Source organism: Seriola lalandi, unplaced genomic scaffold (assembly GCF_002814215.2).
Source record: "Seriola lalandi dorsalis isolate HSWRI2012SDOR001 ecotype SW California unplaced genomic scaffold, Sedor1 jcf7180002054678, whole genome shotgun sequence".
NCBI classification, from domain to species: Eukaryota; Metazoa; Chordata; class Actinopteri; order Carangiformes; family Carangidae; genus Seriola; species Seriola lalandi.
Window position 1 is genome coordinate 2,009,963 of NW_019525231.1, and position 63,538 is coordinate 2,073,500.

The window sequence follows — 63,538 nt, forward strand, 5'->3', positions numbered from 1 at the left end:
GAGTGATTATATATGCTTGTAAAGTCGATTTAAATTTTCTGAAAGCAAATCTCTGTCCAACTCTCTGTTAATGATGCGTTTCCTGTCACCACACTTTCAGCAAAACGCCAGTGTTCATGAGGGATCTGAGGGAAACCTGTGTTTCCTATTTCATTTTAAAGTAAATCGGAGAGGTCTTGAACTCAGCATTGCAGGTAAATTGTTTATGAATGTGAACATTAGGTGGCGCTGTAACCCAGCTGTATTTTTGGTGAGGCACAAACCCCTGGGGGGAGAGGGCTAAAGAGAGAGAGAGAGTGAGAGAGGCAGAGGGAGGAGGAGCGGGGTGGGGGTTACTTCTCTCCGTGTTTCTGCCGTGCACAGCAGCGAACTCCCTCCTTTCTCGCAGTGCGCTGAACCTACATGCGGCAGGTGTGTGCACCGACTGTCCGCGAAGCTCTCCTCACATTGACTACATTTGGGACTGATTTTGGATACTAAACCGAGGCGGTAACTCACGCTGCAGGTTGGCTGCATAGAATCCACCTCGGTTGTGAGGATGTTGCAGTGAAAGGCAGCAGAGCATCTTCTCCACTGCTTCGCACTCTGCCGGCATCGTCAGCTGTTGCTCTAGCAGAGAGTGGAAGTGTCGGGAGCAACAGAAAAAAAAAAGGCCAAACTATGCGACTGATTTCCAAACGGTAACCGTTTTCCACCCAAAGTCGACCGGGGAGCGGATGCGAGCAGAGGTTGTCAACGAGCCTCTGAGTATTTTCTGCCCTTTGACGGTGCTGGAGGAGCTGTGCCAATGGAGAAAGCGACTCCACCGCCCCAGCCCCAGCTCCAGCTGTCGATAGCGAAGACTGAAAGTCCAGCGGAGGACATCTCCGGTCTGTCTGATGAGGAGCTGCTCAAGTGGTCCAAGGAGGATCTGGTGCGGCGGCTGAGGCGGTCCGAGGCCGACAAGATGAGCGTGATTCTGGACCACGGGAATCTCATCCGAGAGGTCAATCGCAGCCTCCAGCTGCATTTGAACGAGATCAGGGGGCTGAAGGTGAGGGGGCGCGCATCGGTGAAAGATGAGATCATAGGTTTGGAGAGCACCTGAGAACGCGCATAGCAGGAGGGATGTTTCAGCTAGCGCCTCGGCAAACGTGGTGTGAGAATAGATGGCATCGTTGAAGTTGATGGTGCCATTGTGTAGGCCTGTATGAGGATCTGATGTGGATGATACGTGCTCATATGCTTTTACGCATTCTTAACCTAGGGCAGAGTTGTAGTTTTCATTTAACTTTTGCTGGGAGGTGGGAAATTCAGGCTTTTAAAAACCAAATGGAATTTTATTAACAAGGGAAGCGATACTTCCACTGTATCTATGCAAATCAGCTTATAAAACACAGGGCAAGTAAAAGTACAGCAGGCCAGTAAGGGAGAAATTCAAAATCCTCCTAATACTTAAAAGGAGGGCATCTCCCTCTGTAAACCTACAGCTCTGTTCATATGCCAGTGCCCAAATCTGGCGTCCAGATCTCTCTCTGTCTACACACACCCTACATTCCTTAAAAAAAAAAAAAAAAATCTGCTCATAAATCTACAATGTGTGCAGGATTATTTGCCTTCAGGACATTGTGGCATTTGCTTTGAAAGTATATGCAGGCATTATCCTTCTCAGTAACCTTTACCCACTGCCTTCATTTTCTGCACCACTAATAAGAGGAATATGGCACAATGTCCACAATGTTTACAGTAAAAGCTGAGACACAGCCTGAGGTAGACTCACATGAAGCACACTGGGATCATTTGGCTTTTCTTTGAGACCTGGTCACCTCTCCACTCATCCAAGCTGCCTAATCACACAGGAAAGAGCTAGAGGGTAAGAAAGGGAGAGAGAGAGAGAGACAGAGCGATAGAGAGCAGGGAAGGGAGGAATAGTTAAATCATTACAGAATGAGAGAGGAGGAAAGAGGAAGGTATGTTAAAGTAAATGTTACTTGGTATAAAATGTTCCGGACGTATGGTTTCTCTGCCCTCACCCAGCTGTACTCCTATGTGTAGTCCCTCCATATCCTATAGAGCAGTCTAAGCCACATTATGTACTTCACATTGAATGGTACACAGTGAGTCAGTGCTTTTATGGGAAAGACAGAGAGGATTAGGATTTCGTTTTATTATGATTGCATACAGCGTTTATATCAGTGCAGTGAAGTGGATTGAAATTGGACAATGGTTGCAGCGATTTACTTTGAAATGCAATTACACAATAGAAGTAAAACTATTAAGTTTCATATCAAATGAAAAGCATGTTTGTGTTCCTTTTATGCTGATTAGCATTGTCTGTATTTATGATGATGCCTAATGCTTAGGCCTAATGCCCAGCTCAACTCATCTCTCCTTTCCTTTTGTTTCTGCCGTCTCTTCCTCTCAGGACATTAATCAGAAGCTGCAGGAGGACAACCGTGAGCTGCGGGACTTGTGCTGCTTTCTGGACGATGACCGTCAGAAAGGAAAGCGTGTCTCCAGGGAGTGGCAGCGCCTGGGACGATACAGTGCCAGCATCATGCGCAAAGAGGTGACGCTGTATCTCCAGAAACTCAAGGAGCTGGAGCATCGACAGGAGGAGGTAATCCGCGAGAACCTGGAGCTGAAGGAGCTCTGCCTGCTGCTGGACGAAGAGAAGGGGGTGGTAGTTGGAGGAGGTGGCAGTGGAGGAAGTGGAGGCGGAGGGGGTGTAGGGACAGGAGGGTGCCGCAACTCCATAGACAGTCAGAACAGTTTACTGCTGGTGCCTGGGCAGGGGCTCCTGATGAGAGACGTGGGGGATGGGAGCAGCACTTCCAGCGCTGGGAGCGCTGACAGCTCCGATCACCCTCATCATAAGCAGCCTCACCTGGCTGTGGGAGTGGGTGGAGTTGGGAGTGGTGGGGAAAAAGGGAGCCCTGAGCTTGTACATAAACCCAGGTGTAGCAGCATCAGTGGAATGGGAGGAGGAAGCGGAGGTGACAGGGAGGTGTCCAGTCCCGAGCACCCAGCTGGGCGCCATCGAAGTACAAGCCTAGAGTACCCATACACCCTGCCCCAGCTCTGCCGACCCCGCTGCGGCTCCATATCCGTGCCTGACCACAGTCGAGCCATACGAGGCCTCAGCCCGGAAAAATATGGGAAGAACGTGGGCCGACGCAGTCCGGAGCAGCACCCCAAGCACCACAGCTCTGATCTCCTCCTGGGCCAGAGGCAGCACTACCTGGGCCAGGGAGGAAGCGGGGAGCTCTTTCAGAGGCACCACAGGAGCAGCATAAGCAGTACAGGCTGTGGGAGCCCTGAGCCCCGACAGGCACATTTAGGGACCAGTGAGCACCATGAAAAGGGTTGCGTGGTCCCAGGGGGCAGCCCCGAAACTCATAGGCACCAGTACAGTATGAGTCCCGACCATGTGAAGTTTGGCAGCCCTGTGAGAGATGGGCAGAGGAGGCCAGCTGGAGACGAGCTATCGCCACATCATCGGAGCATCTACAATGGCATGAATGGTAGGTGTGTGTGTGTGTGTGTGTGTGTGCGCGCATGGAAATGTCTTTGTGCTGGTGCATGTGAAAATCCTGTGTTTCAGTCTTCTAATTAACATCACCCCCCCTCAAAAAAGCCCCAAAAATACTTAAATTATCCAACTTTCCCATCCACACAACCTCTTAAATACAGTGGATGATGCTGTGCAACATCTTTCACACAGAAACATACACAAATTCACATGGACTCAAGCCACACAGACACACTCAAGGACGCACTTGAGCACCAAAAATTAACACAAAAGCCTCTCAAGGTTTTGGTAATTTATTGTTTTCTCTCTGTACCAGAAGGATACAGTAGGATAGAGATGTCTTTTTTCATCTGTAAATATTCAAAAATTAGTTGTGTGATCAGGAATGCACTTATTTGATTGAGAAAAAAAGAGTCTCTCCTCCTCGCTCTAAGTGCTGCAAAATTTACAGCAGTATTGATTTTTTTTTTGGCGTCTCTAGAGGAATGTGGGTTGGCTCAGTGGATGAGAGAGAAAATAAGGGGTTCAGAAATATTTATTTTACATGTTCTGTTTCTAAGGTGAACAGATTCAGCTCAAAAGATCCATGCTCAAATTTCAGCTAGTGGTGTAATGTTACTGTTGGCACAAAAACACACACACACACACGCACACATGCACGTACTATAGTAGACAATGAATTACCTCCAAATCTTTTCTGCAGTCATGCCCATCTCAGTGAGATCAGTTAGAATTAAGGACGTTAGAGAGAAGGAAGAATATCAAAGTACCAACTTGGCGGTTGTTTAAATACCCCACAGTGGCTGATAATGATTTCTGGGGGAAAAAGTGCTGAGTGGCACAGAGCTGGCAGAAGCTAAAGGACAAATTCCTCAAGGTGAAAAATCTACCTGACTTTGCAATATAGGCTTAAATTACAAGAGAAACAGAAACAGTCTACACAGAGCGGAGTAAACCCAACACTCACAGGAAGGGTTTCAGTTACCTCTCATGATGGTCTGTCAGTATGTGAGAATGTGTGCTATATTTACTGAATGACGAGTCATTTAAACCTATTGATTAGCTGGATTCATGTGTTTCATTGTAAATAGGCAATTACAAGGCAAAGACCCAAATTACTGGTTACAGAGTGTGCTATCTTTGCTAACATTCAATGACCTTAAAGGATCACTCCACAGATTTTACACATGAGGATAGGTTTAGTAGAGTAGTAAAAAGTTGTGTAATGGCTTCCGTGGCACTGGAGTCAGACAAAATCACCCCAATGATGTCACTTTGATGTCATCAGGGTCATCTCAGCTTGAGTTTGGAGACTACAAATTTTTAACAGAAATACTTACAGTCTAGTGGTAAACATGCTCTCTCTAACCATTCTGCAACCTCTATGGATTGCACCAGATTTTTATAAAGACGCACGCAACTTCGTTTTGCATCATCATTCTGTTTCTATTTTAACTGTATGTGCACTCCGTAGATTTCAGACAGATTTCAATCTTGATGTAACATGAAACCCATATGATGCCACATTAATACCTCACAAATCCTTAACTGGAAAATGTTGTGAGTGCACAGGGCACTCACTGCCCCTCGAGCCTGGTGGTTTGCCAACTGTGGCATAACTGTTGTGAACTTAGCTCAAAGTGAAATGCACGCAGCAAATAGCCTTTAACCAGGTCCATAAAGACTTCATTAAGCATGTGTGTGAGAACACTTTGAGCGTGCATGTGTGTTGCCATGGAGTCATATTGGTATATCACGGCTTACTGTCTGTCAGGATGGCTGTTTATCTCTATCATGAACATGTCCCCCCTGGCTCGACCATGCCTCCACTGACCTGACAAGGACAGTAACTTCAAGTGTCACAACACAATATTTACAGGCAGATCAAGACACGCAATCAACACTTAGCCAGAGGTTGGAGATTTTGCTTTTGCGGGGCACATACTGAATTAATTGCTTCAGACTTTAACACAAAAATACCACCTGCCTATTGCTGATGGATTAAAATACACCAAAACACCACTCAAACCAACCACAGTACAGACGAAGAAAAGGAAGGATAAGAGTAATTGATAGATGTAGAGAAAGAGATAAGAGAAGTAAAGAGACCAGCTTTGTGGTCAGGTCCATGTGTGTCATCCACTGACCCATCCTTACTGCCATGTCCTTTTTTGGACGAAGAGGGAATTTAATTCCTGTGACGATGTAGTACACTCTACTCGCTTGGATTATCCTCTAAGCCCTTTGCACAGTATTATTTCATTTTTTATGTACTTGCGCGTGTGCATGCGTGTGCTGCGTGTGCGTGTGTGTGTGTGTGTGTGCGTGTGTGTGTGTGTGATTTGGGTGGATGCGCTAAAGTGTCCCATCCAGGGTCACTGTGGCAGTGTAGGGTTTTTATTCAGACAAATGAAAGTCTCATGTTCATGTGACACTCAACAGCACTGAAGCTCAGGCCATTTAAATTTCTGTCAAATCCAAAATGAAAGCAAAACAACTCTCAGACCTCTGCAGCCTTTTAATACATTCTGCCGTTACATCTTTTGGGAAGCTTATCACACATATTCTGTTATATTTGCAGCTGGGAGAAAGGAATACCCCAACGTGACTAAAAGCACTCTTAGTGTCACTGTGCAAAACATGACAGAGATATTCACTTCTTCTTCTAGATGAAAAAAGTCAGAATAAGCATAGCCTTTTATCTCTGCACTACGTGATCCAGAAAGTCAATAAGTGGTGTAACTAAAAAGGCATTTGGAGAGTTCATGGAGTACTAAATGCATAAATCAGAGATAACATAACTGCATGTCACTTTGGAGTTTTACAGGTTTCTGTACAATAAATGTTGTCTTGCCCATATAAAATAATGGGCCTGTAAAGCCTGTGAAGACGTTGTATGGGATACTGAGCTTTATAAACAATGGCACCTTCAGCTCAGTGATGACCCAGATCAAAAATATCAGCCCTTCCATGGATATAGATTCCCTTTTAGTGACAGATAATCAGCCATGAACACTGTAGCCTTCTGACCCAGACTGGAGGGGTGACTGTTCGCTAAGCCTATAGGATCTCTGCACTGCAGAGGGTCTTTTTCAAAAGGAGGAGAGACTTAATCATGTTTTCTGCTTTAGCAATCACAAGTTCTGCATATTAGCTTAAGCTGCTCAGAAGATCGAGGAGAGAAAGAAAGGCCACAAGGGAAAAAAAAGACACTACTGTGTGTTGGAGAACCTCTGCCCTTGTGTCCATGTCTCTTTCACACACACGCACAGACATGCACACACACACACACACACACAAACACACGCACACACACACACGCGCACACAGACATACACATACACACTCACGTTTATATCATGCTAGAGGAGATTACATTCATTTCCTGGAGACGCAAAAACTAACCACAATCTAAATCTAACCTTAAACCAAGTCTTCACGTCATGATTTACTTTAATGTGACTGTGGCCCTGTTCAGACCTGGCATTAACATTTGTCTCGAGTGATCCGATCACACACACACACACACACACACACACACACACACACACACACACATTGACAACAGACCCATCCTTAGTCGGACTGGCTAAAAACAACAATACATACTGTACGTGTTTTTCTGCATATAGAGCAGGGAAGTGAGATCCATTCAAAAGTGGTGACTCAAAACCCATGTGGAGACGCATGTTATTGCCAGGTCTGAACAGGGCATGTGTCAACAGACATATGTCCCCACAACATGAGTAGTACACACACACACACACACACACACACACACACACACACACTTGCCTTATAAATATGCAGTTTACAGTGATAACAGTAGCTGGTGTACCACTTGAAATTCTTCATTATTTTGGAAACTGTGCGTTCTTCATTTCAAATGCTTTCTCACCAGCAAACACTGATTTTGCCTCCTGAAATGAAAACTGTTGCTAACAGATTTAATTGAAGCTAGCCAGCTAGATAATGCTAACTCTGTGAGTTGGTTGAAAATCTTGCTTTTAAATGAAAACCATGTAATAAGGTCTTAAATATGCAACTGACAGCTATCAGATATCATCATATATGATGATGTTGCTCTAACTACAGATACTCAGCACTTCAAGCATGAGGAGAAATCAAAGTCTGACATGCCTGGTTTCAGTTGCTATAAGCTATGATCAGACTATTTGTTTGAGGGAGTTGTTTTGCGAATATTTGATTTAAAAAAAAAAAAAAAAACATTTTCCCTGTTTCACAGAAACTGAACACAGAACCAGAAAAGTGTTTGGTGAACTTTTACATATTCATTTCTAACTCCATTTGGTGTTTTCTGACTCAATGAGAACTGACAAACGCTGGCAGCATGGTCCAACGTTTTTTTCCTCCACTCTCGAGCATACCATATCTGATTAAATTAGCAAAGATCATGGCATTGTCTCATTGATTCTGTTAATCTCTATAATTGTAGCATCAGTTCGGACTATCCAGCTCCTCGGGCTGTTGTTTAGAAGTGCTGCTGCCTGTCAGTGCTACAGGAATTCATCACTGAAGCTTTGGCCTCAGATAATGTTCTCCCTCTCCACAGTTACTGAGAAAGCGAGGCTATCTCTCGCTCTCTCTCTCTCTTTCCCTCCTCTCCTCTCTCTTCCTCTCTCCCTCCATCCTAATTGGCTGCCAGTGTGAACAACCAGCTGTCTGACAGAGAAAACTCTGATTACAAAGCCTTCTTTCTGGAGAAGGCTAGAGGATGTACTGTTTGCCAGGCTGAGCTGAGGAAAAGAGGGTTGAGGAAGTATTTGAGTGGATTACTAGCTGTTTTCTACCCCTCCTTCTCCCCGTCTCTTTCTATCTCCCCCTCTGTAACATATCTTTTGCTCGTCCTCTGACTCCACTCTATCGTCTTCTTCCTCACTTGTCTGCCAAAGCAATGGATGGAAAGTATCCCCTTGACAAATTGTGAAGTTTCGCAGCCTAAGCGGCATGAAGAAACTCAAATGTTTGTCACAGCTGGTTGGCATGAAAGGATTTGAGGGAGCATTAGGCTGCTGTAACTCAAATGGATTAGTATTATTACCCAACAGCCTCACCTGTATCGCCACTATCCCACTAGCTTTACCTTTCATTACTTCGTGAACTTGCTAAACTGGCATGATGTTTAGATCGACTAGTTCAAATAGCTGCAAATAAAAGTAGTATTTTTCATTTTCTTTAATGAGTACGTATTCCCTGCTTCCCTTTTTTTTCATCATTTTAAACAGTAGAGGAATGAGAGCAGGTTAAAAACTCCAGAGATAGTCAGAGCTTAGGGCCTTTAGAGATGTGGTATTCTCAAGGTGGATGTCTTTATCAAAGATCCACAAATGGGAAAATGTTACTTTTAAATGCTATCGTGGCATTTGAATTTGTAATCACACCCGAGACCAATTATCCCAAACACCCTTGCCTATAAGCCATCGGAGCAGCCATTAATAACCAAGGAGTACATGATGAGGCATTTTGTTTATCTACCTCTGGTGCATATCCTTGTCATTTTTAATCTAGGTGCCATCAGCCTCATGCTCCTCCTGGATGGAGCATAGAGCCATTTATTGCCTCTTTGCTTTGTACTACTTAAACAATACAGACTTATTTTTGGTCCTATACTGGTAATTTCAGCCAAATACTCACAACTAGAGTAATGTCAGAGGGAAATGGAGTGTGAAATGTGTGTGACAAGAGAACAGAAATGTTTTTGAAAGGATAAATTATGAATTAGGGAACGGAAAGGAAACAGATTATGTACTGCAGCTTTAGCGCAAACATTTACAATATTATGAGCCTGCACTGCATCTGGATGCTCCAATATTCAAATGTTTAATGTTTTAAAAGATCATTGAACAAGAATATGAACATGTTGAGCAGTTAACTGTTGCAGGATGCTCCCAAAAATTTCCCCTCCACCAGCAGCTCCTAAGTAGCTGTGTGAGTTATGAAGGAGGCTGCTTGGCATGTACTAGCGTTGCTCCAGCCCAAACCCCGGAGGAATGTGACAAATGTTCCACAGTAGCCCCAGTCATCCGGTAGACACGCAAACCCAGTGGAATGGAGAACAGTCTTTGTCCTCTTACGCTGCGCCAATGGGGAACGGCCCACTGAGCTGAGAGGAAATTAGCTCGCTAGGCCAGGTAATTAACTGGAAGTTGAGAGGCTGCCATGTACGAGGGCAGGACTGGGCCTGAGGGAACCTCTGTCAGTCCCAAAGTCAGCAGCAGTAACCACATTTAGCAATGTTACATTTACTTCAGCTGTAGCTGTGTGTCATGCTGAGAGCCGGCAGTCTGAGGGTGTCAGGTGATCAGGTGGGGGTGAAGGAGGAGAGCGGAGCTGGATAGATGTAACTGAGTGCATGTTTGTGCAGGCTTTCACTGAGCTGAATGTTTAATTGACTATAGTAAGAAGAACTGATGTCCATGTTTGGCTGAACTGCAACAGCAAGGCCAGCCCTATAAGCGTGAATGTCTCTGACTGACTTACTGACTGACTGATCATAATTCTACCATTGGTCAGCCAAATGCCACTTGACTGAGTTGGAGTTTCTCCGCTGGCTGTTGTTCTTTTAAAATGAATTGGCACAAACGGTCTCTATCAGGGGGGGGCGCTTACAGTCTGCAGTTTTGCCAACATAGCAAATTACAAGTGAATGGTCTCAGTTCGGTTTGCTTCATGTCTGCATTGCGGTTCACTGAACCTGTGCATTGTGAACACAAAGCACTGCAGGCTCCTTCGCATTTTGCCATTGTATTTTAGCCCTGCCGCAGACAGATCACATGCTATTGCACTCGGACCCATGGCTGCTGGTAACGGCAGCGAGACTGGTGGACGAGGAGAATTTTTGATCTTTTGAGCTGAATTGGTCCACAAAGAGAACTGAGTCCTGTTTTCTGTTGGTCCACTTTAAGAGGACTGAGTTTAGTTCATTAAAAAAGGACTATATGTGAAAACAGCTTTATTGGGAATTCAGCTGTATTGAAAGAGAGAAGCAAACAGATAAAGGGCTGAAACTGGCTGGCACCAGGCAGAATGCAAATAGCCTAGGACAGGGTCCAGCTATATACTAGGTTTTGACATAGTCTTATTTTTCACTGAGCCTCCTAAGGAACATTAAGAGAATAAAAGCACAAATCAATGAGTATTTTCAGGTTATATCTGCTTTGTACGACTCAAAGCAAGTCAAAGCTACTGTTAATATTAACATTTTCAGGATATGATAAAAATGCTAAAACATAGTGTAGCACAAGAGGAACACAGTAGAGAAGAGTCATCAGTTATCAAACGGACACATTTACAGCAATATCTACCATTTAAATATTCACCTTATTATGTAAATGCTATATCTCCTTTGCATACCTGTCTCATATCTGAATAAACGCCAGTCACTTTGAAGTAGAAGTCACAACGGCAGTATCACCAGGACACACCTGGTTACAATTCCAATACATATTGTCAGTTTTCCTCCACAAAATATTAGATATGTGAATCTCAACTTAATATCTTGTAATTCTGTGTTTGTCTACTCATGGGCATTATAAAAGAAGCAGCAGAGGTCTAATACATGATGAACTTGATGACTTTTAGCGCATTCCTTGCATTCATGATGTTCATTAATGATGGCTTCAATGGCAGTACGTTTTAAAAATACAGATCCACTGTGAGATAACAGCGACAACACTCCTCTACCCTCAAATCATAACTTTTCAACAGCATTGACACTCTTCCCTGTCATGTACCATGCATACCATCATGTTTAGGCTGTCCATAAATGTCTTGCCATGTCAGAATAAATACATTTACATAACAAGCTCTTTTTTCTGAAGGACAAATGCCATCAATTTAACAGGTAAATGAAGACAGCTTATAGTTAGCTATCATTAGCCATCAGAAGCCACTGAAGAAAAGCTGCATTGTTAAAACCCTTTAGTGTGTGGAATTGAGCAGTGGTGCATTTTATGCTTCTGATTCCAACTTTTAATTTGTCTGGGGAAGAACGTGTTATTTCTTCTCTCAACAATTTACACAGTCTCACTTTAATGCTCGGCTAGTCTTTCTGTGGTGCCGGTCTGTTGTGCATTTGTATCACTGCTCAAGCAGCAGTGATGAGCTGCTTTGCTGCTGCCATCACAGCGATGGTTTTTACAGCTCCAACATCTGTTAACAGAGGGATAGAAAGTGAGATAACATAACGGAAACATAACATGTCAGAAGCGCTGCCGCTGACAACATTATTATCTCTCCCCACTTTCACAACACCCAGGATGTAGTTATCCATTTCCTGGGGCTATGAATTTATCTCCTGCCCATATTGTGCATTATGTGCATTTGATGTAATGTTTTCTCTGATGAGGATGACAGCAAAGGCACGTGTGCAGCTCCCATTACTGCGGATGAATGGGCTGATCTTACCAACTTGAAATGATTGGCACCACTGTCATTATATTTATATCATTATCTCTTACTGGTTCACTTTCAGCGATGTCTTTGGGTCTGTGAGATTTCCTCTTTGAGATATTGAAATCAATTTCATTACCCCCCACTGCTCCAGACTGACTGGCTCATTTCCCTTACTGTTACAGCAAAAGCTACATTTAATTACCCCTTTCATCTGGCTTCGTGAGCACTTTAGCTGCAGGTAAGACATGAAATTGAGAGAGTTCTTGGTTTGCTTTGAACCACAGTAGATGACCATTTTCTGTGCCAGTTTCTCTAAATGCAGGATGATGAATTCCAGGAAAAACAGTTTTATATTGACATTTCTTCATATTCAAGTTGCATTCAAGAGATGCAGTGTTTTTTTAAAAGTGTTAAAAACCTAATTTTCACTTCTTCAATGTGAGAACAGCTGTGTGAAATGTGCAGTATTTTAAGAGTAGAAAAATGTAAAGTCTTGTCCACACCTATATGTAACCCCACAGGCATTGCACGGCAGCATTCATGTCAACTCTTCCTTCAGGCTTTATGTCATGAAACATTACCTAAATTGTACATTACATTGCATTATACTGAAACAAACTGCCACTACAGATTTTTCTTTTTGTTTTAATATCTGACGCAATACATCGCATTACTTCTAAATGCAAAAGATTGTGCAACTACAACTAAATTTGTTGTTTTCATTAAGGAGGGGGAGAGAGACACAACAGTGTGAAAAAGTATAAACAAGTTTCAAAGGCTTGTGGGGGCTGAGAAGACAGAAGTCATTAAATGCAGACCCTTGGTGAAAAAATGAAGCAGCAAAGGATTCTGGGAGGCTTGAAAGTCCAACATCATTCACAGCAAGTGAGATTACCAATATTGCCTCTCTTCCCCGCCCACCTGAGCCACACACACCACAATCCTCTACACGCTGTTATATTATTCATCAGCACTGAGGAGTGATGGGTTGTGACATGTTAAAATAGGACAACAGCAGTTTATCTTGCAAATGTCTGCTTAAATATTTAATTTACCTTGGAGGATCATAGCAGAATCCATACCACACCAATGTGACTGACAATTGGGGCCCTTGCAGAATGTGGAGCGATGATGCGACACAGAGGACAAAAACAACAGAAGGAGAGTAAAGGCCTGATGTTGTGACAGCTCTCACTTCTATAAATCTTTCTGACAGTATTCTGTTTTTTTCTGTTCTGTTGATCCCTTTTGTTTAAATATGTATTTAAAGCAAGTGGTTGATTTTAGAACAAAGATTTTAAATTTTAGCATCTGTCCATCATCATGCTAAATGAGCGTGTCTATGAATGTGTAACAACTCCTGGTAAAACTGATGCCTACACTCCATGCATGAATTTGCATGTGGTTGCATGAGTACACTCTCTTTTTTGATGGAGATGTGTGTCTATATCCCTCAGATCATAAAGGCAATATAACTGCACATACACAAACACACACACACACACACACACACACACACTCAGAGACAGTCCTCGTAGGCTTTATCAGCCTACAGGGCACCAATTATCCAGCTCTACTCCACTGAGTGTCATACCTTCATCTGTCCACAGTCTACTCCATCCTCACCGTGAGCCACACTCCAGACCACCAGGGCTTCAAGTTATTTCCTGTTCTTATGCACTGCCATCATTCAATTCATTACAGCGCTCACGCAGTCGTCAGAAGACATTTAACATTAATTACAGCAATATGACAGGTCTTTCTCTCTCGTTTGTGTGTTTTTATTCTCTGCATAGTCTAATGTGACAACAAATGGGAGCTTAAATGATAAAAAATGTCATTAAAGCAATACTTGCAACGGATGTCTGACAAAATAAACGAGATACAAAAAGAAAAAAAGAGGAGCAATTAAAGAAAATCTTTTCAACCAATAATGTGAGTCTGAAAAGCTCATTACCAGCTACACCAGCAGAGCTGGTATTGTTGTTGTGTGAGTCTATATGTGTGTGTATGTGTGTGTGCGTGTGTGTGTGTCAGTGTCATCATGGCAAAATGTGGTCCTGGAGACACTCACTGTAGCGGGAACTACCACGGAGGCACTTTTCAGTGCTTTGGCAGGTGTTTATGTGTCTGGGGACAGACTTGTTGTCACCTCCATAGCAACAGAACCGTGTGAGATACAGTCATGAAACTTTACAGGTGTGTAGTTGAGATCAAAGTGAGAAGATGGCTGTGGTTAGGAAATTAAATTAAGTTTAAGGAAATTTTTAGTCAAATACACTGATAAGGACACAAAAAGGGCAACATACCTAGAGTACACTGTAATCTTAATGAGTCCAATCATTTCTTAAACGGAATACTTCCTCATTTTGGGAAAGATGCTTAATCACGCTCTGTCGATCAGTTAGAGTGGTACCATTCTCATGTCTGTCCATTAACCATGAGGACAATTAGCCAGTAAGTGTAGCGTAACATAAAGACTCCCCAGAAAAACAAAAATTGTTGGTTTTACGTTTCTGTTTGTGTATGGATTAAACAAACAAGATATAATGAGTTAATTACTGAGATTTAAAGCTGTCAGTCTTAATGAGAATTGCCTCCAAGCTTTAGCTCCATACTAAACACAAAGACATCAGAGCAATATATGTGTGTGTGTGTGTGTGTGTGTGTGTGTGTGTGTGTTACTTTTCACTGCCATTTGACGCCACTATGCAACATCACATGTCCTTGCATTGCTTTAACTATACCTTAACATACTGTCAAGTCTCACAATAGTCCAATGACTTTAAGCATGGCATACTGAATTACATATGAAAGTCCTCAGACAGCCATTTTTTTTTGTTTGAAAAAGCCTTTGTAAAGGACACCTCGATTAAATAAAAAAAAAATAGAAATTAGTTATTCAACTTTAGCTTAGTCTAATTTCATTGATTTAACAAAGAAATACAGGCCACCAGGGTCTCTGTAACACTGACTGACAGCTAACGCATCTACAGCTGACAACCCGTGCAGCCAATCAGCATGCTGGTGGTACAATCTAGTGAAGCAGAATTGACCAAAGAGATGAAATTCTCTAGACATGAAGTGGTATCGACTTGGCATCACAAGACCGGGCCTTTCTGTGAGTCACTGTTAGCCACTGACCAAACACTGACTTGACTCCATAAATATCCTGCATATTGTTTCCACTTGGTGTGTGTGTGTGCGTGTGTGTGTGTGTGTGTGTGTGTGTGTATGTGTGTGTGTGTGTGTGTTATGGCCACGCATAAGCCCTTTATTATGCATTCAGGATTTACCCTCATGCTCCAGAGCTGCACATAACAGCACTGACTGCAGCTGCCTGAGGGACGTTAAGACAAGTAGCTCTCCTGCCAGGCATCCTTCCTGACTGACTGTCTGTCTGTCTGTCTCTCTGACTGACTGTCTGTCTCTCTGATTGTCTGAATGACTGCTCGCTAAACGGAAGGTCACTGATCTACCATGCAATCTCCACAGGCTTTCCTGCCCAGGCAGCCTGAATAATTTATGCGGCAGATTTTTAGGAGATCTGAGGGAATGGCCATGTGAAATTACCTTGCATTGATCCTCTAAGTTGAGAGAAGGGGGGGGGGGGCTAACAGATCAGAGAGGGTTGAGAGATGAGCAGGGCCGAGGAGAGCAGGTTCATGTGTTCACTGGCTTGATTCAGACATTAACAAATTATACAGTAGTCACTCACAAATGCTTTATTGTTATTGCCTGGATCCCAGCCTCCTTGAATCATTTTGCAAACTTGTTGTTTTCCATCAAACTTTACAATTTCGTAAACAGTGCCTTTAAAAAAAAAAAAAACCAAAAAACAAAACAGTTTTGAATCTCTTCTATGAACTATATGATGATGAGTTATATGGAGTTAATAACTGGTGTCTGGCTACAGAGGGGAAAAAAAGGGTTCCCCATCCATAACAGTGATTTATTCAGTGTGGGAGCAGCCTCTCCCAAGCCAATCTCACAGATCTCTTTGTGAGGAAATTTAGAGCCTTTCACTCGAGCTCTGATGTACAGAGGTGGAATTTAAGGGATCTTAGGCCCTGCATTATTCTGGAGTAATCACATTATCTATATACTCCTGCTCTGACCCGCAACGAAACCTCTTCCCTCTACACATCTCTCAAATCCCAATAAATCCAATTTTGGGTTTAACGCCCTGCCCATAACTAAATCAACAAACACTGTCCGTGTGTGCTGCACGTTTTTCTCACTTTGTAACTCTCCTTGAAGAGGTCACAGACGCTGGTTAGAATTCAGAAAGAGCAACTTTCATTAGACATTGATCAGGCTCACTCTAAAGGGATTCTCTGCATTTGGGCATATGGCTTGTGTGTGTGTTAACAGGACTGCTCTATCACAAGACAGCAGTTTGTAATCTTGTGACCTATGATAGTGTGACTGCCGACCTTGAGACAGCAAATCCATTTAAGCTAATCGTTCTTGTACATGAACAGTTCGAGTCCTAAGACCGAGAACTGAGTTAGCATGATACACTGAACAAGAAACTGTATTGTTTGACCGACATATTTTCTAACTCCTTGTGTTATACTCTAAAAATATATGTATACAGTAAGCACTGAAATTTCAGAGTGGCCATAGTGTCAGACTGACACAAATGACAATGCAAAGAGACAAAAATATCAAGCATCTGATCTGGCAGGGAGCTCAGGAACAGAGGGGCGCCACCCTTCATACAGCAGGGTGATGACAAGGGCCTGCCGTCGTGTGTTTATTTGACAAATCATCTGGAACACATCTGGAACTAATCACATCGTGTAGAGAACACTTGGCCAGATATTCATTTTGCACTAATATAAGCAACATGAATTCATGTTTCAGAACTCTGGCGTCAATCTAAAGCCAAACTCAGAAACTGCTGGGGTGTCACTTTGGACCACAGGACGTTTGTATGGATCCATCAGAGCACGTTCACACACAGTCCTGCTTTCAAATGTTCCATCTAAGCTACACCTCTTGTAGACTTTGTGTCTTTGTTTGAGTTGGGAGTCTCTCAATGGACCACTACAACCTGCAAGCCGAGGGTGACATGACAGACAATCGCTAACACTAACGCTAGCAACTTTCATTGGAAAAGAAGTTAAAGACCATACAGCAAAGCTCCATCTCTTCCATTTCTTTATTCTTTCGCTGCTGTTTCGTTTTGACAAACTGATTTAAAAAATGAAAAAAGCACTTAAATGTAAAATCCTCAATATAACACTTGTCAGGCAAACATAATTTCTACTTAATTAGATTCTGAAAAACATACAGTATATAAGGATCTCTTCAATAGTAATGTGGAGGTTGCCCAGAGAAAACACTCCAACCATCTCTGTTGAGACTGTCTCTGTTGAAAAAACAGATAATGAAGAGGACACTTTAAAAGCTGAAGTATTGACTGAACTTAAAGCTTCTGTTTAAGAGGAGAAAAAACATTATTCTAAATCCCAGTTTGTCATGTGGCTCACTTCATATGTCAAAATAAGGACGACATTTGGACTGCAATAGTGTGGGTCAGCCCTATAAACGTGAATGACCTTGACTGACTGAGTGACGAAGTTACAACTAGTGTTGCCAACTTATCGCCTTTGTTGCTAGATTTATTCTCTTTTCAGAGCCCTTTAGTGACTTTTAGTATCTATTAGATTGGGCTGTAGACTAATAGCTTGCACAGCCCATAGTTCAGCTCAATATTCAGCCAGCAGTAATGTAGCAGATCAGCTTGCTAGCAGTTGCGGTAGCTCAGCCACCCTCATCTGTCACATGGCCATTGCCTTGCACATCATAGCTGTTGAGAGTCTCCGGTTTGTGTTATGTGTTAAGCTAGACGTATAGTTGTGTGTTAGCTATGGAGGTTATATCATAGGCTGTATGTAGATGGACGTAGCCTCTGTGACGTCACCCATAGGTTTCTGTAGAGCGGTTTCGAAGCTCAGTGAGCTGCTCCACCATCACCATCTTGGCAGTGTCTGATGCCGCCTAACTCTCGGCTATGGGCAAAGAGCTGGAGCCGAGACTACAGTGCATGCTGGTTTTTTGTCAAACATATGCTCACCCACCTGTCACTCAAAGCAGCACACCCTGAATTATGAAGAACTATAAGTCTTAGTAAAGTTTAAACGGGTGAGTCATATAAAAATCCACCCCTCATAAAGTTGTCATGAAGGGGGAAATTAGCTATAGAGACCAAAACTCTTTTCTGTACCAGGCTGTAAATATGTTTATTTCTGGAGTAAAGTTGCCCATTTTAACATCAGAAATCTATGGGGACTGACTCACTTTTGGAGCCAGCCTCAAGTGGCCATTGGAAGGACTGCAGTTTTTGGCACTTCCTTGTTGGCTTCTTTTCTCAACTCTGGAGGTTGCCGCTTGCAGTTGCTATGCTTGCGTACACCCACTCAAAAACATAACTACAGTCACCATTAGGTTGGTACCACATGGAGAGCATAAGAAATGTGAGTGGTCAGCTTGGGCCACTTGTGTTTTTTCCTAAAACTAATCAGCAGTTTTCTCCTTTGAGGTAACACACCTCCAGCAAAGCCATTTTCTCTGAAAACCTTCTATTCGCCACAAACGTCACTCTCTATTACAGTGAATCAAAGTATTAAGCACGGTTGCAAATTCATCTGGACATGCCAGACAAGTCTTTGTGCTGAGGAACAAAAGGGCACCAACTATTTGTGTGTGGTGAAAATTCATCTGGAACACATTGGAGACTAATAACCAACATAAATTCAGAGATGACTTATAAGGATTAGCTTATTCACAAGATGCATAAATTGTTCAATGTCATTTTTTTTTCTTAGCCTCAATCAAAAAACACATTGAGAAACTGCTGGGATGTCATTGCTAGACCATTCTACGTTCGTATCGATCCATCAGAGCACGTTCAGACAAAGTCCTGCCCCCAAATGTATCAGCTGAATAATCAGCCACACATCCTGTCGACTTTTTGTGTGTGTTTGTGCTCATGTGTTAGGAGGGAGCGAGATACATGCGATTGTGAATTTACTGCTTCCCAACAGGTCTATGAGCTCTGCTTTAACTGTGAAATCAATCCCATTCCCCACACCCTGACCTCTAAATGAAAATACCCTCCAGCTCACTGCTGCATTCCCCCGACTCTTTAAAGCAGTTTTCCTATCTGTCTGTGGCGTCTTGCCCCCCACCCCCCCCTACCGTGATAAACAGAGTAAGGGAAGGGCCAGGGAACGTAGCAAAGGTAGCCCCTGGAATCCTTCACGGTCACAAGTGCGTTATGAATGTTTAATGAGAGATGTTGGCGCACCAAGGAGAGGAAATGTGCTGAAAACATGATTATGGACTCATGGGGAGGAAACCGTTGGTGGAGGGAGAAAGAGAGACAGAGAACTATATCAAGCAATGGAGCAAGAAGAAAAGAGTTGTTTTGAAGGGCAAAGGAGGTAAAGAGGGATAACATTTTTTTTTTTTTTTTTGTAGACCGCCTAAGGCAAAGGCATTTTCCACCGCTTTACCGAACCAAGTCCTTACCAGAACTGCTCACAGAGCCACTGAAGTATGAGAGCAAATACTGTATGTCCTGTATTTTAAAATAGCTTCAGATTAACTCCGTTTTTTGGACAGCAAGAGTTTTCCTGAGAGGCAGAACTGAAAGAGCAAAGGAGTATTTGGTCAAGGATGTCAAGATAGAGTCAAGAGCCTGTTTTGTGTTTAAGGGCAGAAAAGCAGAGTGCGATAGTGTGATGTCTGTACACTTTTCAAAGTGTGAGACGGAGCATGACTGAACTTCTAGTGGACAAAGCGTTTCAGTCCGTCATTCATTAAATAAAATCTCTCACTCTCTACCCCCACCCTGTCTCTTTGTCTTTGTCTTCCACTGTTTCACTTTATCTTTTAGTCTAAGATTCGACACACTTGATGATTAAAGCAGAGATAAATCTGTCTGCCTGTGGGCTGGCGTGTGTGTGTGTGTGTGTGTGTGTGTGTGTGCCTGTGCACACTATGATTCACATTTAGCCACCCTATGAAGGTTGTTGCCGCTCCGCTCGCTGTCAATCGCACCATTGCAGCAGAGATTGAAACAGACGATGGGGAAATGTGGAAAAGTTGTAAATGCTGTTCTATACAGCGGCCATAAAGCTGATGCTCCTTGTACTATTTACTACCCATCTACATCGTTGCTTTTATCACGTAATGCTTTGAGTTTATAGGAGAAAACGATAAAAGGTTGTCTAACGAGATGCAAAAATGTACAACGTTGTTTTCTGGCCATGAGTTGGAAGCAAGGGGAAACGGTTAGCTTAGCTCTCCTCAAAGTAAAACATGCCCCCAGCAGCGCCTCTAAAGCTCACTAATGGACATGTTACATCTCTCTTGTTAATCCGTTCACGAACACAGATGTAAAAGCCGTAGTTTGTGGTTATGAAGGGAGTTATGCGCTGTTACTATTCTGTGAACAACAGCTGTCGGACTCTGTCAGGGGCTGCCAAGCAAGCAGTGGAGATGCTGCACATAAGCGATGGGAGGATGAATAAACTGTTGTTGGTCAAGAAATAGCTTCACCACATGACTAAGGCTAGCACTTTCCTCTGGCCTCCAGTCTTTTTGTTAAAGCTAAGCTAATTGCCTCCAGGCTTTAGCTTCATACTGAACATACAGACATGAGATTGTTATCAAATCAGCTAATAAGTGTATTTTCCAAAATGTCAAATCATTCCTTCATTCATAGTTCAGTCTGTTTTTATGTGAGTGGTGTATTCATTCCCAATTCCACCTTTTATTGCACAGTATTTCCACTTATAACAAAAACTGGTATCACTGCATCAGCATGTTTTATTCAGTTTCTAAACCGACAGATGTCACCTTTAAATCTTCTTTTGTCAAAACATTTGAAACCTGTTTCTCCCTCTGTCTCTTTGCCACAGCTTTGATATCAGCCGGCTGCTGCACTAACAACTGTAGAAATGTCAAGCTATGGGACAGGTAAGAGCCCCTTGACACCTTGCCTCTTTTTCATAAACCTCTTTTGTGTTAATCAGAGTCTTTGGATTAAGGACGACAGCCAGTGAAGGTCATTGTCTGTTCTTTCCACAGACAATGGACAAGGGTCCATAATCCTGTAATTAGCTCCCATTATTCTATTTTACCATACAGTGTGCCGCCTTTAGCTGGAGTCTTGAAACCTATTTACATTTAATTATTGGGTTGGAGGGTACATGTGGTTTATATTAAGTAATTACAGTATAGGTACGTTTTCACTCTGTTCTCGTGCTAATCAGTAGGTGAACAACAAAATATTTTCTGCTGTGATCCTGTGTCATTGCAGGGTTGTTCTAGGACTTAGTCCGGTGTACTGCCCCCAGATGAGTAATGTGTTTGCGTGCTTGCTCTGGCCCAGGTGTAATCACAGTGGGTTTACAGTGGGACTATGGAGTTAGAGGTGACCCTGTCCCGTCCCTGTGTGCCATCCTACGTCTTCAATCAGGCCCCAGCGGGAGGGCGAGATGGTTGTGTTAATATTTAATGACTGCAAGACAAGATGTACGTCCCCCAGGAGGATAGTCATGCCCCCCCGGCCACTCCTGTCGCAGCACGCGTGCACTACCATGTATACTGGCATATGTCGCACACATTCTCCTAATCGTTCTTCCAAATATAGCGATTTTTTTTTTCTTTGTAGCTGTGGATGAAAACATCTTCCTCCTTTTCTTTCAGAATTAGTATTTTCACCCCATCACTCCTACAATACCTGCGCTTTTTCAGCCCACTCCCACTTACCTCCATCCCTACAAAAATATCAATGACTCAGGTGAGGAAAGGAAGAAAGTGTACTTTATGCCAGGGGATGATTTGCGAGCTTATAGAAAAGCAACGGGGACGTACTAACAATACAGACTGAAGTCAGGTCCCACGGCCGTCCCTCGGCCCTCTGCTTTGGTGGAGACGGACGCAGGCAGGAACAAAGGGATCTGTCACTGATAAGCAAACACAAAAACCTGCAGTGATGAACATCTTAGTCACTCACACTCTGTCTCTTTCATTTGCTTCTCTGCACAGACTTTTTGCTGATTCTGTCTATTTAACTGCCTGTCTACCGATTGTATGAGAGGACAGGACAATTTGTAACTAATGACTTTATTAGCGGTTAATAAATCATGTGCTAACACATAATGGTTTAGTAATAGGCCATGAACGTCTTTTCTGTGAAAAATCCCCGTGGCTGGTGTTTATCCTCCGGTGCTGCAGAGCGTCTGGATCCATTTATGAACAGCTTTTTAACATTTACATCTGCAGACTTAGTGGATTATTGTAAGACCCCTCAGAAAGATGACCTTCAAGAATGAATTCAGTATCTGTGCTGGTGTGAGAGGCAGGAGACTTGTTCTTATCTGGCAAGGTGAATAGGCCTTTTTCACACAAGACATTTTTACGTCATGTCACAGTAAGAAATGTGACACCTGCTCTTTTTCTCTTATGACAGTGACACTAAGTCAAATATCTGCTGCTATAAAAAAGAGAATTGGTGTGGATTCGTATCTGTTTGTACTGCTAATGCGTGAGTATTAATCAGCCAAGTTGAGTAATGCTTCCAGAGTAATGCATTGCCATGCAGAATTTTAATCACTTTGCAAGCAGTTAACCAGCAAAAGTCCATACAAAAAAGGTCTGATCTCCCCCCCATGAAGCTGGACACTTCCAATTAAATGAGTCATGTAATCCAGACTTTACTCCTCCTGAACAAATAAACCTAAATCTGGGCCCAGACCAATAGATTCATAATAAACAACAGGTTCATTTAATGCTGATTTATTCCAAGCACAAACCAAAGAAAATTCTCCACTGTCTATGATATCATGTTGCTACCAGAGATGCATTTGCCAGTTCTACTATCTTTTAGAGAGACTGTACTCTAATGCCTTCATGTAGTATTTATGTGCAGCATGTAATTATATAATAAATGGTTTATTACACAGTTGTAAACAGACAAAAGGTTCAAGTGTTCCCGACTTTTGCTGTAATTGGAGAGCAATGATAGAATTTAGGCATAAATCCAACAAGGAGCATCTTGATGGGAGGATGAATAAACGGTTGTTGGTCAAGAAATAGTTTCACCACATGACTGAGGCTAGCTCTTTCCTCTGGCCTCCAGTCTTTTTGCTAAGCTAAGCTAATCGCCTCCAGGCTTTAGCTTCATACTGAACATACAGACACGAGAGTGGTATCAATAAGCTAATAAGTGTATTCTGTCAAACTATTCCTTCATTCATGGTTCAGTCATTCTCACTCCCACCTTTTACATAGACAGCATTTCTGCCGATAACAAATACTTGGGAAATGCAGTTTGTGACCGATGTGATTGATGGTTTATTAAAAAGCTACCCACTCTTTATTTGAACTTTTTTGAATAATTCATCTATGAATAATTAGTAAACTAATTATTGTAATCAATAGTAATTAATACCAATTATTACAATTACTCACAAACTATAACCCTATATCCACTGAATTTACATTTTCTTTTGTAAGTTTGTCATAATTTGCTTTAACGTTATACAAAATTTGCTGAACATCCTCATACTGACCTCCAGTGTAAACCCAGGCACACTGTGGCTCAGGTCTATTTGTACCCTGGTCTTTCCTGTTTACACCAGTCAAGGTTCAAAAATGCACCATAAGAGTCATACAGCACTTATAATATCTCTTCTTGTTCTTCTTCTTTTCCTGTACAGCTTTGATGCCTCCTCTTGACCCCAACTTGACCAGTTAGGCTCCTCAAACAGAGGAGGGGTCGCAGTGGTACTGCCCTCCTGCGCCTCTGGCCTTGATAAGACACGAGGGCCCATGGGCGCCGCTGTCCATGGCTCCGCATGGTCTGTCGCCCGTGGCCTCATCCATGTCCACAGCCCTGAAACAGCCTGCCTCCATTTTTTCATTTCTACATATCGAGAGTTTAAGGGGAGGGGAGTTTTTTGCGAGAATGCTATTAGTACGGTTGGTACAACTGGAAGACTGCCACAGCTATAAGGATTAGATTGGATATCTCCCCTTGCCAACTGTGACACAGCTACCTCCCGGAGAGAGCACCCAGAGAGAAGGGGAGGGACGCTGGGGATCAGTGAGAGGAGACGGAGAGGACTCTGCACTGTTCGTGCTGCTACCCCCCTGTTTACAAATGTAGATCATTGGTGGAGAAGCACATAAATGAAACTTTCTATACCCTGCTGTTCTCAACTTTAACTATTTTCCTACACTGTTTCCTCTTTCTCTCTTCTACTTCCCTCCTTTAGCCCCGCTGTTGTCCCATTTTTTTCCCGCTCTCTCCCTCCTCCCGTTCATCTTCAGACATTCACCATCCAAAGTGTATAATGAGACTGGTGTAATCTAATGTTCTGTCTCTCAGTCTCCAGATCCAGCCGATCACATGATTGCCATCGTCTCCTCTCCTTTCCTCGTAAAATTCTGAACTTTTTCAGCCATTTAAACTGAACTTAAAAATAAAACAAAAAATTTGTCAAAGATGTTCTAGCAAAGAAAAAAAAAACCCAACTTTTCCTGTGTCTTAAACCAAGATGGTCAACATTACTAGCTGCTGACAGATGTTCTAGTTCCATAAGATGCAATGTTCAGGTGTAATTTTTCTTTTTTGTATTATCTTCTTTGCTCCCTTAAAGCGCCTATATTGAAGCTGGGGAGAAGATTATACGTTTCTCCATGTTGTTTTATACAAGGAAGTAAAGTTCAAGTAAAAAGTAGATTATTGGATTAGTTTTCTATATATCTATATATATAAATATAATATGATTATTATTTTTGACTTACTGGTATTAGAACTATTATATGAAGATGCATATGATATATATATATCAAATAATAAACAGACTTCTTTATGTAAAAGTGCATCAGTTGTCAGGTTTTATTTCAGTGTGCTGAAATGACATGGAGGTGAGTGTGTGCTGACCTTTGACCCTTTGACCCTGCAGTCAGAGGGTCACATTGGACATGATGTAAAGCTAATTTTAAGGTTAGGAAAAAATCAATAAGTCACGAACAGCAACAGTGACAAAGGATCAGACTAAAAGGTGTTCGTCAGCTGTTTGAATGCTTGTGAAAAAAACAAAAAAAACATTCTTGTTTGTGTGTAAATGTGAGTAAATGTGATTGCAAGTAAAGGAAATCTACTAAAGTAACTAAGCTCTAGAAGAAACACATGCTGCACACCACATGTTAAATGTGACACCCTCACATGTCCCCCCCGTCTCATCCTGTCAGATGGGCAACAATGGGATCAAACTGGAAAGAATTTCCTGTTAAATCACTGGAACTGAAACACATAAGTTGTCCTTCCTCTGCACCCATCACCTTCCTTCACATCCTGACCAACAGACTCAATCCAGCTGTGCTTGAACATCTGTTACTTACGATTTTGCCCACCATTGTGTGTGTGAGTGTGTCTGTTTAGATTAGGTTAAAGGATATAGCTGACAATATTCTATATTTTTGTTATGGTCACCAGATCCCATAAAAAGACCGTCAATGACAATACAATAGTCTGTCTCTCGATACTTTCCAACTTCCTTAACTTATCTGGTGTCCAAAGCCCATTTGTTCCTGCTGAAGATGTATTTCCTTTAAGACAAGTCACAAATATAAAGTTTCATTTTTGAAAAAGGCGAAATAATTAGCTAAAATAGCTGGGCACTGTAGGTTTTGAAAACATTTCTCAATCTGGAATAAAGAGTGCGATGGTTGGGGACTATTTTTCAGATGTGGATTAATACACATTTGGTACTCTACTGAGTATGGCAGCAGGATGGTGTGTGTGTGAGACTGACTCAAGTAAACTACAGTGCTCATGTCCATTGCTCAGAGGAATAATATATATCAGACTCTAACTACACTTAACAATGCCTGTTCTCTGTTGGATCAATTCATTGGTAATATTTTGTGTTTTTCTTATAGTCAACACATCGCAAAAGCAGCAGACTTATCCTTTAATATCAGCATTTGAGAAACACATCTAGTTGTTGCGGTTGTGGTTGGTTACGCTTCCAGGAAGTGAACCGAAGTCACTACAAGGTCAAAAATGCCCATGTATGGTTGGGTGTGCACATGTGCATTGTGCATTGTGCATTAGTTTGTCCACTGGGTTCTAGTATTATGGGTACACTCACAGTGCAAGTGAAAGCGAACTGCGGCTGATCTGGTTTGATCTGATTGCTTGGAGTGATTAGGGTTTACTTATGTGCCTGAGAAAATCTCTTTAATGAGGGTCTGTGCTGTGCTGGTGTATAATAAGTGTTGTAGCAGTGAAGGAAAAAAAAGCATTGGAAGCTCTGTTTATAGATGTGTATGGTTGCACAGGCACATTGCTTAGATGTAAAGAAAAAGGAAAGTTCTTATATTTGGAGCTTGTGTTGTACATTAAAGAGGGTAGGAATGCAATGCAAAGATCTCCTTTTTTGTATATATTACCATTTAATCTAATGGGTGTGTTTACCTCATATATCGTCCAGACATGTTGTACCTCTAAATTTTCAAAGGTTATCAGTGCCATGCCATGTTCCATGTGCTAGTGTTACTTGCACATCTCTGTAGTCTGTGTGTGTGTGTGTGTGTCTCTGTGTATCCATGTGTGTATTTATAAAGTAGTGTGTATGTAAATGTGATCGCGCGCATATGTGCGTGCTGTTCAATATGCAGAGTCATGTGGGTGGTGTGTGTACTCGAGCCAGCCAGACAGTGGCAGGTTGGTGAAGACACACCCCTGCCTGCTTATCCAAGAAGAGAGAGAGAGAGACAGAGAGAGAGAGAGTTAATATTTATTCGTAAGCATCTGTGCAGTTTTTTCTCTTTCATGATATTTATGTACAATAGGTGTGTGTGTATGTGTGTGTGTATGTGAGAAGTGTGCTCTGAGCTGCAGTTTGTGTGTGTGTGCGTGTGGGTGAGACCATGCAGTGCCACTGATCTGCTCTGCTGCATTGCAGCACATCCTGCCCATCCCGAGGTCGCCGACGTCCTCCGCCAGGGCACTCTTCCAAGGTCACAGCAGGTCAATCCTCCCCATCTGCATACCCAGCCGCTGCGAGGGTAAATCTATAAACACCACACCAAATCTGTCGGCTGTTAGAGCAACGAGACACCAGTAAGAACCAGAGCTGGAGATAACTATACTCAGGCTTCATGGTCACAATAATCTATCAAAGCGGAGACCGGGCATGTAATCTACCCAGATGACCGGTCGATCAACCAGGAAAACCGATCAACACAAGATGAACTGCTGCAGCACACACATTCAACATGCAAATACATGCAGCTGAAGTCACATGTAGTGACACTTCGACTTGGGAGCTGTTAGCCTGGTGGAATTTACTGTCCATCTGTGGAAGATAAAGACTTTTATGGGATTCGCCAACAGGCATGTGGAGGCTTGTGAGGCTTTATGGCCGAAAATGTCCTGAATATAATTTATAATGAAACACGGATGTGATTACTTCATATGTTACTGACTGAGTGAACACGTAGAAAAAAAAACATGGAAATCACTAAGAGAGACACAAACACAACATGAACCTGTGAATGCATGTGTTTACAGTAGACAAAGACAGTTTGATTGTAGATTGACTGTTTTACTCTGAGTTCAAGGCCAGAATCAAACAAATAAAACATTTTCTTCTGCTGCCATGGATACAAGTAATTTTACAGCTGAAGCACAGAACCTGTGAAAGCACCTACAGATTTATATCTTAGCTGAAGACAACCCCAAAATGTTATCTTGTTTTGAAGGATATACTCAGTGATGTATTAGTGTAGTGTTAGTATGGGATGGCAGATGATCTAACAAGAGAGCACAGGTACATTGGAGACTTCATGTTTATTCATTTTTCTATATCGCACGAATAAGCATGAATCACACATGAATGTAAAAATGCTTCCGGAGTGATTCATTGCCTTGAGAAACAAAATGCATATGAAATTGGGGGCTATATAATGCAAGATCACAGAGACGCTATATGCTGTATTAAAGGATGATTACAGTTAATGATGGGATCTAACTAACACAGCAACATCACAACAGTGACGTCTGAGGAGACAAGATATGAGCACATTGGGTCAAAATTGAACCAGCAGGCAGCATAAGTCTCTCATGTGATTTCTTCTGGTTCTGCTGTGACATGTCATTTTTTTGTCACTGTCCTGTAAAAAACATGTATCTCCAAAATGTCAGCTTTTCAAGAGCTAAGAACTCCCCTGTTTTCTGCTGTGTGACAATGGTTTATTTTGATTAAAGCTGCAATAACAGCAGAATCAAATTGTGAGCACAACACTGACCTATCATCAACTTGATATGATGAACTTATTAGCAAGCAGTTGCTTATTTACACATCCAGCAGTTAACAGTCAGAGGTTTGATTCTGGCCACCTGGCAAAGGAAAGTCCAATATTCAAGCTTTTTTACTTCACTCCAATATTCTCACCAGCTAGATACTCTGTCTCCCATTTAGTGTTGAGCAGGTAGTGGACAGTGGGGTTTCTGAACTTTGGCCCAAAAACCGCACTATTATATGAGACCTGTGAGAATGAACCAAACCAGCAACAGTTAAACAATGAGCTGGTACTCTGCAGATTCAGGTGATAGTAGCACCCTAACTAGCATTTACTTGCACTTATCAAATAGATGTAGCGAATAAAAATGTAAATGTAATTTTTTACTTTCACATTGTCACATTGTTTTTGCATTGTCACTTGATACATTGTTATAAGAAAAACATTGATTCGAGCCGCTTTAAGCTTTGTAATGTAAAGTCAGTTTTTACAACGGCACAGTCTTTCAAATGGTTTTGGCTCATGTGAGATCACACGTCTGCATGATCCTCTCCCTGCATGTGTTTCTTGCCCTGTCAGACTTCCCGTAAGAGATGCTGTCCAGTCCAGATGTCTCAGCAATGAACTTGGTGAGTACAGTGTTATTATTGCCAATAAAGGTGATGACCAAAACTACAACAATAAGACTTAAGCTTAAATAAACACTTTATCACTGCATTTGCATGTTCTTCAGTTTTTGACAAAGAATCAGAGAATATGGGCATAAATCAAAGAAAGAGCATTTGATTGGGGAAACGCAGCAGGTGACAGCTGACTGACTCACCTTCTGACCACGTCTCTTGCCCAATGCGGCTTCAGGGAGCTGTCTGACATGGACTGGCTTGTTGTACAAATACTCATCTCAGCTCATCTGCCAGGATGCTCGGGGTTTTATTACATTCGTGCAGCAGGAGGATTTCAATGGGGCTATCAATGATTTATCATCTAGATACAATGGAAACAAACAAATAGATCCCCTTTTGATATACTGTAACAGCAAAGTCTCAAATTTCCCAAATGTGAAAGAAGCATGTTTATTTGTGTAAATAGGTGGCATTAAAAAAACATTAACCACTACAGATTGGCCAGTGCAGGAACAATGCAAGGGGGAAAAAAAAAAAACAATCATTGATGGCACTCACTGCAGGCTCTCTGGAGACAGAGAGAAATGAGGAGCTTCCTTCAGGTGCACCTGATCTGAATAAATGCACACACACAAATAAGCTGTGGACAGGGGTTGGATTGTTTTCCATATCTGTGACTCACAAAAGCAGTCGGTGCAAACATTTTTGTCAAGTGATAAATGTCTTCGAAAATGCTGCGTCTGCATCTGAAGTGAGAAAACAGTGTGCTTCATCTGCATTCTGTGGGTGATCATAAAAATATAACTTCTTTGTGATCACAGACAAACACTTTGCTGTAAACACCGCACCCTTGCTGTCGCTGTTCAACTTCTCACCCCATGTAGGTCACCATCAGAAGAAGGGAAAATCACGTCGAGGCTACGCGTCTTAGACTCGTTTGTTAACGACCCATCTCTAGTACAATAGGAGTTAATTACATCCTCTAATGACTTCACACACTAAGGCTAATGGCCAACAGAGATAACACATCTCTCATTACCACTCTGCACATATCTTGACTGGAATGGAGGACTTATTAGACAAACTGTGCACCCTTCATTGTGGGGACACTTGCCACACTGATATCGGGTCCTGCTAGAAAGTCATTCAGTGCTTGTGCCGCTAAAACACATTTCACTGGTGAGGTAATTGTGCTTTTTGATAATGTGACCAGCACTGTAATGGGGTTGCATGGTAAAACACCCAGGCAGTTGTTATGGAAAGTCTGCAAATTATTTTATATTCTAGGTAATGAGACACTTTTATACTCTCATACATACGGATGAAAATTGTTTTCTGAATGTTCGGTTAATTTCTGATTCCAGTAGTTAACAGCCTCTGAATGTTGCTATTATGTTTTGGGATTTTTAGTAGTTTTAAAACCATGTGGAGTTGTCGAGTGGGTTGTCGTTTGTTTTTTACATCTGTAAAAAAAATAAAAAAAATACACAATTTAAAATAGGATACACACACAATGCATTTTTTGTTGAGAAAAAAACTGAATGTAAAAATAATTGTGTACTGGAAAACTCCACAGGGCACCTTTACTTGTTCTTGATATTTATTGGGTCACAAAATAGTTATAGTGCATTTTCAGTTGGTAGTTGTATGTATTATTTTTTAAATTCAAATTTTGGATTTTAGTTTAGTTACTTGCTTGATTTTGATTCTGTGCCAGTATTTTATACACAGCAGGTTTAGATTCACATCAGAAATATAAAAAAATACAGTCTGCTGCTCCACCAAGCAAAGATTTCCGTCATGTGTACATGTCTTCACAAACTACTGTCTTCTAAGGCAGAGCTTCAGGGTGCCAAGCTGGAGGAGGAATTATGTCTAGAACTATTTTGTCTGTCATTTAATAATGCTACCCAGCCAATAAAGCATACTGAAGCAATGAGGCAGTACACTAACTTTGATGACTCTGTCATGCTGACTGATGGACAGATGTGTTGATTGATTGATATGCAAGGCCTCTGCGCCAGAAAGCATTCATTCTATTTGCAGTCGCAATCTGTGTGTAATTAGCATCTGGTTTACTAAAGGCGGCAGCTAATTATGCAATCAGTGACTGGTGCTCTCTATGTGCATTCTGCAAGAGCAGGATCGAGAGCTTAAAAGGTGCAATTCAGTGGTGGGTTTTATCTAAAAACTGAGTCTCTTGTCCAATTTCCCCCAGAGACTTTTTGTGATGCTCACACTGTCTGCTGTCAGTGAGATTTTGGTGCAGAATAAAAGTTAATTAAATTTTCTCTTCCACACCAATATACCTGCACAAGCTTTGCCTGCTTTTCAGAGATGGCCGAATTTTCCACATAAATTCACCCTCGCAAATAGAGTAGGTTTTTAGGAACATGTTATACAAGAAAAAAAGGATAATAATGTATTATCTTATCTTATTTTATCTTACCAGTGTTTGTCTGGTCATTGTTGACACCTCTGGCATTGTTTCTGCAGTCTTTCTGCCTTCATTCCTTGTTCCATTCTGTCTCTATTTATTTATTTATTTATTTATTTGTCCGTCTCCTGAGTGGGTGAGCAGAGTCGGGATAGGTGAAGTGAGATGTTAAGCATTAACACAATGCTGATATGCAGTGACAGCAGCGGAGGCAGGAGCTGAGCTCAGAGAGAGACCCAGGACTGACTCATATCGAGGTATAGGGGGAAGAACGAGAGACCGCACCCTTATGCTGAGTTCCCACATGAAACTGCCTTGACTTCAGTGACCTCTTGTCCACATCCTTTCTACCTATTTTTCTTCATCTGTCTAAATAGCAGAGTTAGCGTCATAGTCAAACATGAACAGTCTTTGTCCCAGGGAACTGAAATGTCTGTGTCTATCTAGGAAAGTGTTGCTGTACCCATGCCCCAAGTGTCCAGGATACCTCAGCCCTGTTGTAGCTACTGCAGCTACACAAATGAGCTGTAGCCCAGAGTGCTGCAGGGATGACATATTTTTGTGGGTCAACCTGGAAGTTAGCATCACCCTGGTTTCCTTGACAAAAAGCCAATGGGATTTACATTACTGCAGAAAATAAGCTCTGCGACAAATTAAAGTTTATGATACTGACACGTTTTGTTCAGCACAATCATACTCCTCACAGATGAACACTACTTTTATGATTTTTGAAGCCTAAATTGCCAAAAGTAAAAAGCGAATGATAGGTCATAAACAAACTACACCGCAGTCACATGACTTCAGCATCACCACCACTTCATTCCTGCAGCACTCCATATAGGCTGTGTAGACACATTAAAGACTGGTCTGTTTGTCCTGCTTCGTCTGTTCTCCTACTATTTCCTTGGTCAGTGGTATTTGTGGTAATGAACACAACAGATGACAAAATGTAATCTCTTCGTTTTCAGTAAGGCAAGACAAATTAGCATTTTGTGATTTAGGACAGCCATGTTCACAGCAAACCTTCTATTTGCTGCCTTAGTTGCTGCTCACAATACACAACAACAAAGAGATGTAACTAAAGCAAATTAAGTAAATGAAATGAATGAACATTCATCACAATGGTGTGAATGAACTGTCTGGACTCTGCGCTCCTTAAAGCAGCTTCAATCAGTATTTTTATATAGAAGGAGTATTGCTCTGATTCAGTGCTGCAATCCTGTCAGACTCAATTGACAAAAGTACAATGATTACCATCGTACGTCAGTCCCAGAGCAGCTGACCGTGTTGCCAAGCAACGGTAAACATTCTGGCCCTTGAGGCTTAAGTTACCTAACACATCACCGTTGACAGATATTAAAGCTGACGATTCAAATCTCACCTGCTGTTCTCGCTGTAGAATAGACAACCCGTGTTGGCCGCCGCTGCCCAAACAGACTATTACTAAGGTTACAATTATTGTTGCACCACAGTCTCCATTTTGTTTACATCTGCTTCTTCTTGAGCTCATATGAGGTGGTGAATTATTCCCTGATTTCTCCCTCTGGCACGATAATCTCAATATCCTGTGGTGTGTGATGTGTCCTTTTTTTCAACTCTTGTAGCGTGAGCGTGTTTGAGATTAGAGAAAGAGCTACAGAGAATTATCACCCAACTCTGCAGTTCTCCTCAGCTCCAGTGTTTTAATGACTTTGAGCTCATTGTTTTGATTTTCCAAACCACAGCTTTACTGTTTTGGTTTCACTCTCACTGCTCTCATCAGTGTTTCCAGGCGAAGCAGGCAGTTGTTTGCAGTGGAAAAGACTAAAAACCAACAGACAAAGTTAGCAACTAGCTAGGGAACACTTTTGAGTTTTCTAGGATGCTTCTTAGATGAAAACCAAAAGCCAAGTGAAGAGGACAGTGCCAACATTGTAAGGATGCTACTGGTCTTACATTCATCAGCTGGACAAAAAACACGGTTCCAAATGAATGCTAATGTTGCTTCGTGTCTGCTGACTGTAGATAGACACCTGCCTTTACCCGCATTTGCACTCAAGGGGTCAAAGAATGCAGCTTTAAAAGATCAAAACTGCCCCACACTTTTCTGTCTTGTTTTTTTCATTGTAATAACCTCGTCAGAGCGAAGGATCTTTCCAAAATGATGAAATGAGAGGAGCTGGTGTCCACATTTTGAAATTAAAATTCAATGAATATTTTTATTTATTTATTTTTTTACCAATTTAATGATGCATTTTGATGTATTTTGAAGTCTGATGTTGTTTACTATGTTGTAGTAGAAAGTACTAACGGTTAAGACAGCAGATTGGAGAAAATAAACACAATTATTTCAGGTAAAACCTGCAGCACAGCCAAATAACAATAGTTATCTAGTGTTGGAATGTAGTGTCGCAAATCTCCACTCCCCCTGATGTCCATGTCTGAGGTTAACATGGACACACAGTGAACATGGAAGACACATCATTCTTCTTGGTTTAAAACACTTTTCAAGAAGCTAACTAAGACAGATCAGGCAGAGAGAGCCTCAGCTGGATGTGAAGCTACTGAAGGAAGTGGATCTGAATTCACTGCACTGCTGGGAGGCAACAAACAGCACCTGGTACAACGACAAATTTATATCCTCTGATGAAGGAAAAGCGCCTTTGGTTGATGATTTGCTGCTTAATCATCTGCCGATCTTTCAGATATTGCAGCAAAAACACATCAGCTTAGCAAATGTGAATTTCTAATGTTTGATTTTATGACTTTCAATCTATCTCTGTCAAAGATCAAATTAATAGAAGACAGCCTCGACCAGAGGAATGACGCCAGCAATAAGCCATTCTACCCAGCTCTACACACACACACACGCACACACACACACACACACAATGTAATTATCATTTGAACCAATATAACAAGATCATTTGAAAGTCAAGCTGCAGCTGGATTCGTCCACTTCAAAGAGACGACAGATGCTTGTTTAGCTTTCTGATAATGGTAACTCTTTCTCCATCATTATTTCCACCCATTTCTCAAAGCTGAAGAAAAAAAAAAACTAATGACTGACACTTAAATTGGTTTAAATGATCTCTGTTGATTTGGATGTCATGATTTCAGCATGTGATGGGTAAGCAATACAATAAGATGCCAGCACATAACGTGACAGCGTTTCCTTAGAGTGCCGTTGTGCGAGGTTAGCAGAGTTTAATCTCCTGCAGAAAGGGAATTTTTGGACAAAATGCTTAAACCCATAGGGTGCCATTCTAGCTCCTCTTCCCACAATGATCAGGCACAAGGGCGCAGTCGCGGGCATGCACACACAAACACGTACGCCCAGAAGATGAGGTGAGAAATAAATGGCCATCTCGGATTGTTTCACTATATTAGTTTAGCTACAGGGCTTGAAATAAAGGATGAGATGACTCCATGGGGATATTTTTGATGACTTTGTTCCGTCCTGTTCTTTACCACTCTGACATTCCAAGTCCTCTTTTTTTCTTTTGGTTTTATTATCACTTTGGAAGTAGCTGAGCCCCAACAACCATTTGCAAAATCAGACTACTGCCATGCTGTCTGATCAAACAAGACAGAATCCAGTCAGTGAGAATGGATTAGATATCCACGCATTGCATAAATATGAAACGTTCAAATGATACTTACGTAAATATGTTAATATAATAATAAATAAATAAATTTCATTATAATCTCTGCAAAATGAAGCTTTCACACACAGCTGAAAGTGTTTACTGGTGGTAGCTCATGCTAATGTATGTCATGTTGATGTGGGGGTGGGGCAAAAGGACAAGTTGAGACTCTGAGTGACCAAATGACAAAGTATGCTCTGAAGTTGGATTCAAATATACACCGATATGAACTATCTGCTCATCTGCATGCACGTCAATATGCCATTAGTGTCTTTGAAAGGAGAGGATATAGGTGTCGTTCCTGCGAGACCATCGGCCTGACAAAGGATTTAGGCAGATTTGTTTGGGCTTATCCCTCCTGTTGATGGAGAGACTCAGAGACAGAGAAGCAAAAGGAGTTGGAGTGAATGAATAATGGAGACGGACACGACTCAAAGAGGCTGAATGAGCTGGAGTGTGGATGGGCGGATCTCTTGAGGCAAACAGTGCAACACATCAGTGAGCTGGCAGAACGCACAGGGACAACTCAAAATACTTTTTTTTTATGACATGTATTTCATTATTGTGGTGATTTTCCACAGTCATTGTCATTCCTAGCTCCACTGCTAACTCCTGACACTGCACTGGAAACAAAGCCCGCTCTGTGAGCAAGCAAAGTATTCTGTAAACTAAAGAAATCTGCTTGCAACAAACAAAGCCATCTGGCAATGATGTAAGCAGAAGGGTTCGAGAAGATTTCCTGACATATCAGGGAAAAGTCTTTTCAGAAATTCAAGAAAAATGTGCAAAAATTAGAAGTTGGATAATTTGTGCTCAGAAAAGAATGGACATTTTTAATGTGACAAATGGCAGACTCCATCTGCAGATGAAGATCATGTGAGATGCGTATATTGCACATGGACTGTTTCATCAGCTACATTAGTCAGCAACTTTTTTCAGAGTTAGTATATTAAAATAAAATGATTTTTTTAGCGTCTTCACACTTGGTGGTGAGGTTCTTCACCGCGAGGTTGTAATGCACACAGTAGAGTTTCACACTCCCTCCCGCTGCCTCGTAACACACACCTCCACATCTGGGTACAACCTTAAAGATGTAATCATGTACCTGTGATGTACCTCTCATAGTGAGAGAGTCTGTCAAATATGCCAACATTTGTTTTATTTATTTCCAATAAACTTAGTTTACAGGATATTGCAATATCATACTAATAATATCATACTCCTAAAAGTGCAACATAGCTCTTAGTCCAATAAGTCCTGATAAAGGGAAACTGATGGATGAAGTGGAGTAAAAGCAAAGAATGCTTGTCTGCTACTGCGTTCGATTCAGTTCTATTCTAGTCTAGTCAAGAGTTTTCTAGTTTATTATCACGAGACTTCTCTGAAGACCGAACGCTGGGAGGAAACACTGTCAAGTATGAAAGAGTGTGCATGGTGTGAAACCGTGGATGACGTGTTAGGAGCTTTGGGACAAGAATCAGAGAGCCAGGGACAGGCTGGAACAGCCCTCCTGCTGCCCAGCAGGCTTCGGCCTCATTAGAATCAGCAGTGGTTTGGTTCTGAGTGTGTGTCTATGTGTGTACGTGTGTGACAGAGTGTGAGTGTTTGTTTGCACTAGCTGGGAGGCCCAGTGGGCAGGAGCAGATGCTCCATCCTCACACTCAAACTCTCCAAAGAGAGCTGCTATCTCTCTGAGTAAGGCTTTTTTTTTTTTGCTTGCCTCCTCTCTTTTCGCTGTCTCCCTCTGACTTGGCCTTTCAACCTCTAATACTCTGATACTGTTGATCACGATATACCTATAGGACAACTTCCACTTTAGCTGTAGTCCCGGTGACAGTGTCCATGCATTATGAATGTGCACACGTATAAATAAAAATCAACTCCTGTCATAATCTCTTATTGTTCTGTCTTTCCACAGCACTGAGATCATACCTTCCCCCCTGTCTGTGTTCATCTGTATTTCTCTTGCATCTTCACAGCAGAAGGTTATGCACTGACCCATGTTAATATGGCCATGCTCCCAAGCAGAGCCAGACTGTGATGATTCCTGCCCTTCTATGAGCGGTGCTGACATCACAGTGACCTGATTGGCACAACACGTGTGGTCATGCGTTTCACAAGAGAGAATGTGCTATTTTTAAACGCTTGGCTTTCTGTCATTGTAAAGCTGCTGTGTATCATCAGAAGTTTGGACATTTCACTTCTGCTGTTTCGTTCTTTCCTTCAGAAAGAAACATTTTATTGATCTGCTGTCTTCTGATTCTGTTGTCACATCAGAGTTACAAACTGTTTTGGGGGGTGGGGGGCAGGGCAACAAAGAATTGCGAGCCAGACCCAAACCCATGGCCGCCGCAGCCAGGACCAAGCTCGTGTGGCAAACGCTCCACCAGGCGAACCACCGAGGCGCTTGAAAGCGTCTCCAAACTTTTGGTATTTATTTGATGGATTGGCACAGACTCTTTCACAGACATTCATGGTTCCCAGATGATGTATCCCTATGACTTGGTTAATCCACTGACTTTTCCTCTTGTGTTATTTGACATACATTTTATTGAAATAAATAAATGGAACACTATCGTATTGATTTGCTGTAAAAACCTGTTAAGCACATTCATGGTACCCAGAGGATGAATTGTAATAATTCTGATCCCCTGACTTTTCAACTTTTCATATATTTCATCTGGTCAAACTTTCATTTTGTCCTTTACTTTGGTTTATGGTCAAATACTAAATATGACATTCCCATCTTAACTTTGTCCTCTGTTTAGTGCCAATTAGCATATGCTAGCATGCGAAATTAATACAGTGAACATGGTAAACATTATACAAGCTAAACATCAAACATGCTCGCATTATCATAGTGATCATGTAGAGATCAATGACTAGCTCATTCTTTGATATAAATATGTCCTTATAAGTCTGGACACATTTTAGCTGCTTTAAAAATGGTAAAGCAGGATAGGGAGGAAACACACATGTGAGGAAAGCGTGTCACAATAACCACATCGTGCATACAGTGGTACATGGTGGACGAACCTCCAGATGATCCATCTAAGACCATTCTCTGCAATCCCTGTCACAAAACATGACTGGGGTTATGGCACATGAACAATGCCCCAACTGAGATGTCTACTTGAAAATAAAATTCATTGGGCAACATGGTTTTGACTGATGTGCTCTATTGTCAGGCCTGGACTTGAAAGAGGACTCAGATGCAGAGTAACAATTTGGCAGACTTTATTTATCTATTCCAACCTCAAGAGAGAGAGGGACGAAATAAAAACAGCTATGAAAATTATGCTATAGAGAAAAATCTAATAAACAAAAAACCACTCCAAATGGAGGGACAAAACTGCTAAAACAAAAGGAATAAACCAACAGAAAATCACTCTACAAGGAGGCTACAAAAGTTGCTACAAACTTGACAAACAAAACTCTAGACTATCAAAATACAAACAGAAAATCACTCTAAAAGGAGGCAACTAAAACTGCTACAAACTTGACAAACAGAAAACTCTATACTATCAAAATACAAACAAAAAATCACTCCAAAAGGAGGCTACAAAAACTGCTACAATCTTGACAAACAGAAAACTCTAGACTATGAAAATACAAACAAAAATCGCTCACTTGGAGGTAAAGAATAAGTGCGATAATGCAGAGACAAAGACAAGGCATGGACTGTGATAGTAGGCTGGGGTGCACGACAGGACGAGACACTCTGGCACAAGACAAAGGGAGACGCAGACTATAAGACACATTAGGGCAAATGGGGAACAGGTGGACACAATCAGGAATCAGGGAAGACACTCAGACAGGTGACACATGAAGAAGGGCAAGTGACCTGAAACGAGAGGAGAGTTAACCTTTCAAAATAAAACAGGAAATGACAAGACATGGCGACAGGACAAACCCAAACTTGACCTCACCGTGTGACATCTATTGAATAACAACAACACAGCAAAGCTTTGACAAAGTTCAACTGAGGCAATAATTCAAGTTAAACATCATACATTTTCCCTCAAAATGAATTTGAGCGTAGGAAAAGTCCTGATAGCAAGGAACACAAATATTAAATATGATTGGCACAGCTGTGAAGAACAGCCTTATCCTCTAAGAGGCAATATATTCTGCAGCAGGATTTTGATTGTTGGTTAAATCACACAAAGCTCCTAAGCTTCTTTTTGTGGGAATGGCACATCCTCCAAAAAGGAGCCTCATCTGTGTTTACATATTAGCACGCGCCTTTATGCAGTCAGTCACGTTTTAATGAGATACAGGTGGCACACACATGTGTACATGTACACACTTAACTGTATTCAAACAGGACATAGGCCCTGCCCCAGATCCCCCACTACGTCTGCTGTCTCGTCCTCTCTGGTAACCTCCCTGCCTTTTCTTATCTCCAACGAGATGCTTTATCATTTTATCGGAGCAGCAGTGTCAACAACCCGGGCTAAATGGCCTTTTCCAAGACCCATTTGGCTCCACATCGATTAAAGACCCAGCCACCCTGTTGGGGCGATAGCAGCGGGAGGAGAAGAGAGGGATATGTCAGTGAGAAGGCCCGCGTGATGGAGTGACTTGGCTCGGGAAGAAATCTAAACTTGGGTAGTGTAGATGAAGACGGTAGGCAAGAGCAGGGACCGCTGAACCGCTCGACACCAGTAAATATCGAATGGAGGCTGTTTACTGACCTGTCAGAGAGCTGTATTGATTTCCCCTTGTGTCCAGTCTAAAGAGGTAAACAAGAGAATGGGGCTAACACAGATTCATGCCTACCAGTACCTGTGAATCAATGCGTGCGAGCCAACTACATTGTTCTTTCACCTGGAAATAAATGGCTGAGCTGTAACTCATGTGGATGACACATTTATTTTCACTGAGAACAGTTTAATTGAGACATCTGCGCCACCGTCTTTAGCAGCTTACTGAACATGGATCGAATGAAGACGTAGTCAAATTTAATAGGCAACAGTAAGGAAGAAATCTGAATTAATGGCATTGGAAACCGTGATGTGACCTTCACCTCAGCTGTCATGTCATCATGAGAGCACACTAACACAATTAATGAAGGAGACAGTAATAGAAAGAGCATCAACGGTTTTAAAATGAAAAAGTATCCATCATAAATCAGCCATGAAAGGTAAAAACAAGCTGGCTCTCCAAAATGTTGAATGATTCCTTTAAAATGGATGTCCATGGGGTAATTACATTTTCATTAAATGGCCCCTCTCCCAGATGGCAAAACAAATCCGGCCCATTCCTTCTGGCCCAGTATGCCCAGTTCTATGAGCCGAATTGGGCCGATGTACAGAATGATTGTGAGATGCTACTTCCACATTTTGACCAATTCTGGTGCACACACAGAAAATCTTCCAGCTGTCAGCCAATACCAGAGGATAACAGCTGTACTCTGCCCAGATGTGGAGGTACGTATATGGGCCGAGGACCCAAGCACATGTTGGGCTACGAGTTTCATTTTGCTATCTGTGTTTCTCTGAATTGTGTGTTTTTCAAAGGAAACTGGGGCCAAAAACTCTGTTTCCTGCTCTAGTTAGTAACAGCAACAGTTCAATTTCTCTGGCATCAGAATGTGTCGGACTGTAAAGCAAGACCTGAACAACAGTTTGGTATATTTATACAGAAAACACAGTGGAATCAAATGATTACTCTACTGTAATGTTTGAATTCACAGTTGAAGTTTAAGAATATACAGAGTGCATCCCTTTCAGGATGGTTCCTGCCTATTTCTCCTCAGAGAGCCAAGTCTGGAGGGTCTGCAAAAACAGGCCAAGCTGCTCTTAAAATGGCCGATGGGGTGTGAGATTTATCACACCACCTGCACACTAGTAAAAAGAGATCATTTGCCCGCCTTCCTGCATACATAAACTGCTGTCTCATTCCAGGGTCTTAACATTTATCATGACACTTTCTGCCACTTCGCTCTACCCCTTACATCAGGACATGGTGTTGTGTAGTAACAAGAGAATTTATTGTTCTTTTTTATGCATCAGTGCAGATGTCCTGTTGAGCAGGAGTCAGAGCGATGGTTAATCGTGCAATGTCAGTTACAGTGAACGTCAGATTTGCATAAATGTGTGCAGGTCAGGTATGTGCTGACCTTTGGGTGCAAAAACCGTCGAGGTAGGGTTGAACCCAGAACACAGACTTTAGTTTGGAGGCTCCAGATCGCAGATAGATCAGGCAACTGTTCTGTCTGTGAAACAAACAGCAGCAGACAGGCTGCCCTAAAAGAACACACAGCAAATCACAATACCAATCCTGCAGGTCCAGAGAACCAGCTGTCTGTTCACATTTGTCCATATGACCCCTTCAGTGTCTATGACACGAGGGTGGACTTTCGTAAATGAGGCTCTTGCCGCGATGTTTTGCAGTAATGCTGATATTCAGCAAAGCTTGGGTCGAAGCGTGTCAGCCTCAGTTTAACTCACATGGTGCGCTGGAGGATTCGCTGGAGGACGTAACAATCGCTGTGCGGCTTCAGCGCAGAAGACGAGAGCTCTCCAGCTGCAGCCGCGTGAGCTGCTTATAGTCCTTAAAATAGAAGTACTTGTAGGGTTGTTTTAGACAGAAGTGGGCCTTGACATGGAGTGTGAGGATACACGCACGACCACGTACACGTTTGCGCACACACTTCCTCTCTATTTTCAAACACGCCCTCGAATCAATGGCATGATTGAATTTGGTTCTCCCTTTCTTGCTCCCCAGGGGTCCTGTTGATTGGGCTTGGCAAACACAATGTGGTGTGTGTGTGTGTCTGTGTGTGTAACAGAGAGAGAGTTTAAATGTGTGTGTTTTCATCACTGTACACACAGCAGAGCGGTGACACTGATCTGCATTCTGAGAGGCTCTCCAGTCCCTGGAGCAAAATCAAGGCGCACATTCTCCACCCGTCCTGATCACTTCCAATCAGGCCCAAAACTCGTCCGGATGTCGGCGTCTGTCAGTCGAGGAAATTGCCTGAAGTTGATGTTTACAATTAATCTGGTAATTCAGCATGATTCAGAATGACTCTTTGTCAATGGATCATCAGCTCTGACCTCTCCAAATTTCTTATGCTGTGGAATAAAATATTCAGTGACAGTGTCTGGAATCATCTTGAAAGAAATAGAAAACATGAAGGAAAAAATATAGAAAATACTGAATATAGACTATTCTGGTCATGAATAATGAGATATTATCCCCAAACAAGTAATTCAAAGTACTGAATTAAATCTGGGACAGAATATTTTCAATAGCAAAAAAAAAAAACCCTATCATATTTTGCCAATCTCTTTGCCTGTGTAATGTAACAGCGTTTACACCAACTGAGAGAGATAAACATGAACAAATAAGAAGAAAAAGAGAGGAATAGTGTGGTATTCGCTCTCCCCCTCTCTATGACTTTGCACTTTTCTTCTTATTAGTGGAGGCGGACCTGCCAGCGTCCTGTCGGGGACAGCAGCAGCAGCAGCAGCAGCAGCAGCAGCAGCAGCAGCAGCAGCAGCAGCAGCAGCAGCAGCCCAAAACTGTGGCCAGAATCTCTAATGAGAGGTCTAGGGAGATAATTGATGGCAATTTTGAATTTGCTAGCCATTATACAGGCCTTGAACACTTCAGTTTAATGAGAATTAAAGATTCAAAAGCAATGCATTTTATATCAATCAGGCAATCAACCCATGGGAGAGGGAAACGGGAGGAAAGAAGGGAGTGGAAAAGAGGGGAAGAAACAACACAGAGAGAGCAGTTATGGCTCTGAAACCAGCAGTGAAGGAGGAAAACAAGATCAGCCCCAACTGAGGATTACTGTGGCTGTACTGTATGTGCTTTTTAATAGTTGTGATGTTTTCTAATTTCTCGCTATTACCATATTAATCTGTAATACTATTTTGTGGTTGAATCTGTCTGCAGAATATGGCCATTCTTGTATCTCTTCACATATAAATTAGCTTTTTATCACTGAGAAATTATTTACATTTTTTTTACCAACAAGTAATTTTTTTTATTTAATCACTTTGCAAAGTATTCACCTTATATTTCAGTGCATAACACATCTTGACAGTTATCACTTATTTCAGGTTCATCTGATTTTCTCTATATTTTCTACTCGTGTCAAAATGTATAAAATCATATTATCACTTATTTCTCCTCAGAATTTGATGTTGTATTTGTTGACTGAACTGCACTGTGGCTGCTCATGTAGGTGGTCTCTCTATTCATCAACACTCCTGTATGAAAGAGGAACACAGTGTCCTTCAGGCAGAGTGGGAATGTCAACTCAAACTGTCACTATAGATGGAGGATCGAGGAATGGTGTGGAGGAAGCACAGGGGGAAAAAAAGAGGAGGAGGAGGGGGAGGATGAGAAAGAGAGGATGCCACAACAATCAGCGTCCTGCAGACGGAGGCATGCAGTCCCGCTCTGTGGGAGAGTGGTGATGACATCAGAGAAGCAGTGGGAACAGCCCGCTGACACTCACCATGCAGAGACATCCACAGGTGAGACACACGCGCACGCACACACACACACACACACACACACACACACACACACACACATACACACACACACAAAACACATATTCTTGTTTTTTTATGTGATGAATGTGAATGTGAGTGTTTACGCGCTCACATCCACATATAATACAAATGCTTTACCTGGAATCATCAACACAGACATGAATTTAAGCATTTAGTTAAAAAATGTTACTTTAACAAATCCCATTAATATTGTATTTCCATTAGACACAGTTTAAGATAAATAAGCTGAAACTTAGACGGGCTACATTAGCTAGCACTACCAGATTGAAGTGGGGCTTAATTACTGTGAGTCTGACTAATAGCTTGTTCATCGATCACCTAAGATAGAATTCACTTTACTGTAAAAGGAGCACACATACACTAACACATGATAGTTGAGTCCCTTGTAGTAAAAGTTGTAGTACCACTACTTTGTGGAAAGATTTAAAATTTTACTAGAGTATAAGCGCATAAATAGGCAGACAGTGCTAATTTACACTTTCAGAAGACACACAAACACATTCATTCAGAGCTGTCTTTTGTCTCCCTTTTGAGTCCAATATAGACTGTCCTTTCAGTGCAGCCCATTTTGGTCTCCACCAGCTCCTATGGGAAATACGTGGCTCTTTAGCAAGACCAGGAGCCACCATGTTCACCAGTTTGTCGCTAACGGATTGTCTGTTGTTTGGTGTTATGTATAGTACACTGAGTTTAACTAAGCTGTTTTGCTAACAGCTGCATGCCTCGTCTTGAAAACATGGCAGATGGAAATGGTCAGACCAAAACAAAACAACCAGACTTCAGGCAGTAAAAGTAAAATAATGAGCTGAAAGATGCTAAAAAGAAAGCTGTAAAATGAGGGATAATTCTCTGTGGGTCTGTATTCAAAAATATAGATTAATGCTTTAATCTGCAAAATAATGAGTACCTATACTCTATATGGATATTGAGGTATCAATGTGTTTCCACAGAGATAGATGTCTGTTAGTTGGACTTTGCAGCTTTGAACATTCGGTCTCTGTGACTTTGAGTGCAGCCTTTGTTTGAACGGGTACGCCGGGCTCTGCTGTACCCATGAAAAGCATTTCCAACCAAGTTCCTGTGCTAAAAGAGGCCAAAATTACTCTTGTGAACTGCCTGGGCCCACTTTGATAGATAATTCCCTTTACGTAATCATCTTAACATGATTAACAGACTGTGAGAGCCGTCTAAGAGGTGACTTTTGTTAACCTTTTATGGGTATTTCCCTCTAGAGGAGCTATAAGAGGCTTGGCTATTGTCTATTTCACCATCAGCGCAAACAGTGTCTGCCAGCATTGATATACTTCTGTGACGTATTACCTCTTTCAGAGGGAGGGGGGAATTAAGTCCATAAACTCAAACATATTTCCCAGTAAGCACATGAAGAGAGCATAGATAGTTTATTGTCCTCAGGAGGAGGTTTTTGCCACAGGCAGCTTCAGGCAATACATGTACACATTAGTGTACCCCCAAGACATATAACAAACACAGTACCCAGTCGAAGGACATTTTACAAAATAAAAGCATAGTTGATACAAACACAAATAAAGTCGTTCCATCAAGGTTGAGAGTGTTTTTGTACGTATGGTTAAAAATATGAACACAAGTATATCTGTATATGTGTACATAAAATATAGCATACATCAATACACATAGAGGCGGTGCACAAGAACAAACATACACAACCTTGCCTGCATGTGCACATACATACACTCCCTCATAGCAGGCTGTGACAGCAGCAGGTATCCAGTAACAGTGCAGGGCTGGTTAGTAACTACTGCAGAGGCCATTTGACACCTCCTCTATGGAGATTCAGACGCAGTGCTCTGGCAGCGCACTGAAACACTAGCTCAGGCTGCCTGAACGACGTGCTTTACAACATTATAACATTTTTTCTGACTGTTTGGCACTAGTATTTTCTTTATATCTTTCTTTCATCACAATTCACTTGTGCCTTTCTTTTATTACTTTACGCACTTATGCAAACATGCATTTTCCTTCCAACACATGAACCTGGACGATGTTTACAGCTCATCATTTCACATAAGCTCTGCTATCAGACAGTCTTATGGTACTACAAAGCTTGGCATTATAGACACTAATGCTAGTCAGCATTAGGCAGTCATTTCACATTATGTGACATTTCGTGAGCAAATTTTCACAGTGAATCTCGTCCTTCCCATGAGGCTCAGGTGTCTATGGAAAATAAGGAGTTCATTTTGTCACAGGGTGGCTAAGAGGAGTGTTTTTGTGCTGAATGCACATTTTATTATTTTGGGCAACAGTGGACTTGATATACTGGCATTGGCACTAAAAAGTTTTTGCAAGATGCAAGCATTTGAAAATTGTGGCACTGACATCCTCCTAAATGTACAAATATCTGGTGCTGTACTGCAAGAGATGCTGTTGATTTCTTATAGAAGTACTCCAGTGATTTAGCATTGCACTCGTGTAACACTCATGATGGACAGTTAAAGGACATGATCAAACTTGATAAAGCAGAACTAGAGATACCAACATTTTTATTCCACACATTCTTCTTGTTAAAACCCACAATGCAGTTCGACCACTGACAAGTGGTAGATCCACGTGTGTTATGCTAATAGCAGCCAATGTAGCATCCAGTCCTTAGCCTCAAGCAGAGAGCAGAGATGAGGTGCGGGCTACAGACGTCTGTTTAGCTCACTTCTTTCTAATAACATGTGGTACTTTAAAATTTTTACACTCAACCAAAATTTCCATTCATGTCCATTGTGTCGTCGTAGTGGCAGAAGAATATTTTGAAACCTGTTTAAATATGGCTATCTAGGCAGCACCAGAGGTATGATAAATATGCCGCTTGTGAAATCTGAGTGAACCAGCCCTTTGAAAAAATGTTGCCTGAAAAGGAAATTGACAATTATGGACATTTCAGTAGATGATGTTTCACAGTAATTTATTGTTCTGTAATATAGATTACAGATAAATTTAATTTTAGTCCATACTACAGTACAAAAAATATGTTTACTAATCTGGATGTGGTGTCACCTTTATTGGAAAACTTCACATTCATTAGTTATATTTTTTTTATTAATATTTTTTAGATTCACATGTCCTGCTGTAGATGAAATTCAACAGCTTTACACATATTCCATCTCAAACACAAAAGACTTTGGAGCGGCTCTCTTTGCAGCAGCGAGGTCAGCACACAAGGCTAAACATTTTTGCTTACGTACTGTAGGGACCTCGCACTCTGAGCCGGTCTCCTGAAAAGTGAAAAGATTGCAGCACTGACAGCAAACATCACTTTACAGAAAAGAAAGCACTAAGCCTATTGCTTGCTCGTATGTGTGTATGTGCGTGAGATGATGACAGATTTTGTTTGTGAAATATAAGAAGCAAACAAATAGTGATCTGTGAGTCATGTGCTCACATATGTGCGTGATCACCAATGCAGTCAAAGATAATTTGGAATGAAGCTTTCACTCTGTCAATATTGTGACATGTTGATATTAATATCCCCTCCACCACTCACACACACACACACACACACACACACACACACACACACACACACACACACACACACATTGGTCTGACTATAGTTGTGAGGACATGCTTTCCATAGCATCTTATCCTAACCCTGACATACAGTAGCACGGTCCCTAAACGAACCCTAAAACCAAGTCTTAATTTCCAAACTGTCCTCTGAAATTCTGAGGAAGGACCACAATGTCCTCACAATGCTGAAATGTCCTTACAACGATGGTGTCAAGCAAATAATTTGTACACACACACACACACACACAAAGATCAGTACTATCGAAACAGTGCTGCCATCCACATGTCCACGCCCACGTGACCACAACATGATGCGGCCGTGCTAATCCGACTGGTCATCCTCTGAGGTCAGGGCTGACACACTTATCCAGCATTCTGACAGTGATTTCCCTCATGTGCCGTTATGCAGCTGCCACGGCGGTGTGTCCCCACCCATTCACACGCACTCAAACAGCAGACAGACAGACATGCGCCTGCCTACTTCTACACCTGCCTCCACAGTTTTTCTGTCCCTATCTGCCTGTCTCCTTGGTTTCCTCTTTGGATAACTGCCTTGCTCACTATTCAACCCCTAATTGTCTGGCAGGCTGGCATTCCTCTCTTGCTTGCTAAGTGAAGTTCAAAAAGCGATCTGTTGACTAAAATTTGCTCTGGCTGTCCGTAACATCCAGTTGTCTGCTGATTGTCTAACCCTCTACCTGCCTAATCAACTACCCACCCAGCTCTAAGGATAAGCGCCTGGCTCTGCACCTGCCAAGCTGTCCCCCTGCACAGGGACCTGGGGTGTGCAGAGCACCAAACCCTTTAATAAGAATATTCAGACAGGCACCTGCAGGGGCAGCTACTGAGAGCTACTGCTGGGCCTGAGGGATCAGGGGATTACTGGTGGTGATGGGAGACACAAAGCCATTGACATAGGGATTCTCTGTCTCTTTGTCTCTATATGCACACACAGATTCTTAATTCACTATTCTTAAAAGTCGTATGAAAACGAGGAATAAGAATTTTACTCATGATAATGCCCATGGCAAAAATAACATAACGTAAGGTAATGTAACGTTATCTTTCTTTATTTGCTCTAAACAGGTCGCCCCTGAACAAGCTCATGTTAACTTTGTCAGTTGGCTCAGTAACTACACAGAAGTTACAGCTAGCAGTTAGTGCTAGTGCTAGCTCAAACACTAATTTAACTAACTAACTAACTAACTAACTAAACGCTTATGATACAGTGCTAAGTTTGAACTTACAAACAGCTGCTGCAGGACCTGCAACTGAAACAGCTAAATGGAATTCAGCCATCGTTTATTTTATTATTTTCATCTGTGATTTTCTACTGTCACAAAGTATATTATCTACTATATACCAAGTCTACTTTATGAACCTTAATTCAGACTTACCCAGGACTACTTACTAATTAGCACTTAGTACGAGAGTTTTACTCCCTTACTCGTTAAGCATTTTGTTTACTGTGTTGAAAAGGGTGACCTTGTGTTCTTCTCCACTCTATAAACTTCTCTTCACACTTGTTTTCAGGTCAGTTGCTACTGAGCTGAAGGAAACAAACATCCTGCCAAGGACTGTAAATTGTAAGCTGCTCAATTCAGACAGTAACAGTTTAGTGCAAACTTTACACCCTTGCTCAGCAATAACATCAGCCCTCAGGTAGTTAGTCACTATCGAGGATGAGAAATCAATGGCACACTGCAGTCTGGTTTCACTTGGCTGAGAGGAGAACATTTAGGGCTGCTTAACAAACGCTATTGTTCACTCTTACGGCAAAGCCTCTGACACAACTCACGGCTTGTTAATGTGCTGCTGCTTAAAATAGGAAGTTATGTGTCTCATGTTCTGGACTCATGCCAACTTTTAAAACCTAACTGTTCAGAGGGAGAAACTCAGCATTGTCCAAAAAAAAAAATTTCCTCATGTGCTTTGTTTAGCAGAATGTCATTTTTGTGCTCCATATCAGTGTGACACCTCCACCTGACATGAGTCACTGCTGTGCCTTCACTGTGCTTTTTTTTCCTCCACTCATCACTCTGTATTTACACCCATGGGACAATATGGATGGCCAGTGGGCAATGTCACTAAACACACACATACACACACATACACACAAACCTCCAAACACTCAAAAAAGTGAGCAAACATTTTCCTCACCACAGGGAATTCTATTTAACTTTATGAAAGTGAAATGAAACCACACACACAGATGATGAGCCAATATTGTCATGACTGGGGGGAGTTGTGTTTAATAACTTAGTGAGGGAAAGTGTTTCCATCGGTGGGCGGAAGCAACTTTCTCAGAGTAAACCGTGGGTGGAGAAATTGGTGTCCTGAAGCTTCCACACAGATGGAGGGAGAGGAGAGGAGAAGCAAAGAGACAAGGGCTGAGGAGGCTACAGATCCTGAGAAATGTGAGCATGAATTTTCTGGGGAAGGAGTGCTGATCAAACATAACACACAAGCGCATCATCATAAAGACATCTTTTCAAGCTGCCACAAGACGTATAGAAAGTAAACCTCTGTGTGCGCTTCTTTTCCCTTGCTCATACTAGTCATCAAACGCCTCGCATTAAATACACAGAGCAGTAAGTAAGTCTGTGAATCCAGTAATCAGCTTGTGGATCTTTTCGACAGTGTCACGACACGTGACGTGCAGTGTCCCACCGGATCAAAGCGAGGAGGCAGGATATGACAAGTGACACAGAGGATGCTTCAAAAGTCCCACTCACCATGACTCATTGTTAACGGCCCCTGAGGTTAGCATGGCTGTCACTCAAACTGTTTTCCAATCAATGCAACTTCAGCAGACATACTTGATTATCGCTTTAATGAGAGAGCCCCGATTGATTTCCATTAGTTTATCACAGGCCTGGTCGCCCCAGGGACCTGGTTTAATTTTCTTGGTATCCATTTACCCCTAAAGCTGGGTCATAACATGCCACTTATTGGTGAATCATTGGTAGAGTCAATGAATTGGGCTGACATGATTATCTGTGGTAATGTTGGTGTTGCTAGGCAATGACAGGATATAATATCATTTTGTCATACATTAGAAAGCAAATGCAAAACAAAGACTACCCACCTGTCCTCAGTGTCTACGCTCATACAAACACACACATGTCTGCACCCATCACATTTAATATTCCTCTGATTACCACAACCTCAAACACTGTGCTGAATATTAAAGAGATTCTAAGAAATTGCAAGTCATTCGAGCAGTGGCTGGAGATAGCCCACTCCCACAGTGCTGAGCAACAGAGAAAGACAGAGAAAACCACAGGGATTACTTTTTCAACAGTGAGTGGTATGGACATTATAATAATAAAAATAATCTAGTAGTTATGTTACAGTTGGCCCACTAATCACAGTCACGCTTGCTTTGACACTATGGGTGATCAGCTGGTTTGATATCTTGTCCTGACTTTGACAGTATTGTTGATAACAATTTTGGCGGTGCGTTCAGTGTCAGAGAGTAGATACGTTTTAACTTGGTGTGCATTCATGACAAAAAGAATGAGCCTTGCTGTAACTGTAAAGTTGTGCAATGTAAAACACCAGCATACTGGGTCATAAGTGCCTGTCGACCCATATAGAAATGTAATATAAGACTTATACCTCACTATATCAACAGTGATAATGCCATATATGTCACCTATAATTGGGTATATTAAATATATGAAATACCCATAGTAAAATTTGTATATGTACATATATCAAGTAATATCTATATGATGAATTTTTACATATATGTGTGTGCAAATTATGTTAACATGTGTTAACATGTTTATTTTTTTTTGCAAGTTTATTAAAACATCATACAAAAAATCTACATGTTTATATATGTTTTATTTGTTGTATTAATTTATCTTAATTTTAAACAAGTCTTTCTTCTAATTAAGGGAAAGTGGTCTCAGACTTTTTTGACTCTACTGTTTATAATAACATATATTAACAGGCTTTGGGATGGATATATATTTAATATAAGCATATATACTGTATGTATATATATATATATATATCAAATTGTTCAAATTTACAGTAGGTTTCATATATTTTTTTTTACATATATGTACATATAAAATAAAACTTTCATTTATGGAATTTCATATATGGAAATTCAAAATATGTACCTATATTTTATTTGCGTATGGGGAATGGCTTCGGAAACCCCCTCCCCCCACCTCACACCTTTCCGATGTCAGATCAAGGGACTGTGCCTGACAATTTCTTTAATTTTCCAGAACTGACAATCTGGCATTCACACCCACTTCACACTGTGGCCAGTTGAGTGAAGGTGAAAAAGTAAGACGGGTTAGAACATCTCCCTCAAGCTCTGTGTTTTCATTTGTTACACAAATGATTTGCGACAGTATTTGTGTGCAAAACCAAGTGCAACTCAATGAACAGAGTCTGAAAATGTGCCGTTAACCCCATGTTTAAACAGTTATCACACCCCACTCCCCCATGACAGGCAGCTTTTAAGTCCACCTTCGAGTTTGGCCTTTCGGATTAGCTAATCACCTTTGGCTCCTGATGTGTTCGGACAACACTGTGTATGATCTGCTCTTTGACAAGTAGTGTTGCATGTTTAAGCTTGCTCGATACTGTAACCGTACATTCGAGAATCACTCAGTCCAGTTCAGTTCAAAGATTTGTAGTTGCAAACCAGATGTAAGTCATTATGCATTTGTGTTTGTGTAATCTAAGCAATTTTCACATTATCGTCCAAAGGCACTTCAGTAAATACATCAGTAAGCTAATGCATCTATGTTCATAACACTGGTTCAAACTGTTAGATTCAGTATAGCACACACCATATGTAAGATTAATAGCTCAGCAGCCATCTGTTTCTCAGAGTTGCCACATTGTGATTGTTTCTGTGGCTTTCACTGCCTTTTAACCAGGAACTAATCAGGGCTGAGCTAACTCTAGCTGATCTCTACAGTTAGCAGGACTCAACCATAGCTCTTGCTATAAATACCTATGAATCACAGACTGGATGCTTGTTAAACCACATGTCTCATTTTCTGTTTCCACATGTTAAATACAGAAGATGTGACGTATGGTGTGGAGGCTTCGGAGTTATTTAAAGGTACCTTTGACACAACTGATGATTTATTGTCAATTAGTAATATGTAATGAGTAATTGATTACGTTTTCAAGTTCCTTGCCCAGCACGGCTCCCAGATAATATAATACTTCCTGTCACCATTCTGGTGGTCTCCTCACCCCCAGCCCCACACCCACCCCAGCCGACAGCGGTGAGGAATAGCCTACAGATCATCTCCTCTTGACATCCATAGGGCTCTAACTGAGTCCCAGCCTCCAAACTGGCTGACTGTGGAAGGCATTTTTGTACAATATAAATGCACTGTCTGCATAAATATGCATTCAGGTGCGTGTAAACATAAGCATGTCAGTGTGTTTGCACTCACTTTATGTCTATGTCTTCCTGCAGCATCACCACACCTACAGTACAGACAGCTGGTGAGTTAGAGGGTTTGCAGACAGACCTCTAAGTGCTCTCTGCCTATTCCTCTGTATCCATCAGAGTTGTGATAGAGAGCTGTGAATTTGTCTCTTTCACTCAGATTTATTGAAATGATATACACTCACCATCTGCTCCTGGCACAAATTTTAGACTGCATTTTAAGAGAAGAGCACTTTGTGGCCTGAGAGCTGCAGAGAAATTATTGGGGAAATATTGCCATGAAATGTTGCATGAGCCCAGAGTTTAAACAGCGGACAGTCTACAGGGTGGGACATGAAAAATGATGGTAAAGCTTGATAATTACACTCCTGATCCAATTTAAAGGATTCCTCCTCCGCATTAAAAACCCATGCAACTCACTTTCTCTCATGAGAATGACACTTGACCTTATAATGCAGTAATTTACATATAACCTTAAGCTTTACAGCTACACTTATCATAGGTGGTTTATGCTAGAAGAGCTGACTGGCTGATGGGATGTTGGCAGCACTGAGGAATGAATCCTCTGGAATGAGGAAGACCGGTTAAGAAGCTTCTATGAGGTTAAAAATTAAATTAATTTATTCTTTATTCAACCATGCAAGTTACTTTTTGTTGTTTACAATAATGGCCTAGCACCCAGCCAAAGGTCTTTTCAGGTTGAGAGGACAAAGGACAGTAATTTAAGACAAACTAATTAACAAGCTGAGCTGTAGTTTAGGAGAAAATAATTAGGACTGCTGTAAACACATGGGTGCAACACAGTCGAATGCTTCTAGTCATAGCCCTGAATGTTAAAATATGATTATGTGTAATTTGGATTTTAAAAATATTCCGTTACATATGTATGAAAATAGTTAATTATGATGCAATTAAACACTAAAATGTCTTTAAACAGCACCAGTGTCTATCAGACATAAATGCATTAGTAATAAAATTAAATTCTTTTTAACTTTTGATAATTCCAACAAACACTGAAGAATGATGAATTCATTACAATCAAATTACTAATATTGGGAAGAACTATTTATAACAGAAGAGGGGTTATTTATTGATGCTTCTCTCCATTCTTCCTTCCTTTTGGTCTCTCATCTTTCCACTATTAGCAATATCTCTTGTCTCAATTCTGAACCCAAAACAACAAAGTTTTGGTTCAATTTGTCTTCAAGGTGGAATGAAACTCCAACCCACACCTCTGACTGGTGGTGGTGTTGGTGTTGGTGGTGGTGGTGGTGGTGGTGGTGGTGGTGGTGGTGTTGGTGTTGGTGGCGGTGGTGGTGGCGGTGTTGGTGGTGGTGGTGGTGGTGGTGGTGGTGTTGGCGGACCTGAGAGCTCACTACTCTGCAAACACATTCAAACAGACTAAACACAAGCAAACTCACGAAACATTGTCACCAATGTGAAAACATTCCTGCAGCATTTAGAAAACATGCTAAAACATTTTCAGGGGACACTAAAAAGTGATGAACACAGCTGGGACATACTTGTTGTTGCCACGGTGACTCATGAAGCCACCACCACCACGGTGACTCATGAAGTCACCGTGGCAACAACAGTCAACCATCCATCAGTGGTGTTGGACAATCAGCTGAAACTTAAGTTGCTTGTGTTTTGTCTATTTGCTCTAGTGAAGACTTCCACAAATTTGCCAAGATTCTTGCTGCTGTTTATTGATTTGTTTAGTTTTTGTGGCAACTGTGAAACCACAGGGATGACGACTCAAAAGCACAACTCGGAAACAGGCCCAAGGTTCAGTGATGAAAAGTCTTTACTTGCCAAAAGGTTTGGTTCATTAACTTGGAAAATATTGCTGGAACACTTGGCACAAAGGACAAAGAGAAACTGGCACAGGGGAAGCTGAGCACAGAGATGAAATACATTCGGAGGAGGAAGACAATGAGACACAGGTGAAACCAACCAAGGTGGGGCCGGAGACACACAAGGGCAGGAAGTAAAGGATATGAAATGAGAGAACGTGAGTAACACAAACTAAAACAGTAGATGATGAAAAATATTGATATTGAATATTGATAAAAATGAATCTAGATCATTGGATGCCTGTTCATTGAACTCAGACATTTAATTACTTTAAATTGCAGCGTAAAACTTTCGTAAGCGTAAAAAGACTATATTGTCAGACTTTGTCAGGTTTTCTGATTTTATTGTTTTTCTTTCCCATTTTTCTGTTGTGTTTTTCCTTTACCTGATGTGCTGCAATCTCACTGCATTGCATGTTTTCTGTTGCAGCCTTTTTCTTTTTTATTTATGTTTGTTCATGTTGTTTATTTGCATGTTTTCTATAAAATGCTTTGTATGGTAATTTTGTTTTAAAAAAAAAAGAAAAAAAGAAGGAGCTTATACTGTAAATATGCTTATAATTATTTCTTATATTATCATAATTACTCCCACCCCTCTCCTCTCTCTACAGGGATGTTCACAGTAGTCTTGTTCTCTAAACATCATTTGTTCTAATCTCTCCTCCTCTTTCTCCTGCTCCTCTTTGCCTTTACCTGGGATGTTTGTAATAACTGAGGAGGATGTTGTCCTCTCCATGACAACTGGAGGAGGATGACCCCATCTGCAATAGCCATCCAGTCAGTCTTAACCAATCACAGACCAGATTGGGTTGAGAGGCACATCTAGATAGCCTGTCTGCTGTGATCAGGGTCCTGACACTGCACTCAGGCAACCTTGACTCCCCCATCCTCCACCACCTGCTGAAGCCAGTGCTATCACATGCTATTACCTGTGTAGCCTACTACGGAGCATTTGAAGAAAGGTGGAAGAGGTCGTTTTCGGTCAACCTGCAAAACAAAAACCGTCTCAGTCCACTCTGTGCTCAAGATGGGGAATTCTCTGATAATTAGGATGCTGAAACAGATGAAGTCAGCCGAGTGATCAGGTTGGTTCTGTGAGGAGAACGGCAAGCGTTTGCTGATGAAAGCTATTATAGTTCATAATGAGGAGGAGAGGGAGTATGCATGAACACCTCAATCATTTTTCTGTGAAAGCACTGAATTTGCCAAATAAAGGTAACATAAGCATTTAACTTCATGTGTTTTTATGCACTAAAAGAAGTTACAGAAATGTTATAAAAGCAGTTGATGAAAAAGTCCTGTGGCGATGCAGTGAGGTCAAAGTGCAGCTGGATATAAGACTTTTAAAGTTCAGTTGTTTCTTTTTCAACCAGATATGAGGAAAAAACTGAAGTAAGAAAAATGTTTCAACATAAGAACTGAAGGCTCTAATATTCTCAGGGTTTAGTGAGGATTTGAGCGTAGGTTATTGTAGAATTTGGCTCAAAGGATTGTGTAGTTTTTAATGTCAGTGTGATATTGCTCTATTACTGGAAATGCCCAAGGCATTTCCTTTTGTAAGTCATCAATTTGAATTAAAACACATTTGGATAAATACCACGTTTATAATATCATGATACTCTTATGTGTTTTTTTCCATAGCCTTTTAACCAGACCAATCAGTGAGCTCATGTTTATTCACTCTACAGATAGGTCTGTTAGTCTATCCAGCTGCGTCCAGAGGCATGTTGGTCTGTCATCATTGCTAACTTCCTTTTGGAAATCAAGAATCATTTGCAAATGCAAATTGGCCTGATAATGCCAAACTATTTATTCCATGTTTCTCATTCTTTTGCTCATGTAATAGCTGAATTAATCAAAAACATAAGTTAAAAAAAATTGCTTTAAGAAATTGCTTTTGTTTTGCTGAGCCCATTAGCTGACCGATAGAACTGAAATTATTAGTGTGTCTCCAGGGCTTTGAACTATTACTCAGAGCCCATTATAATGTCAAATTGCTTGTTTTGTTTGACCAACAGGTCAAAATCCAAAGATATTCAATTTGCATTTCATTTCATTTTCATTTTATGACCCTCCGTACGACCAGCCATTAACCCTGTTTAGATGGAATTGACAAAACAGAGAGAAGAAACAAATCATCACAATTGAAGAGCAGGAATAGTGAATGTTTGTCATTTTCCCTTTTCCGTTTGGTAATTCTCTTTTTAAATGACTGAAACAATTAATTGAAAATAGTTTCTGGATTAATTTTCTGTCGATTGACTAATCAATTAATTGACTAATCAATTAATTGACTAATCACACTCTTTCAATATTGCTGAAAATAATATTTAAGTCTAGGATAATTACCTGGACATTTCACTTTCTGTGGAAGTATTTGAGCCCTTTTAACACATTTAACAAACATACAGAGCGTTCTGTTGCTATGGCGCTGGAGTGTTTTCCTCTTCCATTGCAGTGAAGTCAGTTCTCTGCCCTTTGTGTCTGAGGCAGTGTCCTGATCCTTCTTCTCCTCATCCTCAGCCCACAGCCTGCTCTCGTTACAACACAACACACTCACCACTGGGCTTTACTCCGACAGAGAGGTCACACTTAATGAGAGGACCTTTCAGCCCACATTTTATAGCTAAATACTAACATGCAATTATTAGTCTTTTGATTTCAGTTGTGAAGTCTTTTTCTTTTGCAGTGTTCGTTTTTATGAAGGTGGAAAATCTAACATTTCCTGAACATTTGTCATGACATCTTCAGTGGCTGTTGTTCCCAGAGAGAGAGAGAGAGAGAGAGAGAGAGCATCAGCTTTACAGGTAATTGGCTGCACATGATGTGGGAGCTGTTCATCTTACTTCACTCACTGGTGCTAGGTTTCTCTCTCCTCTTTCTTGGATGAGGTTGCTTTGCGGTGTAAATTAGACAGATCTCAGCCTCAGAAGCCACTGAAATCTTTTGAAAAGGTTAATAAAAAGGACAATTTGCCCTTTATTTTGACTGCAGGACTTGATTCTTTTCTCCAACATCATCCATGGTCAGTGAGAAAGAAACAGCAAGAGACAGCCATTTTCTGTCCACCCACTGAGCTCAGCTCGGACTGTATTGATTTTTGCTCTGGTGGGCGAGGGTGAACTCCCACAAAATGAATGACCAATAGAAAAGAGTATGGTTTTTTGAGGTAGAAGGGTGATTAAGGGCAAGAGAGATTGGCCTCAGTCCTGAGGTGGTGGTGCAGCTCAACGAAAGCACACTGTCTTGTTCAATTAAAAATTAATCCACAACACTACCTCTCCCAAAAAATGCATTACCACAATGTTATATGGACATTGAAAAAGCTATTGTGTGCTATTGTGCTTAATTCTTATACATTATGTTTGCATTTCTATAGCAGCACAAGTAGAAATGGACTCAAGTGAAAGCATCTTGTTGCCGTACGTGCATACAAATGAGTCCTTTAAGAGCAGTGCCAATCCTGAGGAACTTATCATGCTGGTTCCATACACATGCACGGAAAAGCGTGTTTATCAACGGCATGCATTCACACATATATCTGATTTGAAATCCATGCTATTCCATATGAATGAAGAAGCCACGATGAGAAAGACACAAATAAAACCCCTTGTTCTGGTGTAGTTCTGTGAACATGCCTCCTGTATTTTTCCTCTACTCAGATTCTCTTTCCCACCTCTCCACTCCTATTTATCGCTATTCTCTCCCTTCCTCCTGCCCAGCCATGCAGTCTAATACCTAAATAGAGGAAACATTGTGCATTCTTCAAAGCCGCAACACACCGATCGGTCCTGACACACACACAAACACAGCCCCACTCTGACAGGGGTGAGGAGTTGCTGCACCCTCCGCTCTACCAGCCACTAACCCCGCTCAGATGCAAATTCAAATGTCAACTTCTTTTTTCCTCAAAGGCAACGTCGGCTTGGTGAATGAGTGGGATCTTAAAATCAGGTAATTGTTTTTGGCAGATCGTTGTATTTACTTACTGTATCGAGTCAACCTAAGACACTGGAAGGTGCACATCAAGGGACAAACACACACAGACGCATGAATATACACACACTTCGAAAGTCTAGATATACTGGATTACATATAGTCTAATTTTGTATGAGCTTGTAGGATCTTTAGATTTTTTTTCCTGATTGTACCTATAAACCTAGTTTGTAGAAAAATGAAACAATTCCAGTGACCGGTTCCCATCCATTAACTTTTAAAGGGAAACAAAAAGAGATCATTTGAAAACAGACAATATCCCCTTCTGTTGCACAGTAGGAGATGGTATATCTATAAAAATCTTTGTAGGTGCAGGGTAACTATCTGTACAAAATGTCCAATTCACCATTCACGAAACCCTGCTGCCTCCGGTCCTGTCACTACACCTGTCACTCCTTCTGTTCTTGCACAGAACTTATGCTGACAATGGTGGCAGATGTATAAATTCTTTGAAACAATGGGCCCAGACAGATGCAGACAAAGGGAGGCTTCTCATTTCCAGCCAGCAACAGGACATTTTTCCAACTGAGATGACTAGTAGTGGCAGATTTTATCAGCTGTAGCAAGCAAGCTAATTAAGCTAACATTAGCTTCATAAGTTTCTTCAGAACGCCACTTCCAGGATTTTAGGGAATGGTCAATTCTTTTTGTTCTACGCAGATATAACAGTCTTCCAACAAACAGTCTTCCTCAGGTTAATTTGACAGTGTGAGCAAACATGTAAGTATGTTTAGATGAGCTGAGATAACACGTCCCAAAAAGACAAAGCACACGCAAGAGATGAAAGCACAAACATTAAAGGAAACCTGCCCCAGAAATGCAAAATGACACATGCAACAAGAATTGTTACAGTGGAAGTTCTCCGGGACCCTGGGGGGAGTGATGGGCTCGATTTGGATAAACAGTAATGTTACAGCTACTCCCCTGAACAAGCCAACAAAAAGTTTATGGATCTAACTGACAGTGAGTGCAGTGAAAGATACACCTATATCCAATCTGGAATATGTATTTAAAACAAAAGCGAATTGACCACACTGCCTTCGTTCATTTTCATAAAATAGTGGTTTCTTTTAAAAATGTGGTGATATATCTGTATATATCAGCGCTGTTGTTAAACTGACCAATAAATGCATGTATTATGTATTCAGCTTATCTTAAGACACACTGGCAGCAACGAACTATAAAATAAACAAATTATATACTATACTATAAAACGCTACAGAATTGTTCTCCCATAGAACGGCGGTGCACATTGAGAGGCCAGTCATCCTGTGAGCTGCTGCGATGACTGGTCTCATCCGTCAGATGGATCCTCACAACAACAAAACTGTTGGAGGAAGTTTCGAAACAGACATTAATTGGATACACTCGCCTGAAAAAACATCAAAATTTTACAATGGGTTAGGTTTGATACATGAAGTCTGATGGGTGCACAAAAGTATTTGTGTATTTGTAATGTTGCTGCTTATCCGAACTGAGCCCCATCACTCCCCCTGGCATCCCCAAACATTTGCAGTGTAGCAATTCACATTGCACATGTTTTCTCTTTTCATATGTGTATTGGTATTTGTTGCTTTTCTGGATTTGGAGGCGCCTCTCTTAATGTTTGTGCTTTCACTCTTGTATCTGCTTTGTCCTTAGGGGCCACCATAGCCTACATGAAGACAATATGCCCAATTATTCAATTAAAAAGAGTGATAACATTGTACCCATGAGTGTCACACACAAGTGTTAATAGCTTCCAAAGTGACTGGAACATCTGGCCGTGTCCATCTGGTTTCTGGTCATGCAGTGGTCCCACTGAGCATCTTGGGGGGGGTCAACACTTTGCATATTCTCTTCAGGGTTGATCTGATACATCCACACACATCTATAAATGTTGGCACATCTGTATCTTTATTTTACATCAATGTTGAAGATTGTGATTGAGTGAAAACAAATCAACCAGTCTTGAAAGTCAGTTATGATGGTTGATATGTGCTCTTATTGTAACTTTTTCTATTTTTCATGCTGTTTTATTGTGCTGAGTAGTTTTACATTCAAAAATTCATCAGATTTAGCCCCTGAGTATAACTGCAGCTGCAGCTGCTGCTCAATTACTGTGTAATGTTTTACTCATTTAAAATTCCACGCAAAAGAGCTGCAGTATTTGTAAAACCTACCAGTGAATTGTATTAAGGTTCAAAATACACAGAAACAATGCCTCTCTCTCTCTCTCTCCCTCACACACACACCTCCAGCAGTGTTAATATCCTTGTGGCAGCATCAAAAGGCCAGCACGGTTATGCACAATTTGCTTCCATCTCACCAATGAACTAGATTAATGTAATTTTCTCACACACAACCATGCACCCCATGTCATATCAAACCATATATCACCTCATCAATTTATCTTCCCTGGCACTGCAGCAGACAGGTGATGAAGTTTGGGCTCACTCATAATCTTATTATTGCTGCACTTCCCTGCTCTGGACCAAGGCCAAAACACATATTACACAAATAAAACAAGAGACAGACAGACTGGGGAGAGGAAGGAGCCTGCACCAACCTCTGGTTCTCACCTCGCACAACGCTCTGTCACTGAATGCCACCGACCGGGATGAAAGATAGTCCTTGACATTTATGTCCAAATCCAGTGGGAGCCAAATGAATACGGACTTGAAATAACTGAAATGGTTGATTTTCTCAGCTCCAATCGTTCAGCTTGTGGAGAAATTAGATTTAAAGCAGAAATACCATGCTCTTAAACGGAAAAAGCAAGTTGCTAGTGTTGGAAAATCTAAATTCCCCAGTAATTAGCATTTTTCCTTATAACTTATGGCATAAAGAAGAAACATGCTTCCCTACAGTGTAATTCTCCATTGGCACAGAAGCTGTGTTAGCACTTTCCAGATGATTAGGCTAACTGTTTTCTGCATGTTGACTTACAACAATGTCAATGTCATCTACGCTGCTTGTGGCCATTTTTCTGTTACTACCGTGAATGTTGCTAGGTAGTAGCTGTGTACCGTAGGAACCCTGAACTCTATTGGTCGACTGTTTCTCCAACCTGGGGGAACAACCTTCAAATAAGTAGCCTATACCACCCGACTTATTTGAATAATTTACTCACATCATTTTTAATTATTCAACAACTTTGCGAAAAGGTTAGATTTGGGGCTAATATGTGATGATTTAGCTTGCTTGTCTGCTCCTATATACTACTGACAGAAAAAAATATTCTGAATAGTCTTACACTGTTGATATTGGACAATTTTGCAAAACACTGCAGGATTTAGTAAAGTGATGTTTTTAAATTCTTGCTTTCTATGTCTGTGCATGGCAACTACAGTATGGTCAGGTTCAGGGGGCATCACGGTTGGGAAAATAAATTATGGACAAGCTATGATTAAAGTAAGGCAACTAAAAACACTTGATTAAGGGGACAAATCTTGCCTCCACACCATTACTTCCTGCCTTGCACACTACCCCATGCACTGACATTTGCACACTGACACTGGATGTAAATTGTGAGTTGCAGAATTGTCCAATATGAACATACAGTTCTAGTAATGATTCTATTCGTTAAACCCACAGCATTTGCTTTGGCTTATTTGTTAAATCCATAACTGTCTAGACTGTTGTGCAGCAGTAAGCTTACATTATGTTGTATAACGCGCTGCTATGGGGTTATTTAAATCGCACCAGACAGAGAATGAGCATAAATAGAGGTTAGGAGTTGCTGTGCAAGCTGATAATTATAGCAATGCTTTATGAGTGACATGGATGGGAATCTGACCTTGGGTATCATGTACAGTCAGGAAAGGAAAGATATGGAAAAGGGGAAGATGGCGATCCTCAGTAATAGCACCTGACAGAAAGAGAATAAGAGGTGGCGGAGAGCCACACCCTGGGCTAGGCTAAGGGTATGATTTTGACAGTGTACACTTAAATGGAGACAGACAAACTAATTCATACAGACGAAGGCAAAAACAGCAATAGTGGAGCAGGTGCAGACGGACAAATAAGAGACAAACGCAGAAGCAAAACTGAACGCATCACTAAGGCAGCTGAAGAAGGAAGAAAGGTGCGGGGCGGGGCGGCAATTTACGGTGGCGTTTACATGTCATCTGCCATGGTTAGTGTTGCATTGCTGGCAGCAGCAGTCTGCTGGGGTGATCACAGCTCAATCAACCCGGGCTCCAGCCGAGTGTCACTGCCAGGGACCAGCCATTCGTTATGGCCCTCCAAATGGATATCTGGGCCGCATGGCGACCATAAATTACCAATACACCTCCCTTTCCTCTCCTCTCATCCCTCTCAGCCTCTATCTTTCCTCTACTCTTTTCTTTCTCTTCTCTTTGTGTCTTGTATTCTCTCACTTTCATCACCTGCATTTTTTGCTCCTCTTTTTCTGCTTTTTCTACGTTATTAATCACTTTCATCCTGTCTATCATTTGCTCTGCCTGTCTGATTTTCTCCCTAGCCTTCTCAGATAGTGCAGTATAACGGATTCATAGATCACCAAAGAAAAAAAAAAAGTGGAAGTCAAAGCGTTCAGATGGAAAGCCAGGGTCTCTGCAAGGCTCCCTGGAGGTTTTGCCAAGCAGTCAATATGTTATAACCGGCCTGTAAGTACTGAGGAGCACGGATTTTAAAGGCTGCTTCTGAAAGCAGGTCTATGTTCAGGTAAATCACATGAGCTCATCACTCCAGGGAGAGCTATACTGTGTGCTCATCAGAAAAGAATAAAGCTATATCCTCGCTTTACTTGTTCACAGTAGAAATTTCAGTGTGCGTTTGTGTGTGTGTGTGTGTGTGTGTGTGTGTGTGTGTGTGTGTGTGTGTGTGTGTGTGTGTGTGTGAGTGATTGTCACTGTGCACACATGCGTCATTGCAGCAGGATTGCTTAAAGACCATTGGAAACACTATCTCATCAAAAGACACTTTACCATAATAAATGTGACACATGCAAATGTTTTCATGAGATAAACATGTACACTGATGTACAAACACACACACATACACACACACACACACACACAATCTGTGCACTGCGGGCGCCTCCAGCCCTGAGCACAGTTCTGCTCTGTTGTATGTGGGTCCTTAACCCAGCGGAGTGTGAATCATAGTCCAGCAGTCAGGTCAGTTAACCCTCTGTGACTCTCCCCACACATCCCGTCAGACAGACAGACAGAGTGCTTCAGCTTTGCTCTATATATAGCTTCTTTATGTGT

General features: G+C 41.5%; 1 protein-coding gene across 1 annotated transcript; it reads left to right on the forward strand.

Annotated features, from left to right (window-relative positions):
• Positions 1–352: 352 nt before the first annotated feature.
• On the forward strand, positions 353–24,808 carry ccdc85al (coiled-coil domain containing 85A, like). Its single transcript, XM_023422005.2, has 4 exons — positions 353–1,033; positions 2,405–3,503; positions 20,863–20,920; positions 23,668–24,808. The coding sequence occupies exons 1-4, from the start codon at positions 788–790 to the stop codon at positions 23,684–23,686; spliced, it is 1,422 nt and encodes a 473-aa protein (XP_023277773.1). The 5' UTR covers positions 353–787; the 3' UTR covers positions 23,687–24,808.
• Positions 24,809–63,538: the final 38,730 nt, after the last annotated feature.

Bases quoted from the DNA above. Each gene is read 5' to 3' on its own strand.
- ccdc85al (XM_023422005.2), top strand. From the start codon at position 788: ATGGAGAAAGCGACTCCACCGCCCCAGCCCCAGCTCCAGCTGTCGATA. The intron at 1,034-2,404 runs GTGAGGGGGCGC...TCTTCCTCTCAG, and splicing joins ACGAGATCAGGGGGCTGAAG to GACATTAATCAGAAGCTGCA. The intron at 3,504-20,862 runs GTAGGTGTGTGT...TCTTTGCCACAG, and splicing joins CATCTACAATGGCATGAATG to CTTTGATATCAGCCGGCTGC.